Below are 71,931 nucleotides of genomic sequence, written 5' to 3'. Positions count from 1 at the left end.
CCCCCCCCCCCCCACCCCCCCCCCCCCCCACCCCCCCCCCCCCCCACCCCCCCCCCCCCCCACCCCCCCCCCCCCCCACCCCCCCCCCCCCCCACCCCCCCCCCCCCCCACCCCCCCCCCCCCCCACCCCCCCCCCCCCCCACCCCCCCCCCCCCCCACCCCCCCCCCCCCCCACCCCCCCCCCCCCCCACCCCCCCCCCCCCCCACCCCCCCCCCCCCCCACCCCCCCCCCCCCCCACCCCCCCCCCCCCCCACCCCCCCCCCCCCCCACCCCCCCCCCCCCCCACCCCCCCCCCCCCCCACCCCCCCCCCCCCCCACCCCCCCCCCCCCCCACCCCCCCCCCCCCCCACCCCCCCCCCCCCCCAACAGGTGATCCGGAGCAACAGCCGCAGCGGCCACCGGCGTTCATTATCCCACATGATGTGAGCTCCCCAAGGCACCTGGTGGGCCACTGCGAGTAGCAGAGAGCTGGACTAGATGGACTTTGGTCTGATCCAGCTGGCTTGTTCTTATGTTCTTAGAGAATACATTTTCCACCTTCCTCTTCTGTGCTGTCTCTACCTTCCTAATTTTTTTGAGTAAATCTTTACTTTAAATAGCAGAGGAATGTTTTTGAGCTAATCTGAGCCAAGATGTTCTAATGCCCTTTGTTGCTGGCATGTCCTATCATCATACTGAAGCAGGTAGCAAATGCTTCCTAGATTCATGCCTGCCACAAACTGACAACTTAATTGGTTGTGGTGGGTTTTCCGGGCTGTGTGGCCATGGTCTGGTGGATTTTGTTCCTGACGTTTCGCCTGCATCTGTGGCTGGCATCTTCAGAGGTGTATCACAGAGTGAAGTCTGTATCCCTCTGTGATGCACCTCTGAAGATGCCTGCCACAGATGCAGGCGAAACGTCAGGAACAAGATCCACCAGACCATGGCCACACAGCCCGGAAAACCCACCACAACCAGTTGAATCTGGCCGTGAAAGCCTTCGACAATACATTGACAACTTTACCTTCCACAACAAATAACAGGTGGAGGGGTGTTCTGGGAGAATAATTGGGACCAAGATATTCCAGTTCCCTTTCTTGCTGGCACTCTCATGATTCTCCTGAAGCTGGTGGGCAATATTGAAAAACCTACCTTTATTTTTTGATGAGTTATGCTGATTGTAAACAGAGCACCTTAGTTGCATTGCAAATACTGGGGATGAGTGATGGTCAAGCCAGCATATATTGCCTCCATCTTTTGCACTGCGAGTCCAAGGGACATCCTGAAGCTGGTGGCCAGTTTTGAAATATCTGACTTTATTTTCTGATTAGTTTTGCCAGCAAAAATAGGCAACCTTAGCTTCCATTGCAAATAGCAGTAGCTGTGGAGATTTCTGGAGATAATATGGGACCAGTTTTTCTGATTCCCTTCATTTCTGACATTATTTATTTATTTACTTACTTACTTACTTACTTACTTACTTACTTACTTACTTACTTACTTACTTACTTACTTACTTACTTACTTACTTACTTACTTACTTACTTATTGGTTATATTTCTATACCACCCTCCCCCGAAGGGCTCAGGGCAGTGAACAAAAACAGAAATAGAGCACATGGATCAAAAGCTAAAATCCATTAAATATTAGTTAATTTTTGGCTCTATATAAAATAACCCCATCCCATTAAAACACAGCATTATTAAAATCAACATTATTAAAATCAACAAAAATTATAACTTCTGCAATACTCCTGAAGCTGGTAGCTAATTTTGAAATGTCTAGTTTTATTTTTGGTGATTTTTTTTGGTGATTTTGCCTTCCACAGACAGACAGACAGATGGAGATATACCTCCTATTTTTATAGATATAATCACTGCCTCTCCTACAAGCTTCCTAGAATTGCTCCTGAAATGAATATTGACTGATAACTGTCAGCTCATGCAGACCAACTGTTTTTATTTCATCTTGGACATACAAGGTTCACCTCTTCCTTCTTGAAAACAAAGTCCTGAATGACAGGCATTTTCTTTCTTAAGAACTGAGAAGAACATTCAGTAGCTGGGGGAAGTTGGTCATCTGGAGTTCAGATCTTGCAAGAAAACTGATCCAGAGAGTAGTCCTGATGGTTTGCAGTAAAACAGTTCGATTCTAGTCATGTAGCACTTTAGAGACCCACAAGTTCTTTGGGGTCTGAACTTTCAAGAGTCAAAGTTCCCTTTGTCAGACTAAGCAAGCCGAGATTGTCGTTCACCTTGTGCCTCACTGTTCTATTAACAGTACCAAGTGAAAAGCCAATATTCCCTTCAACAACACCAGATCACAGCATGTTAAACATATGCTTGGACAACTTCTTACTCTTGTCACAAAAAATTAGATGAAAACCCAACACAGCTGCAAGATATAAATGCCTCCTGCCATGCGTCTGTATTTGATCCAGCTTTGCACTGTATGTAAGATCACTCTGTGCCATTTAATTATCTAGGAGTTATCTTGTTCCTTATCTTCAAAAGGATTTTTTTTAAAGTTATATCAGTCATAATGTGATCTAACAATTGTGGGTATTTGAATTATCAGAATAAGGGTGGTGGCTCATTTCCACCCTTTAGCTACATGATGGATCAAAAGAAAACATTATACGTATCCAGCAACGGAAAGAGAAAGTGAAAAGAAATAAGGCTCCAGGGCCCCTTCCGCACATGCAAAATAATGCGTTTTCAAACCACTTTCACAACTGTTTGCAAGTGGATTTTGCCATTCCACACGGCTTCAAAGAGCACTGAAAGCAGTTTGAAAGTGCATTATTCTGCATGTGCGGAATGAGCCCAGTTTTGGGGCATATGTTATGGCTAAACACAGAAATTACACTTGACCTTGAACTAACAAATTCCCCTCAGGTTTGGCGACAGGGTTGCCAACAGGTTTGTTCTGTCCCTCTAATAGAGGCTGAATGAAGAAGAGCTGGTTTTTATACCCCACTTTTCTCTACCTTCAAGGAGTCTCAAAGCAGCTTACAATTGCCTTGCCTTCCCTCTGATAGGTATCTTGTGAGGTAGGTGGAAATTCCGAGAGAACTGTGACTAGACCAGGGGTGGGGAACCTGAGGCTTGAGAGCCACATGCGGCTCTTCTGCCCTTGCACTGTGGCTCCATGAGCCGAGCCGCCGGCCCCATCCTTGCCCGCCCTGCAGGCAGCAGGGCAGGCGCACCAACTGCCCACGGTCAGCTGGGCCGCACCGCGGGCTTCCCCTCTTGCCCGCCCCGTTGGAGCGGGGCGGGCGCTTTCCCGGTGGCCGGCAAGGCCGAGCCGCTGGCTTCATCCTTGCCCGCCCTGCAGGCAGCAGGGCGGGCGCATCCATGCGCTTCTCAGAATGAGCGGAGTAAAAGGTAAAAAACCCTATATATATAGTGTTATCTTTATTTTAAATGTCAAAAATTATTTGTGGCTCCAAGTGTTTTCTTTTCCCATGGAAATCGGATCCAAATGGCTCTTTGAGTGTTAAAGGTTCCCTACCCCTGGACTAGACCAAGGTCACACAGCAGGCTTCATGTGGAGGAATGGGGAACAAATGCAGTTCACCAGGTAAACGTCTGCCACTCACGTGAAGGAGTGGGTAATCATGCCTGGTTCTCCAGATTAGGGTCCACTACTCTTAACCACCACACCATGCTAGCTCTCCACTGCACCATTCTAGGATGTTGTTTCACAAATGATATTATTTACCTCCATGCCATGAAAAGCTTCAACTGCCCATTCACACACATCTAGCCTCTATTTAAAAAAACAGAACATTTTTATACCAGGCACATCCATTGGTGGGGGGAAGCCTGATGCCCCAGCTCCAAGAAATTAAATTCCATCAATTTCAGAGGAATTTCCTACTTCATAACTGTGATGAGGATTCTAGCTGTGCTCCAGTTTAATCCTCTTAATTCAAAGGGCTGTTGACATTGCAGTCCCATAGGAAATTTACAGATTAATCCAACCCTAATATAGCGATTAAAATCTTCCCAAATGTTGATGAGCTATCCAGGGAACCTGCTGGCTGAAGGTGCGGTAAAGATGCTTAAGATAAACTGAAAGCCAAAGACCTTGGAAAGGGAATGGTTCGCTATATGGCAATTTCAGATCTAAGTTAGGGTTAGATCTGGGGGTTTTTTTATTAAATGCCACAAAACCACAGATAAATGTGTTGAAAACAAAGAGCGGTGAGCCAGGATGCTCTCTCAGTTCAAACGTACATTTACTGGTTGGTCTTCATCACAACTGTCTCTTGTTCCTGTAATATGGGAATAATAACGCTAGCCTGCCTTGATGAATTTTGAGAAAATGCATGCGAGAGATTTGGAAAAGAAATAAGCCAGCGTAATTATGCTTTATTTTGCTGCTTAGCATAGCAAAGATGTCCGTTGGCAACCCTGCTGCCAGTTTGATTCCCTCTTGATGAGCGGCTTGGCACTCCAGTCAGAAGCTGCAATGCCCAGGGAGTTATCTGAACAAATAATAAATCAGTCAATTGGCAAGCATTTAAAGGAAAGGGTTCAGGAGTACCCAGCATGGGGTTTTCAGGAACAAGTCATGCCAAATCAGAAGATGATGGAGCAGGTGCTAACAAGAGATGTGCCAGGGCTCATGTTTGCCTAGAAGTTGTATCTTTTCTCATTGCAACTTTTAAATCCTAGGCATGCAGGGGCTGGCTAAGTGCCGAGGGGCATGCACTCTGTATGTGCTCAGAGGCATTGCCTTTTTATGGTTACGTTATATCTTCTAGCAATCTCCAATGCTGTTCTAAATAGGCTATAGGATAGAGTTTTGGTTCAAATAAAACAATGGAAAGTGAATGAATCACCTTCTACAGTTCGGATTCATTTATTTATAAACAACAGATAAAGAAAAGTGGCTGGGACAATGTTCAGACAGTGCCCCAAGCCACCTGCCGTAGTCAGAAGGAAAGGCATGATTACAGCTGCAACATTCACAGCACTTCAAATTGGTTATCACAGCTGTTGCTGTTGCCAACAACCAGGAAAAAAACACATCCTAACCCTTTAGACTGACTTAATAGAATGCTATCTACCAACTGATGTTATTTATCTCCATGTCATGAAAAAAATTATCATCCTTATGGGCCTTTTCCCACCTACCAGTTGGTAACTAATGCCTTTCTAACATGTACCAGTTGGCAACTAATGTCCTTTTCCCATCTACCAGTTGGCAACTAATGTCCTTTTTCCACCTACCAGTTGGCAATTAATGTCCCTTTTCTACCTACCAGTTGGCAACTAATGTCATTTTTTCATCAACAGTTGGCAAATAATGCCTGGTGCAGCAGCAGTCACTACTGACACAGTCAATATGAACTAGGGAAAGAAAGAGTAGAAAGGAGTGATCCGATAGTGGGAGGGAAAAGAAATGAGTGTAATAGTGAAAACAAATAAATGATAAAGTGATTGCACATTAAATGAATGAGACTTGATAACCAAAATAATTTTTTGCATAATCCTGGCTTGTAGTGGCATAGACACTGCCCCACATCCTTTTGGAGAGCCACTGCACACAAACTGCCCACACGTGTTAATGTTTGCCACTTGCAACCATGTGTAATGGCGCTCATGATCAGCAGAACTAGGAGGCTGCATGTCTAGATGTGTCCCATAAAAAACTAGTATGCCAAAAGCAAAATTCTAGGCAAGTCTTACAAGTTTTTTTTTACTAGGAAGGACATTCAAACACCTTCAAATAACCCACCCTCTGTCTGAAATGCTGCAGACCAGCAAGAACTGTACTACATCTCTCTCTCTCTCTCTCTCTCTCTCTCTCTCTATCTCATGTCTTTCCACGCCGATTTGAAGTCCCTTTAGAGTCCTTTCCATGGGGAATCCAAGATGTCTAAACCAGTTTTTTCAAACCACTTCAATCGGTGATAATTGTGTGAGCAGTTGTAGGGCTAGATCTGATGTTTCATTCTTTTACATTCTGATGGATGGCATCTTGCTGAAGCAGAAAATGCATGTTCTGCTGGGAAAAGATTTCTTGAGTCAGAAGAGAGGTTTTGTTGCTAGCTGAACACTAAGGCATCATCCTAGATATCATAGATATCAAGCATAGATATCATCCTTTTAAGTCTGCTGAAATCATGGTCTTGTGTGTGTGCGTGTATATTAAGTCAAGCCACTTCTGATTTATGGTAACCCTATGAATGAATATTGTTCAGAATGTTCCATTGCTAACCACCTTGCTCTGATCTTGCAGAGTGAAGGCCACGGCTTCCTTTATAGAGGCACTCCATCTCAGATTGGGTCTTCCTCTTTTCATGCTGCCATCAACTTTTCCTAGCATTATTGTCGTTTCCAGTGAGTCTTGTCTTCTCAGAATGTGACCAAAGTGCAGTAGCCTCAGTTTAGTCATTTTTAGCTTCTAGGGCAGTTCAGGCTTGATTTGACCTAGAACCCACTCATTTGTCTTTTTAGTGGTCCACGGTATCTATAAAAGTCTCCTCAAACAGGATTGTACTGATAGGTATTTATTTATTTGTTTGTTTGTTTGTTTGTTTATTAGATTTTATAGGCCGCCTAATCCACAAAGGGCTCTAGGCGGTTCACAATGCAATAAAACCCAATGCATTAATTAAAACATCTAAAAACATTTGAAATTCAGTATGCAGCATCATATCGGCGGCACCTGGTTTTAAGGCCGGCCTTAAGGCTGGGAGGGGCTGGCAGTGCCCAAGAGTTAATGATTTACTCTGGTAATAAGGGTTCGACAAAACAAAATATATTCCCATGTGAAGCAAAAAGTTTGGAAAGCTGTGGAGGACAGGATTAGAATTCTAGATGTTGGTAAATTAGAGAAATGATCTGAAAATCATAAAATGGAATTCCAGGTTAAGACAACTATAATAAGCTGATGAACAAAAAAAACCTGGATAATAACTGAGAACTGGTAGTTTAAGAAAATGTATTGATATATATTGTTTTAATTCTCTGACCAAGGCAGTGCCAACTACACTTCACCACCACCACCACCACCACCCCGCCCCCCCGGGCCCACATATACAGTGATAAATAGCAATCTAATAAATAAATAAACGTGGAATCAAATGATGCATCTGCTACAGTCTATGACCCCCTCCCCAGTCCTCCTGGTATCTTAAATGGCAACTTTTGAGTCTACTATATATTAGAATTCTCCATTAGGTTGATTACTCATCCTTTAACGCTCTCCATCTCTTTGCTCCTGACTGTATCTCTTTTCCTTGTCTCCCCTTACATCCCTCTTGGTCATTCCATTCCGCCCAGGCTCATCTATTGTTTCTTTCCTGGGTCTCCTTCACCCACTCCTATCTTTCTACCTGCTGCTCCCTGCCGGGGGTGGGGGTGGGGGGAGGGCTTCTCCTCTCTTTTTACCTAGCCACGATGTTTTTTCCCTTGTAAGACTCTTCTCAAAGCCTTCAGCTAAGCCAATTTACAGTACAGTCCTCAGCAGAGTTATTAATATAAGGGGTTGTGGCTCAGAATCTGCTTGGTATGCAAATAATTTCAGGTTTAACCCCAGCACCTATAGGGCCCCTTCCGCACATGCAGAATAATGCACATTCAATCCACTTTCACAATTGCTTGAAAGTGGGTTTTGCTATTCCGCACAGTAAAATCCAGCTTCAAAGTGGATTGAAAGTGGATTGAAAGTGCATTATTCTGCATGTGCGGAAGAGGCCCCAGTTAAAGGATGAGGTAGCAAGTGATGTGAAAGACCTCTGCTAGAGGCCTTAGAGAGCCACCTGCCACTTTGAATGACCAATAGTCAGATTCAGTATGAGATAGCTCCATGGATTCAACATACATGATGTCTACTTTGTGTGGCGGAGACTGCCAGTGCCCTCACATGCCAAAAACACAGATGGAAACAGGAGACAACAGACCACTGGAGTTGTGATTTCACTGACACACGTGGAAAAGAATGGAAGGAGTCAGGAGTGAAAACCGTTTGCCTGTCTTTCTACCACACACACTATATTTACAACTACACAAAAGTGCTACTCATTTGCACTCCCCTAACCTCTGCTCTGCAAGCAAACTATTGCCCATTCACATTGATCTGGGAGTAAGCCCTGTTGAACACAGCGGGACAAATCTCTGCACAAACATGAACGGGATGGGACTTCGACATTTCTTTGTTCCAACACTGGTACAGCTGGCAAAAAGCATTCTGGGCCAGTGGGCCACAGCCATTACCCCGAGTGCTAGAGAAAAACACAGGTCCAGGAATACCCATTAGGGAGAATGTAAGCCTACTCAGAATAGGTTTTTTACATCAGAAAGATGATGCCACAAACTTTGCATACTTTATGAGAAATCTGTGGTTGTGGAATTCAGTTTAACCCACTTGGATCTCTAAGCACAAAGTCGAAGTTATTTCTTTACAAATAAACCTGATCTCAGAGCCCCAAAGAGCACTCGAGAAATTCCCAGTACCTCTGTTCAGTTCTACAGTGCGACTGTCCTGCACAAAGGAAGCCTGCCATCTAGTGAACATTTAGCTACTGTGCCACAGTCCCACTCTTAAACACAGCATTGGGAAGCAGACGAACAGCAACGACATCCTTTTGGAATATGAATCTCTAATACACAAACACCCCATGAATTAAACGAGGAGAGGAGGACAGACTGCATGGTTCAGCTATCTCTCACTGCTGGAAAATCCCTCAACAAGGAAGTCACGCACACCCAAAGTCCATGCAATTTTAACTGCTCTCATAGAAGCATAGAGCATGGCTGTACAAAGATAAAACTGACGCTGCCTGGGCACCCCCATCATCTTGGTTGGGGAATTTTCTGGTGGGAAAAATAGCAAGAGCTGTGGTTGATAAACTGACCTGTCCACCTGTAGACTATAATTGTGTGTGTGTGTGTGTGTGTGTGTGCGCGCGCACGCGCACTAAGCGTCATCAAGTCATTTCCGACCCTATGAATTCATGTCCTCCAAAACGTCCTAGCATTAACCGCCTTGCTCAGGGCTTGCAAACTGAGGGCTGTGGCATCATTTATATATCGAATCTACCTCATGCTGGGTCTTCCTCTTTTTCCTGCTGCCCAACTTTTTCTAGCATTATTTTCTTTTCCAGTGATTCTTCTCTTCTCATAAGCACAATAGCCTCAGTTTAGGCATTTTAGCTTTCAGGGAAAGTTCTGGCTTGATTTGGTCTAGAACCCACTGATTTGTCTTTCTGGCGATATGCCAGATTTCTTCTCCTGCTAAAAGGTAAATGATGTAAACAAATAAAATGATGTAAACCAATAAAGAACGTTTATTCATTTTTTAAAAAATCCTTTTTGTACATATAAAATAGGGAAGAAAATATCCAATAAAATACACGCAGTTAGGCTTTTACTATTTTTTAATCTTCAAAACTGTCTACATAGTCATAACTGATCTGGCTACTTCTAAAGCCATTGCTATACAGGAGTTAACGTCTATGGTCCTGAGACATAAACTTGAATCACAATCTTTCTCCCCCTAGTGGGCATCGAACAGAATATATTTTAAAAATCAATTTTGGGGGGTCCAGTTCTTCACTTCTTACTTAGGCAAAACTTGCATTGACCTCAGCAAGATTCTGGACTGATAGTTTGTCCTAGACAACACTTTTTATTTCAGATTTGGGAATAATTCACAGTACAGGCAGTAATTATCAAATCATAAGGCACATGAAAAGAAGCTGGACACTGCTCCTATGTGATGTTATCTTCTTTCTCCACAAACCCGTTTCTTCATTCCTACAGTAGCATCTCTGTTTTGTCAGAATTAAGCTTATTAATGAATTTATCATCAATAAATGTCATGTACTAAGCTATGTAATAATTTGATATGTTGATAGTCCATGTATTTAAGTATCCATGGTTATCTCTGAATCACTAGGACGGGGTAACAGCATGGAGGGCCAAAGGCTATGCCACATGAAATAGGTTGGTTTAATTACCTGTTCCTCCCCAAGTTCTAAGGAAAAATTGGGCATGGGCAATGGGAGGCAGAGAAGGCTTACCTCCCCAACACTAATTAGATTCCCCATTCCATGATCCTATAAACTGCTAAGGACTCTGTTCCATTTGCAGCTTAAGGAGATCTCTGTATGATTTATCAGGATCAAAGAGGACACCTTTCTTTTGATCCGAATTCTCTCCAACTGTCTTTTAATTCCAAAGTGATCACACTCCTTGAAAACGTCTAACATGTTTTTCTCAACAGCTTGAATTCCCTGAAACTTCTTGGGGAGCTCTCCTTTGTTTGGTGCTTGGGCCAATTTCTCCCCCCTCCATTTCCTCCCCACCCCCTCCTTCGACTGATACTCACCTGCCCTCTTGAATTCCCTAGTTCTTTGAGCACATTGAATGTTCACAGGACCATTTTTGTGGTCTGTGTGACTTTTTTAAACCTAATATTGCTCTGCACACCTGGAACATGCCTGCTCTGTAAGTGGTACAAATTGTTGCTCTGACGGGAACAGAACCATCAAAATTGCTGTTTGAAGGAACAAGCAGGGAGCTCATAAAAGATTGTGAGGGGCTAGGGGAATAAACCATTTGGAAATGTGTGCCTACATGCATGTCATCTTCCCTTTATAGATTCCGTAAATTGAATAGGTCAAGCCCCTTTCCTTTAACCCACTCTCATAAGTTATTATCGGAGCAGATTAGACTTTTCTTTTTATTAACTTACAATGTCACATGTTTCTGCATACTGGGGGAGTCCCCTTTTTCTGTGGGTGGCCTGGTCTCTTGCTTCTTTGGTGATTATAATGAATCTTCTTTGGTGATTATAATGAATCACTCAGTTTATTATTAGATGTAGCGGCAAGATTCCAGTTCTCAACATGCTGCCGCAGTTCACAAGGATGGAGAAACCAAACATAGATTGAGGCAAAGCAGAACTATGCAGATGGGAGAAGGGTTGGTTCTTAATTACTGGGGTAGGGTGTTTTCAAGTGCATCCTTTACCCCCTCCCCACTATAATTTGTTTTTATCAGCAAACAAGTAAATTGCTGCATTTGCAAGCAGTGCAAGAGTAAGGGCAACCCTGGGTGGGATAAAGATAGATTGCATTGTGCCTTTTTCCACTACCAACTCCTTGATGTATATAAGCCTGCCTGCCTGCCTTCTATATGTATAATGAACAGCATTTTGCTAATATAACAGTGGATGCATCCTCACATAACTGGATAGGGTGCTGTAGCAATAATTTACAACTGGATTTTCCTCTGTGGGCAAGGCAAAACCAGTTGTAAATGATTGCAGAAGACTAAGCAGGAGAAGGACGACGAGGAGGAGAAAAGTTGGTTTGTAGACTCCACTTTTGCCTACCTTTAAGGAGTCTCAAAGAAGCTTACAATCACTATACCTTCCCCACTCCCCCAACAGACACCTTGTGAGGTTGGTGGGGCCTAGAGAGTTCTGAGAGAACTATGCCTGGCTCAAGGTCACCCAGTTTACCAGATCAGAATCCACTGTTCATGTGGAGGAGTGGGGAATCAAACCCAGTTCTCCAAATTAAGAGTCCGCCACTCTTAACTACTATACCATGTTAGCTCTCAACAGTAGTACTTCTACAATAGCACAATGGCCAGATGTGCAGGCGTATCCTGTAAAAGCGACTCCAGTGCACATTTTTACAGAGTTGCTTTTGTCAATTGCAAAGAATACGGTACTATTCTTACACTTCTGCAGATCAGTTTTTGGGAGTTTGAGCAGAAGAGGTTCTTCATGGGTCCTGTGCCCTATGCTCAATGTAGCGTAGTATAGTGAAGTTCAGTGCAGTGTTGCGTAGTATTGTGTAGTGTAGCGAGGTGTAGTGGTTAGGACAAGTGGACTCTAATTTGGAAAACCAGGTTTGATTTTGCATTACTCCACATGAGTGGTGGACTCTAATTTGGACTCTTACCTGGTGAATTGGATGTTTCCCTGCTCTTACACACGAAGCCTATTGGATGACCTTGGGCTAGTCACCATTCTCTGAGAACTCTCTCAGTCTAGTCTACCTCACAAGGTGTCTGTTGGAGGGAGAAGGAACGAAGGAGTTTGTAAGCAGCTTTGAGATGACTTACATGAGAGAAATGCAAGGTATAAATCCAAACTGTTCTTCTTGCTGATACAGACAAAATATTACTTAAAATTTCAGCAGATGTTTTACCTGCTAAAAATATACTCTCAGAGGAACAGACCTGGAGATATTATTATAAAGTCCTCTGGCACGTACCTCTGACTAAAAGTGCATTATAATAAGATAAGCATTTCATCAATCACTTTGGGCTAGTTCAGGCTGGCAAATGCTTCAGCTATAGAAAGTTAAGAAAGAAAAGGGATGTTATTACCACTAGGTGTGGTTCCCTGAGTGGGATGGAAAGAAAGTGGCATTGATATTGCAAACCATACAGGCACTTGGACTAGCCTTATAGAAAGAAGTAATCACTTATTATTTTTACAAGACTGATTCCATTATTGAAATCTTTATTATTCTTGCCACGAACAGTAAAATAATTTTAAGGCAGCTAGAGGAAGTTTCTTACTCTAAAATACCCAGAAAGGAAGGAAGTGTACAGGTAAGCCCAGATACCTTATTGGCTGTAAAACCCAATCAAGGAACTGATTAGGAGGACTGCGTAGTTTGCATGGATCTCAGCACAGTCACTCTCACAGTTACACTCTTCTAAACCAGGGGTAGGGAATCTTTAACACTCAAAGAGCCATTTGGACCCGTTTTCCACGGGGAAAAAAAACACTTGGAGCCGCAAATAATTTTTGACATTTAAAATAAAGATAACACTATATATATTGGGGTTTTTTTTACCTTTTACTCCGCTCATTCTGAGAAGCGCATGGATGCACCCGCCCTGCTGCCTGCAGGGCGGGCAAGGATGAAGCCGGCGGCTCGGCCTTGCCGGCCGCCGGGAATGCGCCCACCCCTCTCCAACGGGGTGGGCAACAGGGGAAGCCCGCAGTGCGGCCCAGCCTGCAGGGCGGGCAAGGATGGGGCCGGCGGCTCGGCTCGTGGAGCCACAGTGCAAGGGCAGAAGAGCCGCATGCGGCTCTCGAGCCGCAGGTTCCCTACCCCTGTTCTAAACCAATGGACGTCAAGGAACTTAGAAGGATGTAACTGCCTAGAATTACTCTGTCAGTCTGGGAGATCAGGGTAGGACCAGCTATGTAATAAGCATACTACAGAAATCAAATATACTGATCCCTAAAATCAGATCTAAGGGCTTATCTGCCTTGATGTGGTTGGCCCAGATTAGTCAGGTCTTGTGGTTGGCTTAGGTTAGTCAGGCCTTGGATGCTAAGCAAGGTCAGTTCTGGGCAGTAGCTGGCTGAGAAACCACCACAGAAGTCCACAGTCACTTTGCAGAGTCAGGCAATCACAAACCACCTCTTTTGTCTCTTGCTTTGAAAATATTACAGGGTTGCCATAAATTGCTGCAGTTTGACAGCATGTTTCACCAGGGTTTATTCACACATGGCATTTTTTGATGCTTGTCGTAAAGTTGTTTAAGCATTCACACTTAAAAATCTAAAGTATAAAATCTCAGGGTCAAACTAGGTATAGAGATTGGCTAAACCTCCCTGGTAAGTGTGGTTCTCAACCTTCCTAATGCCGTGACCCTTTAATACAGTTCCTCATGTTGTGGTGACCCCCAACTCTAACATTTATCCCTTTTTTTCAGATGGAAAACACTGATGCAGAGAGTCTTAGGCGACCCCTGTGAAAGGGTCGTTCGACCCCCAAAGGGGTTGCGACCCACAGGTTGAGAACCGCTGGTGTAGACTCTTGGCAAACTGAGTTTGTTGCTTTCAACAGGAATAAAATTACTGTACTGGTGCCAACCCAAGCAAGGTTGCTACCCTTTAAGTCCATTGAAGTCAGTGGGCTTAGAAGGGAATAACTCTGTTTAGGGTAGCACTGTAAATGCATCCTAAGAAACTTCTAAAAAGACAGTTAATCCCATATGCAGCATATTAATCAAATTGTAAAATTTTGCCCACAAAGTTTCTAAACTTACTTCTAACTGTGTTTTTTTCTCCAAAAGTTGCTCTTTGCTATTGCCTTATAAGCAGGAAAGGAGCCGCATGGTGTAGCGGTTAAGTGCTTGCACTGCCACTCACACGGTCAGGAGTTCGAGCCCCCTGTGGGTCAGATATCCTGGCAGCTGGCTCATGGTCAACTCAGCCATCCATCTATTTCTTGGTCGGTAAATGAGTGCCTAGCTCATAGCTAGGGGGTAAAGAATAGCCAGGGAAAGCAATGGCAAACTACCCCACAAAAGAGGCTTGCCTATAAAATCACGACTGACGGGGAAACTTTACTTTACTTTATAAGTAGAAACTTTCAACAGAAAGCTAGGAGAAGAATTCTTGAAAGCAAAGGGAAGAGACCGATACTGGGACAATTCAACCCCAGGCCTCAGTCTGTACTCATCAAACAATCTCTTCCAAACAGTCTATGATTAAAGTATAGCGTGGTTGCCACAGCAACCTCATGCCATACACATGGAGCTTCTCACCACTTCGCCAACTACAGATGTGTGAGCTAGTTTAAACATCTTTTTATTTTCTTTAATTGGCAATCATGCACAAGCCCATCTGCTGTTGACAGCTTGTCTTGTTGCTCACAATTTATAACACTAGGAATACCTCCCACCAATTCTATAAGGTTTGGTAGCAGGCCCTGACGTGTGCTTTGAGACTCTATACAAAACCCTGCGCTGCAGCTTCCTGACTGGTTCCCAAGCCATTTTAAAACTAAACAAGACACTTCTTCTGACATTATGGAAAGGAGAGCTGGTATGGTATAGGTTTCACCATGTCAGATGAGGCCACTCTCTCAGCTTAACGACTTCTGTATTTCTTTTAAAAGCTTGAGAATTAAAGGAAAGGTAGAAAGCTCGTTGTTGCCGTTTCCATCCAGGGCCATTTCTACTCGAGGGGCTGAAATAGCATAATTTAAAAATAATCCAAACAAGATGGGACTTTGCAGCCAACATTAGAAGAAATTGGCTTGGTTCTGACTGAGGAAACAAAAATCTTAGGCGTGCTCCTCAATCCAGCTTCACTATTTGAGAAGCAAGTTAGTACAGTAGTGAAGAATGTTTTCCCCCCAACATAGCGGGCTCGTTGGTTATCTTCCCACTTGTGCTTTGCCAACTTGGTAACACTGTTCGACGCCACTGTAACCTTGAGGTTAGACCAAAGTAACAGACTTTATGTGAGGCTACCTTAAGATCTCTCAGAAACATCAGCTCATGGACGTAGGTAAGGTTTGGTAGCAGAAACATCTCTCAGAAACATCAGCTCATGGACGTAGGTTTGAAAAACCCCCCACATTCATGTCCGAAGCTCCACCCACCCGTTTGTGGGTTTTTAAAACATTTTAGTGCTTTTTTGGTTTTTGGCCTGCAGGGGGCGCACTGTTTGAGCTAGCAGCACCAAATCTTCAGGGATTGTTTGGGGGACTCTCCTGATGATACTACCCGGGTTTGGTGAGGTTTGGTTCAGGGGGTCCAAGGTTATGGACTCCCAAAGGGGGTGCCCCCATCCTCCATTGTTTCCAATTGTGAGCTAATAGATGGGGGCTACACCTTTGAGGGTCCATAACTTTGGACCCCCTGAACCAAACTTCACCAAACCTGGGATGTATTATCAGGGGTGTCTCTTATTGATACCACCCAGGTTTTGTGAAGTTTGGTCCAGGGGGTCCAAAGCTATGGACTCCCAAAGGGAGTGCCCCATCCTCCATTGTTTTCAATGGGAGCTAATAGAAGATGAAGGTTACATCTTTAAGGATTCATAACTTTGGACAACCTGAACCAAACTTCACCAAACCTGGGATGTACTATCAGGAGAGTCTCTTATTGATACCACCCAGGTTTTGTGAAGTTTGGTCCAGGGAGTACAAAGCTATGGACTCCCAAAGGGGGTGCCCCATCCCCCATTGTTTCCAATGAGAGCTAATAGGAGATGCAGCTACACCTTTGAGGGCCCATAACTTTGGACCCCCTGAACCAAACTTCACCAAACCTGGGTGGTATCATTAGGAGAGACTCCTAAAGATACCCTCAAAGTTTGGTGCTTCTAGCTTAACCATTGCACCCCTGACAGCAGGCACCCCCCAAATTTCCCCAGATTCTCCTTTTAAATGCACCCCCTTCGGCATGGATTTAAAGGGAGAATCTGAGGTCCTCAGTTTAGAAGAAGAAGAAGAGTTTGGATTTATATCCCCCCTTTCTGTAGGAGACTCAAAGGGGCTTACAATCTCCTTGCCCTTCCTCCCTCACAACAAACACCCTGTCAGGTGGGTGGGGCTGAGAGAGCTCCAAAAAGCTGTGACTAGCTCAAGGTCACCCAGCTGGCGTATGTGGGAGTGCACAGGCTAATCTGAATTCCCCAGAAGCCTCCACAGGTCAAGTGGCAGAGCAGGGAATCAAACCCGGTTCCTCCAGATTAGAATGCACCTGCTCTTAACCACTACGCCACATTGAAAGTGATGCTGTTTCAGGGTGGGGGATAATCACTTTCAATGTTGTTTAACAAGGGACCCCTTTAAGGTGGATTTAAAAGGAGAATTTGGGCTCTCTAGTTTAAACACCATTGAAAGTGATGCTGTTTGGGGGTGGATTCCAGCATCACAGCGGCTGCCCGGGGGAGGGGGCGCAAAACTCAGATTTTGCACCAGGCTCCATTTTTCCTCTATGCCTCTGCCCAGAGGGGAGGGGCAGGGGAGGGCAGGGGAGGGGAGTCTGCCATCCCTGACCTCAGAGAGCTGCTTTTATAAGTGCTAGGCCAGGGGCGGGGCTTGGGGAGGCGTGGCCATGCCCTAGGGGCGAGTGGGCGTGTGGCCCCACCCCGAACCCCCCCCCATAAAAAATCTATACCTACGTCCTTGAGCTAGTCGCCCAGGTCTACCACGGCACCTCCCCCACACACACACACGTGATTAGATGATGTGCGCCCAGAGACATGTGATACCCCATGTCCCTCTGGCAGATACAGCCCTGCCAGAACTTTTTAAAACTGGAAACGCCAGGGATTGAACCTGGAACCTTTCACATGCAAAGCAGATGCACTCTAGCAATGAGCAACAGTCTCTCTCTTCCCCGCTCCTCATATATCACATCAGGAAGGATTCTGATGTAGAGCTAGAGTTCCTGAATTTTTAAAATGTTTTGTTTCAATGAGTTTCCTATCGAGTTGAGAAACTGTTTAATTAGCTCTCTTTGACACAAGCTTAACAGCCACCCTGATAAATGATTAGTTATATATATTTTATCTAGAGTTGCCAACCTCCAGATGGCACCAGGAGATATCCTACTATTACAACTAAAGTTGCCAGCTCTGGGTTGGGAAATACCTGGAGATTTGGAGTGGGGTGGAGTCTGGAGATGGTAGGTTTTGGGGAGGGACTTCAGTAAAATGGGGTGCCATCTTCTCGAGGAAGCGTGGTAGGCGGGCCTATGGCACTCCAGATGTTCACGATACCAATTTCTCCTGGCCCTGCTGACCGGGGCTGATGGGAATTGTAGTCTGTGAATATCTGGAGTGCCATAGGCTCGCCACCACTGTCATAGAGTCTACCCTCAAAGCAACCATTTTCGCCAGATGAACTGATCTCAGTGACCTGGAGATCAGCTGTTATAGTGAGAAATCTCTAGCCACCATTTGCAGGTTAGCAACAATAAATCTCCAGACAATCAAGATCAATTACACTGGAGAAAATGGCTGCTCCAGAGGTTGGACTTTAGCATTATACCCCGCTGAAGTCCCTACTTTGGAATCATAATTCCCAAGGTATGCCCCAATTCAGACCTGGCAACCCTACTACCATTTGACTACAACCCTCATATTGCTAATCAAGTAGCTGGGTCATGAGGCTCTAGGAATTTATGTTCAGTAATTTTGCACAATCTATTTTTTTCCTTCTTCAACGCCCGTGATCTATGATTTACATTATTTCTTGATGCTGTATGATCTGGTTTTGCAATTTGTAACAATGCCTAATATAGCGTGTTTTTAAATTTGATTTGCACAGAGACTGACACTGATAAATGAGAAATGTTTTTTTCTACTAAAATTAAGAGGATGAAACCATAAAGGAATGCGTTCTGGCAGGACAAGATAAGACTTTAACAGATTTGACTGGGCTAAAACAAAACTTATATCAGATTGTGCATATTCAGCGGCTTAATAGGTGCATGCATTATTAACTGCTCCTTCTGCTCTGATGATGGGCTGTATTACTTAATGAACATGCAGGAAGAATAGGAGGAGGGGGCCACATATTCAGAAGGAACATGTAGCCATCAGCAAACCGACTTCTGTAACTCTATAGCCTTTAGCTAAACCTTCTGCTCTCGAAAGACACAATCTCGATGGAAATTCGAAAAAAAAAAGGAATAAACATGCTGTGATTTATGGTTTCAGCGAATTCTGCGCGTAATAGGGACTAACTCACCTATCTTTTATAAAATACAGCTACTTATAACTCTCTTCTCTTGGCTTGATAGTCGACAAAGAAATATTGGGCACCACAATACGTAGGCAGACGAGCACACGAACATACTCTTTCTGCTTCCTCCTATATAAACATGAATAACAGCCATCCTCTCTTCTTTCCTTCCATCTCTTCCCCTCGTTTGATTGTATTTATATTAGTATTACTATTGGAAGTCGCTCTGAGCTCGTAAGAAGGCCATACATGTAACAGATTAAAATCACTGGTTTTTCCCCACATCTCACGACACTTCACAGTAATTTCTAATGCGCGCTCAAACTCTATAGCGCGCGCATGCCCATTGAAGCGAAGCCTGAGCGCGCGAAACCCATAGATGTCCTCCAATCGGATCGCCACGTGAGCGCGATTGTGCGCTTGCCGTCTTCGCTATGCAACTTCACTATAGCTCCTCTCTTACGCATGGCAACAGGGCCCCTTTCTCTTTTCGCACCTTAAGGAAAAAGAAAGGGATGCTGGGAAACAGTGAAGTCATCATCCAGCGTCCCCTTTGCGGCACCCAGCCGCCTAGAGCGATTCCCCCCGCTCCTTTTCCTTCAGTATTCGGTTGTTGCGAGTTCGCCGTCGCGACAACCTCGGAGAGAGCCGGTGAGAGAGCTCGTGTCTCTCGTCGCAACAGCGGTCGTCGTCGCTTCTGGTGACGTCATTGCCGGCCTGCCCTCCCCCTTCGCGGTCCACGCCTCGTTTGGCCACAGCCATCACCGCTGGCCGGTGTCGGCGCTCTTGGGGGTCTCGAGCTTCGAAGGAGTGGGGGTGGGGTAAGAAGGGGAAGGGGAGCGGGGAAGAGAGAGGGGAGGCGGCGCTCGGGGGAGGTTCCGCTCTGCGCCGGTGTCCCATCCCCCGCTCTCCTTTGTCTGCATTTTCTCCTGCCATACGGAACAGCAGCCTCTGGATAGTGCCCAAGCAGAAGCAATCGGAGGGAGGGGATAAAGGAGCCTCACTAATCTATGGCAGCAGAGACAAAGATCCTTTAAAAACCCTTGAGCCGAATCATAGTGATAGAAACCGAACAACTCGAATTGGGGTCTGCAGGCGTCCCTAACGGTATTCTCAATAAATGCCAGGGGGGGTCTAGTCCCCCTGTTCTCAGCCGCATCTGGCTATTCTTCAGTTTCTGGGCTATATATTATGGGGTCCAGTGGTTTCTTTTTTCTCCTGACGTTTGCTCTCATCTATGGCTGGCATCTTCAGAGACATGTCATGGTAGGATGTGTTTCTCTCCATGGCACAGTTAGGAGCAAAAGGTACCAGACCATGGCCACACAGCCCAGAAAACCCACAACAGCCAGCTACTTCTGGTCTTCGACAATACGTATCAATAAGTCTCTGTGTTTTTGGAAGCTGTCTCCTGTTGTGTAGAAGAACTTGTGGAGAGTCGTGTGTAATGTCTGAGTGGTTGTCTTGGGGGCGGGGGGGGGGGGGTAACAAGAGGATAGGCCCAGTGGTTGCTTGGAGGGGGAAGAGTTGAAGGAAGCCTCTGGAAGGAAAAGGGGAGAATCATTGTGTGGTTATACTGCTCTTATTGCAGTATTTTTATTTGTGCGATCTGTCTTGAGCATCAGTGAGAAAGCTGATCTGCAGATGAAGCAAATTAATACAGCTCTGAGATGGCAAGTATGGTCTGGGAATATTTTGAGGGTAAACATCAAAGCTTGGTGAGGATTATGGCAGGCCCAATTATGGAGGAAAAATAAGGAAACACAGGGAAGGAAGGTATATTTTTATTGAGGAAGTCATAATCTCTTGGGGTTTCTCTTTTGTATGATTTCTGCTGTGATGCTACCTTTGATTTGGTTGTAAACATAATGCTGTGGCAACACTGGATTTGTTCAGACACTTATGTGCCTTTTTGGGGTTTATTTGTGCTTTGTGCTTTTTCTGATAAAAGTAAAGATATTAAATAAATATATTAAAAGTAAAGATATTAAAACTACAATTTTTTAAATGAAACCAATGCCAAAATGAAAAGGTCTCTGTTCCCCTCCCCCACCACCTTTCCTTTGGAAATTGTTAAGTTTTGGGGATCTGGTTAAGTTTTGGGGATCTAGTTGTATAGCAGTCACCAAGAATGCATTTTTACCTTCCCTAGTAATTAGCATAGAGACAAGTTGATAATATTAAATGTTTTGATATAACGTGTTGGTGAAAATGTTTGCTAAGGTGTTGGGAGTCAAAGATGTTTTAAGCTAGTAACTTCCAGTTATGCACTAACAGTGTTTGGCAGCAAAGATGCTTGTGTACTGGTGAATTATTCTATCAGTGATCAGCATCCCACTGCATTCTGCAGTCATTGAAGCTTTCCAAATATCTGTCTAAATTGCTTTTTATTGGATGCCATGCATCGTTTTGATTACATTAATATAAAAAGCTGTTTGGGGTCCAAACTAAAATTTGCAACTGTGGATGCCACTTCAGTACCTTAGGTTTCCAGGTTCAGCTGCTAAAATCACATCAAACTTGAGCTATATGACAAGTTTGCAAATGTATGATATTGTCCCTATTTGGATCTCCAGGTCTACCAACATGTGGTGGCTTTCCTGGGTTTCAATTTAGATACCCCTATAGCTAACACTATACCTTCCTTTATTCCCTCATAAAGAGACTGCACTACGGAATTTGGCTGGTGGAAAGCATAGACACTTATGTCACCAGCCTATTAATGGTACATAAACATTGCTGTATTGTCTTGCCCAGTTACTTCATATGCATTTTATATAGAAGGATGACCTGAGAAAAATGTGATGTTTCATAAAGAACAACTTAATGTGACAAGTAGCCATCAACGTTGTCTAAGCATTCAAGAGAACTACTTGGGCCATTATCTCATGGTTCTCAAGAGAGAACTGTTATCACCATTATGTCCTAGTTCTCTCTACTATCAAGCCAGGGAAAGCAGTAATTTTCAAGGGAAGCAGCAAATATTAAAATATACTAGGGTATTGACTAGGGCAGGGGTAGGGAACCTGCGGCTCTCCAGATGTTCAGGAACTACAATTCCCATCAGCCCCCCCCCACCCCCCCCCCCCCCCACCCCCCCCCCCCCCCACCCCCCCCCCCCCCCACCCCCCCCCCCCCCCACCCCCCCCCCCCCCCACCCCCCCCCCCCCCCACCCCCCCCCCCCCCCACCCCCCCCCCCCCCCACCCCCCCCCCCCCCCACCCCCCCCCCCCCCCACCCCCCCCCCCCCCCACCCCCCCCCCCCCCCACCCCCCCCCCCCCCCACCCCCCCCCCCCCCCACCCCCCCCCCCCCCCACCCCCCCCCCCCCCCACCCCCCCCCCCCCCCACCCCCCCCCCCCCCCACCCCCCCCCCCCCCCACCCCCCCCCCCCCCCACCCCCCCCCCCCCCCACCCCCCCCCCCCCCCACCCCCCCCCCCCCCCACCCCCCCCCCCCCCCACCCCCCCCCCCCCCCACCCCCCCCCCCCCCCACCCCCCCCCCCCCCCACCCCCCCCCCCCCCCACCCCCCCCCCCCCCCACCCCCCCCCCCCCCCACCCCCCCCCCCCCCCACCCCCCCCCCCCCCCACCCCCCCCCCCCCCCACCCCCCCCCCCCCCCACCCCCCCCCCCCCCCACCCCCCCCCCCCCCCACCCCCCCCCCCCCCCACCCCCCCCCCCCCCCACCCCCCCCCCCCCCCACCCCCCCCCCCCCCCACCCCCCCCCCCCCCCACCCCCCCCCCCCCCCACCCCCCCCCCCCCCCACCCCCCCCCCCCCCCACCCCCCCCCCCCCCCACCCCCCCCCCCCCCCACCCCCCCCCCCCCCCACCCCCCCCCCCCCCCACCCCCCCCCCCCCCCACCCCCCCCCCCCCCCACCCCCCCCCCCCCCCACCCCCCCCCCCCCCCACCCCCCCCCCCCCCCACCCCCCCCCCCCCCCACCCCCCCCCCCCCCCACCCCCCCCCCCCCCCACCCCCCCCCCCCCCCACCCCCCCCCCCCCCCACCCCCCCCCCCCCCCACCCCCCCCCCCCCCCACCCCCCCCCCCCCCCACCCCCCCCCCCCCCCACCCCCCCCCCCCCCCACCCCCCCCCCCCCCCACCCCCCCCCCCCCCCACCCCCCCCCCCCCCCACCCCCCCCCCCCCCCACCCCCCCCCCCCCCCACCCCCCCCCCCCCCCACCCCCCCCCCCCCCCACCCCCCCCCCCCCCCACCCCCCCCCCCCCCCACCCCCCCCCCCCCCCACCCCCCCCCCCCCCCACCCCCCCCCCCCCCCACCCCCCCCCCCCCCCACCCCCCCCCCCCCCCACCCCCCCCCCCCCCCACCCCCCCCCCCCCCCACCCCCCCCCCCCCCCACCCCCCCCCCCCCCCACCCCCCCCCCCCCCCACCCCCCCCCCCCCCCACCCCCCCCCCCCCCCACCCCCCCCCCCCCCCACCCCCCCCCCCCCCCACCCCCCCCCCCCCCCACCCCCCCCCCCCCCCACCCCCCCCCCCCCCCACCCCCCCCCCCCCCCACCCCCCCCCCCCCCCACCCCCCCCCCCCCCCACCCCCCCCCCCCCCCACCCCCCCCCCCCCCCACCCCCCCCCCCCCCCACCCCCCCCCCCCCCCACCCCCCCCCCCCCCCACCCCCCCCCCCCCCCACCCCCCCCCCCCCCCACCCCCCCCCCCCCCCACCCCCCCCCCCCCCCACCCCCCCCCCCCCCCACCCCCCCCCCCCCCCACCCCCCCCCCCCCCCACCCCCCCCCCCCCCCACCCCCCCCCCCCCCCACCCCCCCCCCCCCCCACCCCCCCCCCCCCCCACCCCCCCCCCCCCCCACCCCCCCCCCCCCCCACCCCCCCCCCCCCCCACCCCCCCCCCCCCCCACCCCCCCCCCCCCCCACCCCCCCCCCCCCCCACCCCCCCCCCCCCCCACCCCCCCCCCCCCCCACCCCCCCCCCCCCCCACCCCCCCCCCCCCCCACCCCCCCCCCCCCCCACCCCCCCCCCCCCCCACCCCCCCCCCCCCCCACCCCCCCCCCCCCCCACCCCCCCCCCCCCCCACCCCCCCCCCCCCCCACCCCCCCCCCCCCCCACCCCCCCCCCCCCCCACCCCCCCCCCCCCCCACCCCCCCCCCCCCCCACCCCCCCCCCCCCCCACCCCCCCCCCCCCCCACCCCCCCCCCCCCCCACCCCCCCCCCCCCCCACCCCCCCCCCCCCCCACCCCCCCCCCCCCCCACCCCCCCCCCCCCCCACCCCCCCCCCCCCCCACCCCCCCCCCCCCCCACCCCCCCCCCCCCCCACCCCCCCCCCCCCCCACCCCCCCCCCCCCCCACCCCCCCCCCCCCCCACCCCCCCCCCCCCCCACCCCCCCCCCCCCCCACCCCCCCCCCCCCCCACCCCCCCCCCCCCCCACCCCCCCCCCCCCCCACCCCCCCCCCCCCCCACCCCCCCCCCCCCCCACCCCCCCCCCCCCCCACCCCCCCCCCCCCCCACCCCCCCCCCCCCCCACCCCCCCCCCCCCCCACCCCCCCCCCCCCCCACCCCCCCCCCCCCCCACCCCCCCCCCCCCCCACCCCCCCCCCCCCCCACCCCCCCCCCCCCCCACCCCCCCCCCCCCCCACCCCCCCCCCCCCCCACCCCCCCCCCCCCCCACCCCCCCCCCCCCCCACCCCCCCCCCCCCCCACCCCCCCCCCCCCCCACCCCCCCCCCCCCCCACCCCCCCCCCCCCCCACCCCCCCCCCCCCCCACCCCCCCCCCCCCCCACCCCCCCCCCCCCCCACCCCCCCCCCCCCCCACCCCCCCCCCCCCCCACCCCCCCCCCCCCCCACCCCCCCCCCCCCCCACCCCCCCCCCCCCCCACCCCCCCCCCCCCCCACCCCCCCCCCCCCCCACCCCCCCCCCCCCCCACCCCCCCCCCCCCCCACCCCCCCCCCCCCCCACCCCCCCCCCCCCCCACCCCCCCCCCCCCCCACCCCCCCCCCCCCCCACCCCCCCCCCCCCCCACCCCCCCCCCCCCCCACCCCCCCCCCCCCCCACCCCCCCCCCCCCCCACCCCCCCCCCCCCCCACCCCCCCCCCCCCCCACCCCCCCCCCCCCCCACCCCCCCCCCCCCCCACCCCCCCCCCCCCCCACCCCCCCCCCCCCCCACCCCCCCCCCCCCCCACCCCCCCCCCCCCCCACCCCCCCCCCCCCCCACCCCCCCCCCCCCCCACCCCCCCCCCCCCCCACCCCCCCCCCCCCCCACCCCCCCCCCCCCCCACCCCCCCCCCCCCCCACCCCCCCCCCCCCCCACCCCCCCCCCCCCCCACCCCCCCCCCCCCCCACCCCCCCCCCCCCCCACCCCCCCCCCCCCCCACCCCCCCCCCCCCCCACCCCCCCCCCCCCCCACCCCCCCCCCCCCCCACCCCCCCCCCCCCCCACCCCCCCCCCCCCCCACCCCCCCCCCCCCCCACCCCCCCCCCCCCCCACCCCCCCCCCCCCCCACCCCCCCCCCCCCCCACCCCCCCCCCCCCCCACCCCCCCCCCCCCCCACCCCCCCCCCCCCCCACCCCCCCCCCCCCCCACCCCCCCCCCCCCCCACCCCCCCCCCCCCCCACCCCCCCCCCCCCCCACCCCCCCCCCCCCCCACCCCCCCCCCCCCCCACCCCCCCCCCCCCCCACCCCCCCCCCCCCCCACCCCCCCCCCCCCCCACCCCCCCCCCCCCCCACCCCCCCCCCCCCCCACCCCCCCCCCCCCCCACCCCCCCCCCCCCCCACCCCCCCCCCCCCCCACCCCCCCCCCCCCCCACCCCCCCCCCCCCCCACCCCCCCCCCCCCCCACCCCCCCCCCCCCCCACCCCCCCCCCCCCCCACCCCCCCCCCCCCCCACCCCCCCCCCCCCCCACCCCCCCCCCCCCCCACCCCCCCCCCCCCCCACCCCCCCCCCCCCCCACCCCCCCCCCCCCCCACCCCCCCCCCCCCCCACCCCCCCCCCCCCCCACCCCCCCCCCCCCCCACCCCCCCCCCCCCCCACCCCCCCCCCCCCCCACCCCCCCCCCCCCCCACCCCCCCCCCCCCCCACCCCCCCCCCCCCCCACCCCCCCCCCCCCCCACCCCCCCCCCCCCCCACCCCCCCCCCCCCCCACCCCCCCCCCCCCCCACCCCCCCCCCCCCCCACCCCCCCCCCCCCCCACCCCCCCCCCCCCCCACCCCCCCCCCCCCCCACCCCCCCCCCCCCCCACCCCCCCCCCCCCCCACCCCCCCCCCCCCCCACCCCCCCCCCCCCCCACCCCCCCCCCCCCCCACCCCCCCCCCCCCCCACCCCCCCCCCCCCCCACCCCCCCCCCCCCCCACCCCCCCCCCCCCCCACCCCCCCCCCCCCCCACCCCCCCCCCCCCCCACCCCCCCCCCCCCCCACCCCCCCCCCCCCCCACCCCCCCCCCCCCCCACCCCCCCCCCCCCCCACCCCCCCCCCCCCCCACCCCCCCCCCCCCCCACCCCCCCCCCCCCCCACCCCCCCCCCCCCCCACCCCCCCCCCCCCCCACCCCCCCCCCCCCCCACCCCCCCCCCCCCCCACCCCCCCCCCCCCCCACCCCCCCCCCCCCCCACCCCCCCCCCCCCCCACCCCCCCCCCCCCCCACCCCCCCCCCCCCCCACCCCCCCCCCCCCCCACCCCCCCCCCCCCCCACCCCCCCCCCCCCCCACCCCCCCCCCCCCCCACCCCCCCCCCCCCCCACCCCCCCCCCCCCCCACCCCCCCCCCCCCCCACCCCCCCCCCCCCCCACCCCCCCCCCCCCCCACCCCCCCCCCCCCCCACCCCCCCCCCCCCCCACCCCCCCCCCCCCCCAAAAACCCCCCCGGATCCCCCCCCACACCCCCCCCCTATGCCCCCCCCCCCCCCCCCCCCCCCCCCCCCCCCACCCCCCCCCCCCCCCACCCCCCCCCCCCCCAACCCCCCCCCACCCCCACCCCCACCCCCCCCCCACCACCCCCCCCCACCCCCCCCACCAACCACCACCACCACCACCCCCCACCCCCCACCCCCCCCCACCACCACCCACCACCACCCCCCACCCCCCCCCCCCCCCCCCCCCCCCCCCCACCCCCCCCCCCCCCCATCAGATCCTCTGAAGATGCCAGCCACAGATGCAGGCGAAACGTCAGGAGAGAATGCTGCTAGAACACGGCCATACAGCCCGGAAACCACACAGCACCCCAGTTATAGAATTGTGTTGCTGGACTTAAGTTTCCTAAGGACTAGCAGTTATTTCACGGGTGTACAAGTTTAAAAGTTGTATTTTTAAATTTTGAGTCTGTATCACCGTCTACTTGATGTTCTGAAATCACTCCCAAAGTGGGTCACACAGCCTCTGCAAGTGGATCACCTCTCTAACTGCCAACCCTGTCATTTCCACTGTTCTTATTTTGGAAACTCTGACTTTGGAAACAGTATCTTCCATGTGGTACATTAGTTGGTATTTATTCTTTACTTCATATACGTGTTGATCAAGGAAAATGTGTCCTGTTGGTCACCAGAGTGAGTGAGAACCTTACAAAGGACTGGAGGGAGTAAGGGAGACAAAGATGAATAATGAAAAAAATGGATGAAATGTGTGAAACAGACTTCCCTCTGTGATGCACCTCTGAAGATGCCAGCCACAGATGCAGGCGAAACGTTAGGAACAAGATCCACGCAGCCCAGAAAACCCACCAGAACCAGATGAAATAGAGCTGGCTGAAACGGAAACCAGCAAAGGTGAAGGTCTTGTGGTTGACAGGGGCAGGTGGGAGGTTGTCTCCTGCCATCCCTTGACAGGGGTGCATCATCAGTCAAGAGCCTTGGCATACACCTAGATACCTCCTTATCAGTGGAGATCCATGTGAATGACATTGCACGCATGATGTTCTATCTATCATCTTTCCCAAGTGAGACAGCTGACCTGCTACCTGTCCCAAGCCAACCTAGCCACAGTGATCCATGCAACGGTCACCTCTAGGCTAGATTATTGCAACTCGCTCAGTGCAGGGCTACCCTTGGGCCTGCTCTGAAAATTCCAGCTGGTTCAAAATGCAGCAGCGAGGCTCCTTACGGGCAGTAGCACATACATCCTGTGTTTTGCCAGCTTCAATGCCTTCAGGTGCAGTAACAGATCAGGTTTTAGTAGTGGCCTAAACCAACATACCTGCAGGATCATCTCTCCCATTACATCCCTCGATAAGCACTTCAGGCATCTAGTGAAAACTTGCTTTTGGTCAATGAGGGCCAGGCCTTTTCAACTTTGATCCTGGCCTGGTGGAGTGCTCTGTCTAATGAGACCAGGGCCCTGTGGGATTTAATGCAGTTCCACAGGGCCTTCAAGACAAAGCTCCTCTCCTGATCTCCCCCTGGTATGTGACAATGGGGTGGTTTTGTCTGCTCCTTTTTAAGACTTAATGAGGCTCAATGAAATGGAAGTTGCCTCATCTTGGTTTAGTAGACGTGTGTGAAGTGTTTCGAAATTTTAATGTGTAGTAGATATAGTTTGTTATATATTTTATGTTTATATCATGTTGGGAACCACCCTGAGTCCAAGAGGGGATGGGTAGTATAGAAATGTAATAAAATAAAATAAAGGATGGAATGTAACTGAAAAACTGCATGTTGGGATGCCACTTGCTTGGTGCTCGTTGTGGGGTGTATCTGCAGCCTTTGAGCGATGTTTATTGTTTTCTCAAAAACATCTGGTTAGCCAGTGTGGAAAATGGAATGCTGAACCAGATAGGCACCAAGGTCAATGTTAGTTTGCCTGTTGCATGTAAAAAAAACCCCTTTGGCCCCGGCTGTATGGGTCTCCATACCAAAAAGTTTAAGAACTGCTGGTTTAGAAAACACCTGAAGCTCCCAGTACTAGAAGCTAAAAACCCAGCAGGCTCTACACAGGAAGGTTAGACAAACGATCTGCCTTTTCTCTGCAGAGCTTGTTCACTTGGATTTGGCCAGTAGCCACAGAAGCCTCACATATCTCCTGCTGAGGAGAAACAAGAAGAAGTCTGAGATAAATGCAACTTTGGACAGATTTATGGAGGAGAAGTCGGATCTATGGCTACCAATCTTGACGCTCCTTGATCTGAGATTGCAAATGCCTTAGCAGAACAGGTGCTCGGGAGCAGCAGCAGCAGAAGGCCATTGCTTTCACATCCTGCACATGAGCTCCTAAAGGCACCTGGTGGGCCACTGTGAGTAGCAGAGTGCTGAACTAGTTGGACTCTGGTCTGATCCAGCAGGCTCTTTCTTATGTTCTTAACTTTGGCTTTCAACAGCAGGAGCCATATAAGACCATGACTTTTCTGAGGAAAAGTTCCAGCTCAGAGCTTATTAATATGGGCTCAAGGCAAAACTAACAGTTTATTTTTAGAACACAGAACAACTTGTATCTGATGGATTATGAACTCCACTTTTTTGCAGTGTTCCCAATGGCAAGGAGTGTTACAAAATTCCATATCTCCTGAACAGTTCTGATGCACTTTTTTGTGAGAATGTTGCAGATTTCATTCTTGAGATCAGTCATTTCTAATTGTGTTTTTTCTCACTTGTAATTTTTCTTTATTATACTTAGCTGTTCTGTAATTTTTTGTTTTTGTATGCCAATAAAGGCCATTGTTGTTGTTTTATCTGATGGATTATTTCAAGGTTATGGAGAAGTAGGAGTTCCCTCATCTCACATATGTAGCTGAGTGAAATGATAGAATGGTGTGCACCACTGTCAGATGCCATCCCATGAAACAGAAGCCTTTGCAAGTATGGAGAGGTTCTTATTACTGCATCTCCTGCAACACTGGAGTTCAGCTTGGAGGGAACTCTTAATAGGGAAGCATTTTTTAAAATAATCCAGCCTGCTGGAGTTCTGAAACACTTGAAATACACTGAAACAGAACACTGCTTTGTACTGTGACACCCTTCCCCTCTCTCCAGATCACAGAGACTGACTAAGATTCAGTAGACGCAGGGGGAGATGCTCTGATAATTGAAAAGGTTATAGTTATTATTAATATTAAAAATATATTATTGCAACTGTGGTGCAGTGACCTACAGGATATTCAGTAGTCATGTGGCTCTTTGGGTTGTTGGGAAATGTAAATGTAATTATCCATGAATGTACAGTTTCTAACTGTTGGTAAAATTATCCTTGCCATATGTGACATGGCAGCCAGACATCATCCCTGTACATGATTCGCTAAGGGCTTGGAATGTCCAACAATGAACCCCCCAGCCAATGGGTTCACAGGACTCCCATTGGTTGGAAATGTGTCCCTCTCATTCCAATCACCCTCCACCACCCTTCCCAAGACCTTCTGGCCTTGGGAGGCGAGGTGTGGGGAGAAGCACAAAGGATCCTCCCCCCATCTCCCTTCCCTGTTTCCCAAGCCATACAGGGGGGAACACCCTAATCCTCCACATGGGGCTCAGCTAGGATTGGAGCCCCTTCCCTGTTTCTCACACTGCTCAACCTTGGAATACAGGGCAGGGGGGAGCAGCTCTCTCCTGCCTGCCCTCTCCCCATCCCCTTCTAGAGCCCAATTTGTTTTATCTTAAAATGGGCTTAACTGCTTATAGTCTGATATTGCCTGATGGGAAGGTCATCTGTTTTTTCTCCTTCCCATGCTTTTTTTAAGCTCATCTTTCTCTCCCCCCTTCTTCTTATTAAAATGTGCCACTTGCACCTTCTGAATATCATTGAAGTTTGTATTGCAGAAACCTGAGGTTATTCTCTACTTCTTTCTGAAGTTGACTGTTGCGTTTCTTTGTCTTCCAGTTTGCACACACACCCCACCCCAGTTCTATTCAACTGTACAGCATTTTGTTTTCTTTGTACCCTTTCCCTCCATTTTTCACTTGCTTCCTTGGTTTTCATTTCCTTGTTGGGTTTCATTCATGTTATTGCTTTAAAAACTTTGTTCCCTTATCTATCCTTTTATGTGCCACCTTGTTGTTTTTGCTGTACTGATACGTTTCTTTTGATGAAACCTCCAGTCGCTTCTTCTATTTCCCGCTGTCGTCCTTTATCTTTTTGTACCATTTTTGTGCGTCTTCTTGCTGCTTATGTCATAAAATGTAATGTCTAGTATGGTTTGTAGTCTTTCATTTCTATAGGCCTTGCCTCGTTAGTTAATATAAGTTAGCCTGAATAGGAACAGTTCAATTAATCTGCTTTTGACTTCCTGTAACAATTTCAAACGGGCATTTTTTCATTCCCATTGTTCTAATGTACAGTTACTCTCCTGGAGTGTCATTCAGCTAGCACCAGCCAGTTCTGTAGTACCATCTTATGAATAGGTGGCAGTCTGCCAGCGTAAATCCCAGGAAATGGAACGCTGATGCTGGTAGCAGTCAGAATGCAGCCTTCAGAGTTTTCCTTAAAAAGTATCACTTGTATGCTCAAAGGAACAATGTGAAATGGATAGTTTAGCAGCAACACTTTTCCCTTTCACTTCTGCTCTGTAAAAACCTCAGTGCCTTATGACCTGTGAACTTGTCAGAGCTGGAATCATTGAGGTTTCTCCTTTTCTTCCAAATTCTAGAGTAGGATAGAAATGATGCTTTATTGTTTGCTCACTTACTGTTAATAGTTTGTATATTCACCAATATAACTTGTGTATCTTTGATTCTTTCATACTTCACTTGAGCTGTGGAGGATTATCTGGGGAACTAGATTAGCCTGGGCACTCCAACATATGCCAGCTGGGTGACCTAGGGCAAGTCACAGCTCTATGGAGCTCAGAATACATAAGCTGAGCACCAAGAGGTTTAGATCCCTGAAGGAATTATTTCAAACATCAATGTGGTGCAGTGGTTAGAACACCGAGCCATCAACGTGTGCAGTGAAGAGAATCCATTTATTTTTTACCCTATTAGTGGCTGGAATCCCGCTGAGCCCCTGGAAATAGATGGTGGTGCAAGGGCAGAGGAGAGAAGGAGGGAAACACAGTTGTTTTGCCTTCTATTCTTCCCCATAACTGGAAGGAGCGGAGACTCACAGCCTCTTGATCCAGTTTTAGGAGTTTGATCCCGACGTCCATCTGTGAGAGCAAAATACACAGCTTTTGGGTCATAACCCACAGTATGAAAACCACTAGTCTTTAGTGATATATTAACCGTATCAACTTCATTTTACTTTTAATAGAAGAGGAACCTGTTGTGTTAGCATTTTTTTAATCTGCTCCAATCGAGCTTGCAAGTCTCTTCTTGATTTCTATCTCTGTCCTCCAGTAAATCTCTCTAGTTGTGTGCCCCTTTTTACCATTTGGCAGTATACCTTGACTACAACTCAGGGGGGCATGTCACACCCAGTGTTGAAGTTCACACTGTATGGTAGTTTCCAGTGTCAGTAAGTTGCCTGAGGTTATAAAAACACAAGATTTATTGAACTTCCCATCAAGTGCCTCCTAAGCACTTTCAGATTATTTTAAATTTATTTCTCATAAACCTCTGTCAGGCATCAATCCCATTTTGCAGCTGCTGTTATCCTGCATATACTGCTGTCTTTTCCATTTAACTAGGCATGCCTCCAGGGTCAGAACATTTCTCTCTCTGGAAGGAACCCTAGCTTGCTTTGTATTTTGTTTGTACAGAATAGAAATGTGAACATTAGACCTCTAACCCTGCCAGCCATTTGAAGTAGGTAGTAATTGAGTGGGACACTGAAGCCCACTCCTTTTGATAGTGTGACTCCTAACAGAACCCAGCATTTTAAAATGGTAGCTTTGTTCTCAGGATGCCATAGTTAGCGCCGGGAATCCTGGAAACAGAACTTCTTTAAAATGCTGGATTTTGTCTAGGGTGGTGCAGGATTATGCACAGTACTATGTAAATGTGGTGTAGAGGTTAAGAGCAGGTGGATTCTAATCTGGGGAATTGGATTTGATTCCCCACTCCTCCACCTGAGTGGCAGAGGCTTATCTGGTGAACCAGATGTGTTTCTACACTCCTACATTCCTGCCGGGTGACCTTGGGCTAGTCATAGTTCTTCGGAACCCTCTCAGCCCCACATACCTCACAAGGTGTCTGTTGTGGGGAAAGGAGCTTGAAAGCCACCTTGAGTCACCTTACAGGAGAGAAAGGTGGGATATAAATCCAAACCTTCTCTTCCTCCTTCTCCTCCTTCTTAGCATGGTCATTTCCTGGTAAGGCTTCAGCTGCAATAAGAGGTCTGCATTCAGTGTGTGTGTGTGTATTGGTAATTAATGCATACCTTTTTCCTTCACAATGTCATCAAAGACGACTCCAGTGTTCCTGAAACTCCTGAAGCAAAGAGGACAACAAAACTCACTCACTTTAAGTATCGGAAAGATGTCATTGAATTGTCATCAGACAGTGAAGAGGAGGTATCACCCAAACCCTCCCATGCAAAGCAGTCCCCTGCTCCCAGGAAGGATGTGATTATAATGTAAGTATTTGACTCCTTCAGACAGGCCTGTAGTTTGGCCATCAAACTGGATTCCTGATGGTCATAAAGTTATACTAGGTTCATCTCTCTGAATCTTTTTTCTGGACACCAGTGGATTTTTAACGTTAAAAACCAATAACAGTTGTAGAGTAACAGCCCACAAGTAGAGTGTGAGAATTAGGGTCAGACCTACCTTTAGCCATATTGGTACTGACTGAATGTGAGCAAATCCTTAACTTCACATACATCTTGAGATCTAAATTAGCCATGACAGTCCTGGATCAGGATTTGTGGTTCTTGGTGGATAATTCGATGAAAATGTTAACTTCGTATGCAACAATGGCCAATTCAGTTTGAAAGATCATAGGGAAATGGACTGAAAATTTAGCATCCTGAATCATAGAGCCCTTCGGGGGTGAGGCGGCTTATAAATCTCATAAATGAATGAATGAATAAATAAATAAATCTGTCACATAACCATGTTTGAAATACTGTACAGTTCTGACTACACCTTTTCAAAAAAGGTTATTGTAGAGTTTGTAAAGGTGGAGAAGACATCAAACAAAATTATCAAAGGACTGGATAAAGGCTGTTGCATTCTGTGGGAAGTCATGACCTCTGTATTGGCTACAGGAGATAATATACTGATTATTTCCCATGGGCAGTAAACCTAGCCTCAGAGGCCAGGTCTAACTGATCAGCAGTTAGTCAGTGTCTTCAGCCTTTGTACATTTTAAGATGGGGGGGGGGGGTAAATAGGCGTAGACTGGCCTCCAGTTTGAGTTTCCATAGAAAAGTCTGCTTAAAATTTAAAGGGAAGGAGGTACCTGGAACCAATTTTCTGTTTCTCCATTTCTTCCTGCCACTTCTGCATTGGGGAATGTTGGGGTGATTGATAAGATGTTCCCAAAAAAAATGTTGGGACCTAAAAATAATAATCCCAAAACAGTAAGGAGAGACTTGAAAATTCAGAATAGTGGAAAGTCTGCCCTCCCCAAATGCAGCGCCAAAGTTAATCCAAAAGTTTTGATCTGCTGGCCCAAGTTCTAATAATGTTTTTGAGGTGCCCAGGACTAGAGATAGTCAAGTTCTTTGGCCCAAGTTGTTCATGATAAAGTTGTGAAGACCCAGAACTCCCCATAAAAATTTTTTTGCGGGGGGGGGGGATGGGAGGGGCGTTGCAGAGTCCTTTTTACAATATTTCCAACAGAAACATTGGAAGTTTGGGACAGTACTTTGGGGGGGGGGGGGGCCCCTATAAACTATTTTCTCTTGTTGAGTGGCTGAAATTCTTTTAAAGAAAAGGTGGGGATGCAGTAGATTCAGTAGTACAGTGCTCTTAAATCCAAGATATATATTTCTGCATCTGGAAGGAAATGTAATCTTCATAAAGGGAACACGCGGGGCTCTCGTTGCTTTCCAGTTGTTGCACTGTTGCATACCTTTAGCTGTCCTTTTGACCTGACTTGTGGTTGACCTTTTCAGCTCTCCCTCAAACCACTGTGACACATATACCCATAGATCAGGTAATACTTTATTGACCTACGGTGCAAGAGGAAGAAACAAGATCAGAAGGAGGTGAGGTAGAAACTGCGTCAAAGCCTTAGGGGAAAACTGAAAGTTTCATTGAAAAGTTAGATCTCTAACCAGGTAGCAGAAATTAAAGTATACATGCTAAGGTAGCATAGGGTGCCTCAGCTTTCAGTTTTCTTTCAAGTATTAGGTATATTTGCAATTTTGTTTGCACAAAACTAAGGCTTTTAAACTTTCCAGGTCCATAAATATGTCAGATATTACCTGTTTCCCCGAAAATAAGACAGGGTCTTATATTAATTTTTGCTCCAAAAGATGCATTAGGGCTTATTTTCAGGGGATGTTTTATTTTTTGCACACACACACCTTCCCCCCCACGTGACCAGATCAGCTACTCCGGGGAATCTGTAACTAGGGCTTATTTTTGGAGTAGGGCTTAAATTTCAAGCATCCTCCAAAAATCCCGAAAAATCATGCTAGGGCTTATTTTCTGGAAAATAGGGTACAATTTATAAATCTAAGTTAGATATAAATAATGCATTTTGTGTTAAAACAGTACAGTTTGTTTAGGGTTGGTATGACCATAAGTATTGTATTTTTTCCATTTTTCCAAAAAATTTCATTTAAGAAAACCTAGAAAAAAATTTTTATGGCTTCAGCATTTTCAAAGCTTTTATGCCTGTAGTTGGTGCTTAATAGGTTTGTTGATGTTTCCCTTCGTTAGCATAGTTTCCCCCATAATGTAGAGGTTTGGGGTTGTATCAAACCAGCTTTTCTAATGATGAAAAAGGGAGGAAGAGGTGGGGATCCATTTCACCAACGTAAAGGCTATCCTGAGGATCATGGGACCTGCCTAAATATACATTCAGCAGGAAATTCCCCAGACAGAACTATAACAGGCCTTAAGGCATTTAAGTACTGACTTGGATAGCCCCAGCATAGTCTATCTCATCAGATCTCAGAAGCGAATCAGGGTCAGCCCTGGTATTTGGATGGGCGACCTCCAAGGAACATCAGGGTTGTGACATGAAGGCAGGCAATGGCAAACCACCTCTGAATGTCTCTGGCCTTGAAAACCCGCCTACAGGGTTGCCAGAAGTCAGCTGTCACTTGATGGCCCACATGTGTCTTATGAGCAGAAATTGGAGCATTTGTTCTTTTTACTCACTTTTCCAGAATACCATAAACAGTATATTGTGGAAGGTGTATGCCTTCTTTCTGAAAAACCGAATTGTTGAAAGGACCAGTGATTTTCTAAATGCTGCAGTGTTGCTCTATCTTGAAAATAATGTTTTACCATTCTAGACTGAGGCAAGTTTTTCAATCTTCACCCTTTAACAGCTCTGAGCCTTCCGATACTGAACAATCTGAAGATGAGCAATCAAAGTGCATAAAATTAAATGGTCCATCTCGGTCTTCAAAGGCCCTGGAGGAGGAGGATGAAGAGGAAGACCTGAATGACTGTAAACTTCAGACACTAAAGGAACTTTTCCCACAAAAAAGTGACCAAGAGCTGTTACAAGTACAGTAATATATCTTTGGGTTGTTACTGGCTTTGAAGGGACAGTAGCAAAAGAGGGTCTTGTGGTGCTGAAGCACTGAGAGCAGAAATTAGAGGAAGGTGAAAGACCTTTTCCTAGCCTTGTGAGGAAATATTCTGTGCTGAAATTGCCCCAACTCCTCCTCCCTGCCCCCCCCCCCAATATCTTGCTGCAACACAAGCACTCCTCCTTTGCTTCTGCATCAGCTACCTCTACTACCTCCCAGGGGCTGGCTCATGACGCCCTGATTGTGGATGCCATATATGAACTTCCCTCTACAGCCTAGAAATAATGTTAATCAAATTCAAACTTAACAGAAACTTTGATGCTATGTCAATCTTTGCTTCATTTCCCAACAGAGGATAACAGATTTAATAAACCTGACTAAATCAACTGTAGCTCTTCATCCCTCTAATCCCAATCTATTCAGTAAAAAAGAGAAGAAAAAGAAGGGGAGAAGGAAGGAAGGACAAGGGAAGTGGGAAGGGGGGGGGAGCCAGGCAAGTTGGTAGGGCCATGGCTGCCTCAATCATAAGCCTGGTGGAACATCTCCACCTTACAGGACCTGCGGAACTGTGCCACATCCTGCAGGGCCAAAAAATGCCCTTGCCCTGGTTGAGGCTAGCTGGACTGCCCTTGGACCAAGGACCACCAGAAGGTTGCTTCCAGAATAGCGCAACACTCTCCTGGGTTGGTATTGGGAGATTCAGTCCCACAGATAAAAGGGTCCCAGGCCACTTAGGGCTTTAAATGTTAGCACTAAAACCTTGAACTTGATCCAGAATTCAACTGGTAACCAGTGCAGTTGGCACAGCACTGGAGAAACGAGTGCTCTTGCAGGGGTCAACGTAAGAACTCTTTTGCCAATGCATTCCAGACCAATTGCAGTTCCTGGGGCAACCTCAAGGGGAACCCAGCATAGAGTGAATTATAGTTTGGAAGTAACTGTTGCATGGATCATTGTGGCCAGGTCAGGGGGGACACACGGGGGGCCAGCTGCTTCGTTTGGCAGAGATAGTACATAGTCACTTTGGTTTTCTATGTAACCTGGGTCTCCACAGAAAAGGAGGCATCCAAGATCACACCTAGGCTCCAGACATCAGGTGAAGATTCCAGTGTCACCCCATCCAATTTCGGCAGTCTGCAGTCCCCTTCCCGTCCTCACCGACCCAGGCCTCCATCTTTGATGGGTTTCCTTTCAGGCTGCTCTGGTGTAACCATTTCACAGCCGCCTCCAAACACTTGGTTAGATTTCCTGGGGAGATTTCCAGCTGGTCTTTCATCAACAGATAAAGCTGGGTGTCACCAGCATACTCCCTAGCCTGAAACTCTGGATCAGCTGAGCAAGGGGTCGCCCGTAGATGTTAAATAACATTGGGGAAAGGACTATTGTTAATTTTCCTGTCCTAATTCCAGATCATGACTTTGTCAGTGATTTCAGTCCTTGATCTTTTTCACAAGTTATTAACTCCCACTTCTCTTGTTCTTCAAGTGTAGATAGCAGAACCCAAAAGCCCATTGATGTGAGTTACCGGGGCTAGAGAACTAATGTATTAATGCATGTACAGTAACAAAAATTCACCCAAATGGGCAGAGCAGAGGCTTTGGCTCCCCATATGAGGAGGGTAAGCAACTGTTGAGCGGACCAGAAGCTCACTTTCTATTAATTGGCATCAAACAGTCAGAAATTCTCCCACAATGTAAGCAACTACTAATTGTTGTTTTTACTTGGTTATCAGTTTATGATGATCTAAATATTGCTTGTTGGCTGTATCTGTTTTTCTTTTTTCTTTAGCTTATAGCATCAAATGATACCATGGATGGAGCAATTGCTGCTGGCCTCAAGTTGTCCGAAGAAGGTATGTAGTGATTTCCTATTGTTTCTAGATAGGCTTTTGCATTAATTAAATAAGTTGCCAGTGCACAAGACTTTTGAGAGCTTGTGTACTACACCAGTGGCATTCCTTTCTAGTTTAAGCAAGATTTTTATCTATTCTCTGATCACACCAAGATTAGATTACTCTAATTGGGAATGTATCTTGCTGGTACTAAAAACATAATTGTTTGCTATTTTGTGTTGACATACAATTCAGAGTGCTGGTCCTTAATTTTAAAGTCCTAAATGGTCTGGAACGAAGATCTTTCTGACAAGATAAAAGTGCTCTGGGTTAGTAGAAAGATAAACCAGAGATTTTGAAAAGTCACGTTCACAGTTTGGGAGTTTTGCTTGACACATTTAGAAAATCAGTCGTTGCTGTGGTTCAGAGTGTTTTTGCTTAGGTTAGGCACATATGCCATTCGTGGCTGTGCTCATTTATGGCTCAGTCTGTTCTAGCCGCAGTGATCTGTGCCTTAGTTTCATCTAGACTAGGCTATTGCAGTGTTGACTTATGGTGATCCTGTAGAATGTTCAAGGCAAGAGGACTTTTGCAGGTGGTTTGCCATTGGCTGCATCCATGTGGGCTGAAAGAGTTCTGAGAGAACTGTGACAGGCACAAAGTCACCCAGCAGGCTTCAGGTGGAGGAGTAGGGAACCAAACTCAGTTCTCCAGATTAGAGTCTGCTGCTCTTAACCACCGCACCACCCTGGTTGTCAGAAATGCATCAAAATACATTAGGGTTTATAAAAATCCTAGTTCTTAAAAACAATGTCTTCTTTAAGGATAGCTTGCCACTGAGATCTTGCGAGACTACATTGCTAATTATTGTTTGCCCTCAAGCCTATGTCCCTGTTGAGGTCCCACAAACCACACCTTCCCCAAGCTCCACCCCCAAAATCTCCAGGATTTTCCCAACCTGTAGTTGGCAGCCCTACCTCACAGCAAGCACTGGATGCTTTATTACCAAGGCATTTGCATGACTCATTGGCTGCTTGTAAGTGTTTAGTGGTAGCCATCCCACAGAAGGCAGTGTGGCTTAGTGGCTAGAATTTCATACTAGTAAATGGGAGACCCAGGTTTGAACCCCTGCCCTGCCATGATGATCACTGGATGACCTTGGTCCACTCTCATTCTCTCAGCCTAACTTACCTCACAAGGTTGTTAGTAAGGATGAAGTGGAGGAGACGAGAATGACGTTTACTGCCCTGGTTCCCCTTTTTGGAGAAAGGTGGGGTATAAATTAAATAAATAAGTTGAAGGTGGTAAGCAGATAAATGGTGGGAAGGAAGGAGGGAAAGGAAAGATATGCAGTAAGATGCTAGGAGGAAGGCAAGAGGAAATAGTGTAGGGAGAGGACACAGGAGTAAGTGAGATGCCCCTCCCCACACATGTCATTGCAGGTAACCTGCTGCACAGTTGGGTCCTGGGATGATAATATGAGCCACACTGCAACTGGGCCAGAGTTTTCCTTGGAGTAACTGACAGGGGGAAAGAAGGAGGAAAGCTGAAAGTGGCGTAGGAGAGATCAATATAGGTTGGGTGGTGGTTGGGAAAGTTGAGAAGTTACGGGGGAAGGGAAAAGGAAAATAGGGAGAGGAGAATTAGATACCGCTCATTTTTGCATGTTCCCGGTCGTGTTGTATTTGTTGAGATTTTGGGCCAGTGTAGTTACAATGTACATAAGCGTTTTTTCTGTGTTGAAAAAAGTAGTAAAGGGCGGCAGGGCCCTTGGCCTGTCTTAATTGTTATTTAACACTATAGAGTTGATAGGCAAAAATGACCTAAAAGTTTAATTGTGCAGGTTTAATATTTTCTGTCTCTGTATTTTAAAAGGCGAATCTAGAAAGAGGAAATTAGAAGAAAGTGCCAGGGATGATGCGGCAGAAATTGAGGACCAAAGTACAAAAAAGAAAAAACTGGACCCTGTAAGTAACTAGCCATGACCTCCTTACGTGTAGAATCCTAAAACACTCCAAAAATTCCAGGAAATAACTGCTCCTGTCATATATTTGGGGGGGGGGGGGGGCGTGTTGCACGTATCCCCAAGTTGACCCCAAATAGCTAATTTCAATTAATGTTGACTTGGATCCAGATGCACATCTTTGCATGCCACGAACAGGACAGGCGAGCTGGATGGGCGAATGAGACCAAATCAGTGGTGGGATTCAAGTAATTTAACAACTGGTTGTTTACAAGCACCATTTTAACAACCGGTTCTGCCCAAGTGGTGCGAACCTGCTGAATCCCACCACTGGGCCGAATATGCCCCCTATGTGACCCATGTGAGTGGGTCCTGGGTCATGAACCCCCTCATGTCTCCTTCCCCCAACACAGGTATGCCATGGCTTGTATTTCTTTAAGTTCTTTTAATCTGTGCCATTTGTCTACAGAAATAAAAATTTCTTTCTAATTGGAATGATCTTCTGTTTCACTCAGCTGACGCATCAGAACTAAAAAATTGAGCCATATTTTGTTATACGATTAGCTGCACGTTACTTTTCTCTGGCAAAGAGTATATATGCATGCTGGTGTTCATTGGACCACCTTTTTTTGCTTCTGACAAGAAGTTAAATGAAACCTGAAATCTGTCTTTTGAACCCTAGTTGGAAAATCCTGAGAACGAGTGGGGAAAGCGTGAGACCTTGGTTAGCAAGCTGCATGAAGAATTTCCCAGCTTGGATAGAGAGGTATGTAAAGAGGGGAAGTGCTGCAACTTAGTGGAAGAGCCTCTGCCTTGCATGCGGAAGGGCCCTGGGTCAGTTCCCTTCATCTCCTGTTATAAAGTACCAGGCAGTGGGTGGTGTGAACGATCTCTGCCAATCTGAGGAGGCAATATTGACCTTGATTGGACTGATGATCTGATTTAGTATAAGGCAGCTTCATGCAGAGGCACAGCAAGGGGAGAAAGCGCCCAGTGCACTCGTACGTCCTCTGCCACGCCATGCCCCAGAACACCCCCGCCATGTCCCCCCCGGAACGCCCTCGCTGCGCGCCCAGTGCTTTGCGCACGCCCTGCCTCCTTGAAGCTACGCCTCTAGCTTCATCTATGTTACGCTTGGCATAAAGTGTGTGCTTTGTATAATTTTCATGCAAGGTATGCATTCTAGCTATTGCCATAATTAGTATAGTTCATTATAGTTCTTTCCTTTGAAATGAATTTTGGATGGTGTAGAGGAAGCCAAAGTGGGTCGGTTCTGACATTTTGTGCCCTGCCCCCAGTGTGCTATATAAGGTGTTTCTATCATAGCGTGTATTCCTCTTCTCAGTGGATCGTGGACCAGCGCCTTGGAGGTACTGTTTAGATTACAACCCAGTGACGCATGGTTTTGCCCAGGGAAACTGGAATTTCATTCTCCCTTAGTCTTTTCCTGTTGACTCTTTTAATTTAAAAATGCCATTCATAGGGTATTGCTTTGGGAGGAAGAAGAATTCGCATATTCAGCTATTAACAACACAATCAAGTAAAAGATTCAGTGAACTCGTAGTTTTCATTGTGAACTAGACAAAGTTATTGTCACAGTGGAATTTGGTCACATAAATGAATACCATTCTCCATTCTGAAATTTGGAGCCAATATGTTCTTGCATTGCTGGAAACAGATTAAACATTAATTATTAGACAGCATTTGGGAAGGAGGAGGTTTCTACTGAATAGTTGTAATTACATGGTATTCATTAAGTATCTCTCCCTGATTTTGAATATGCATATCTGTAATTGTAAAATATTCAAAAATATTTAAAATGAGTAAATGTGACTGCAGGGGATTAATTATGCAAGAGTTACGCATGACTTGTGATTTTTTTTCTTGACTAGGAGCTGAGAGATGTTCTTCGAGAACACAACTGGATATTTCAGGAAGCTCTGGAATCTTTAAAAGTATTTATGGAAGATCAAGAGGGTAAAATGGGCTTGAGCATTTTGATGTTTTGTTTTTTCTTAAGAAGTACAGACCTGTTTTTTTGGGGGGGGGGGGTGTTACTATTCTAATATCTGTTCCAGTCCAGTGAGATTCTCACACAGTTTTAAGTAATTCATGAAATGACTTATCAATTGATGGAAAGATTATGTTAGATGCTAGTATAGAGTTGTAAATGTGTCCTTTTCCATTGAGGATTTTATGGTGAAAGAGTAAAAGTTAAGGAACAAACTGGGGAGGTGATTACAAAAACCTGCTAGTGAGGATTTTATTATCAAGTCTTGGTCCTTCCTCCGTCTCTTAGGCTCATTCCGCACATGCAGAATAATACACTTTCAAACTGCTTTCAGTGCTCTTTGAGGCTGTGCGGAATAGCAAAATCCACTTGCAAACAGTTGTGAAAGTGGTTTGAAAGCGCATTATTTTGCGTGTGCAGAAGGGGCCCTAGATTAGAACTTAAATGGAAGATCTGATCAGTCATCTGTGGGAAGTTTGGACACATTGTTGGGGAGAGAGAAGTTACTAGGGTGGTGCACTGAGCCCGGCAATTTGAGGAACTTGGGAGAAAGCACACCTATGTGCAGCGACATGGAAACAAAGGAAAGGAAATCCCTTCACAATCAGCCCTTTTCATGCCGTGTCACCTATTTTTAATGGATTTTTACACACAAAAGACTAGTTTTGAAGTCTTTCCTGTTTACTCCTGATTGTCTTGCATCTACACTGCAGGGCACGGATGCACTTTCTTAAGCTATTTGATTCTCAGGATTGAAGAAGTGCATGCGCACCCATTGTATTGTATGTGAAAAATCCTTTGTATCTATAGTCTCTGCAGATGTTGGAGGAATAGGTTGGGAAAACTGGTAGAAGTGTTGACTTTCTCCTGGAAAGTCAACCCTCATATCTCTTTCCAAAGTGAGAGAAAGAGAGTGGGTAGCCCAAAAATTATTGCAGCGTAAAACAGAATCACGTTTACAGTTGTTGTTTGGATTTCACTCTATCTTGTTTTGTTTTTTTCCTCGTCTGCTAAGGCATTTGCAATCTCAGATCAAGCAGGATCAAGATTGGTAGCCATAGATTGACCTCTTCCGTAAATCTGACTAAGCCCCTTTTAAAGCTATCCAGGGCCATCACCACCTCCTATGGCAGCATATTCCATATTTCTGTGGCAGCATATTACATTCATAGCATTAAATCTCAACCATTGGCTGTATAAGACTGACAGGTAGATAGTGATGCAGTGTTGCTGAAGTTCAGAGCTGAGTGAGCAAGAAGGCATACAAATTCTTGTATCCTTCTTGGCAGACTGAGGCTAAACTAATAGCTTATGAATGGTTCAGGTGATACTATTGATGTTTAAAATGCACTGTTTTGCTTTCAGTTCATTTTTTAGGGTCATTTCTACTTCAGTTTCCATAATCTTTCATACATTGTCTCTGAGACGGCAGATACCACCAACAGCTTCTTCACAACTCTTTCATTTAATGTAATATGTATTGCTTTGATTTTTCTAAAAATTGAATGAAGCATAAGAGCAATTGTTAGGAAACATGGGGAAACTGAACTCAGCTTTTCCAAAAATATTGTGCTTACCAGACAGCCATCAATTTAATGTTACTTGTATTCAAAGCTAGTAGGTTATAAGTAAAGTTCTGCTTTTAAGTAAAGTTCTGCTTTTAAGGATTAGTGAAATATATTAGGATATCTTCGTAGTAAATGTATCAGCACAAAACATGGTGCTTCCAATTTCTTTATAATTATTGCTTTAGTGAAGGGGTGTCAGACATGCAGTCTGGGGACCAGATCCGGGGGGGGGGCTTATCAGTCTTGTGAGCCAGCTGAGGCAAACCCACCCACTCCTCTTGCTCCCAATCTGGCCTGGTGAATTTGCAGGCTCAGTAGGCCAGATTTGGAGCAAGGGCAGGGGTCTTCAAACTGTGGCCCTCCAGATGTTCATGGACAACAATTCCCATCAGCCCTTGCCAGCATGGCCAAGTAGCAGTGCTGATGGGAATTGTAGTTCATGTACATCTGGGGGGCCATAGTTTGAAGACCCCTGAGCAAGGGGGTTGTCTCAGCTGGCTCACGGGGCAAATAAGCCCTCTTAAAGTACTCCCCCTTCCCTCCTGCAGGGTCACCAGTCTAGGCACCACACAATGCTGTTCTGGGGTCAGCCGAGGTAGCCACCAGCCCCTCCAGGGCCCAGCCCAACCAAGTCACATTAGTGTCATATCTGGCCTTCTAACAAATGAGTTTGATGTCCTGCATTAGTGTATTGAAAAGCATCACTAGCCATAATACAGGTATTCCCACACTTGCTGTACATTAGTGCCTCCCCTTATTCTGTGTCAGAGGGTGCTCCTGAAATCCCCCCGGCTTTGGGGACCTCTGGATTTGCAGAACTCAACATTAGGTGCTTTGATTCTTCAGTGCCTGTTTTGTCTAGCAATACAGCAGGACCTGAAATGCTTTGCAGTTACTGGGTGATTTTTCTCATTGGAGCCATTGAATTATTTGCATAACATATTTTTATACGTTTCTCCAGTGTAAATTGATGCCAGAATGTGCATATGGTTTTATAGCAGCATGATCAAAATAGTAAATCAGAACACTGAAAAGCATCGGAGGAAGGGGAATAGGGTTGAATGCACTAAATATACATAGCAAGAAATTAGCTATAGATAATAGTTGAACTCGACAGTTCTTTTAACAGATTGCTTTAAGAGATACAGTCAATTCAAAAATGAATTTGAGGTCAAAGTGGTATTCAGGCTCACAAAAAATACCCTTCTACGACCCAGTCACATTTTTGATTACTTTTCTTTGATAGTCGACTCTTTCTGTCTCCCTTCCAATCCCTGTCTATTCTGAAAGTTGGTTGTAAAAGCAGATGAATTGTTGTTTGAAAAATCTAAGTCAGAAGTTTTCTCAGGCTCTTGTTCTTATTAGATCCTAGTTCTGGTGGTTTGTCCTGAAATCTATTATGGTAATTGTTTCCCTTAAAAACACAGGAACTCACTTAAATGCCATTTTATGCACTGTGTGATTGACCCTCTGATGTACATGCACGTTGCTAGTAGTGAAAATAACTTGCTTGACAAAGCGATTTGCAGTTACAAGCCTACTGATTGTCAGCCTGCATTTCAGTTACGTCTGTAGAAATGTGTCTTTAATATAATTCATCCAACAATCGGTGAAGCTGCCAGCCTGACTTTCATTCTCTTGGCTGAAATGCGAGACCCATTTGCTGTGGCTCAACTCCAAACAAGCATTCACCGCAGAGGCATAGCAAGGGGGGCGGGAAGCGCCCCGGTGCACTGGTGCGTCCTCCACCCCCGTCCGAGAATGCCCCCCGCAGCGCCCCTGGAACGCCCTCACCATGCCCCCACAGGGGCATGCGCCCAGTGTGTCGCCTCGCCCCCTTGGAGCTACGCCTCTGATTCACCACTTTTCATTGAACTCTTGTTATAAGGTTGAATTCTACAATTGTGCCCTATGAAAAATACTACTACTGAGAAACACTGAAATATAAAAGTATTTTAAGGAAATGCTAAAAATTGTGTGCACATATAAAGAGGTCCTTGCTAGTAAAAATGTTACCGTACTCTATGTCAATAAAATGTATGGAGATTGAGTTTCTAATTCAGGAGTTTGTTCTACCCTTGCTGATTTGAATACTGTTGTGTGACCACTGAGTTAAAATACATTCAGGTCCTGAGTAACTTCTTATACTTAAATCTGCCAACAAATGATCTTGGAGACAAAACAGAAGATTTGCATGAAAAAATATTTTTCCTAAGTAATGGCTAGTTAATAATGCTGTGATGTAGCCAGATAAGAGATGCAGTGAGAATTTGGGACCAAATGTCTATTCTGCTCAGGATTAATTGGATTGTGAAATGTTCTTTTGCGATTTTCTTCCCATTAAGCCATTCAATATGATTTTGGGAAAACTGCCAAGTAGCGAAATGTTTCAGTGTGAGTAAATCGGAATGTATTCCGGAAGATAGACATGGGTACTTTGTAGTTTTCCCCTCTTCTTTGTTTTCAACATGTCATTTCTCTGTATCTTTTTTTAAAATGTTGTATGCACAGATACGCAGTATCCTTCCAAAAGTGACATTTCAAACGGAAAAGGAGTTCCAGAAATTAACACCAACTATCACCAAAACGACGCCGATGTAAAGCTCAAACAGCAGTCTTCCACAAAACCTCAGAATGGTCTCAGAAAAAAAGATAAAAAGAAAAGAATTTGGAGTACTAAAAAGGATCCTCAAGATTCAGAATATGAATCTGCTTCAGAAGCTGGAAGCTCCCTGGATGAGGACTATGGCGGTGGCGAGGAAGTGATGGAAGATGGTTACAAAACTAAAATTCTTAGCTTCTTGCAAGAGGCTTCCCTGGGTGAACTCACTTTGATCCCACAGTGTTCCCAAAAAAAGGCTCAAAGGATAATAGAGCTCCGTCCCTTTAATAGTTGGGAAGCCCTGGTAAGTCTCTGTTGCTTTTTCCCCCCTTAAATATCCACAGCACGTAATGCAGTCAAGGATCTCATAAATCCAAGAAGGCATAGATGGGTGGCCTTTTCCTCATTAGGCTAAAACACTACATTCATTTTAAGCCAATAGCATTTCAAATAGTGTCAGATGACCTAATTTTGAATGAATTAAGGGGTGATTTTCCTCCAAAACCCAAGCTGATTGGCTGGCAATACTGTCACTCACTGTTTAGCACTGAAACTTGGTTCATTTCACTGTAGAAGAAGAATTCAGAGCTTTCATTTGGGAAGCTGCTGTCTGTTAGCCTGTTCTGATCTGCTGTAACTGAGAACCCTTTCAGGAGGCAAGAACGTGGCAGAATTGGTTGCTGCATCTGCTTCAAAGAATCGGCAACCAACTTTCAGGGTTGCTCCATGACTGAAGATGCCAGCATGGATATTTTACACTTTATTGGAGAGATTCTTCTTCGTCTTTTTTGTTGTTCTTCTTCTTCCTTTAAATCATTATCCTCAGTATTTATTATGAAGCCTGGTTTTTCCTAACTAAGCAACATGGCCATTATAAGGTATGCTGTATTTTTTTAAAAGTAAAGCATTGGGAAGTTTTAAAATGTTAATGAAAAGAGAAAATGTAGCTACTGGTGAGGATTTGGTGCACCATCCCAAATTTCTGTATTGTGTTTTCCCAAACATTTTAACAGCTGTGTGCTTTAAGTTATGCATGCTCCAATAGAAGGAGCAGCCTCTAGCTTGAACAAATGTGACTTCGTGATAAGGAATGGATTATTGTGCAAAGAAAATATTGTAAGATTCTAGTTCTACTGTTTATGCTGTTATTTTTGCTTTGACGTGGGGTTTTAGAGAAGTAGAAGAAAATAGGCCCTTTATCCAGGGATCTGTTACTTTTCTTTAAAAAAAACATTTTCTAGATGGTGGGTAAGGGAGGAAGGGAGATCCAAAAGCAGCAGTTTTTAATTCATAAAAACATATAGATGTAGATATATTTATGTCTTCTCATCATTCTATGCTACTTGGTGGCCATTTCATCATGTGAGATATAAGGCGGCATGGTCAAGTTTTGAAAGAAAAATAGAAGTTCGTGTATATTTTAAAATGCGTACGTGGAAAACGCAGAAGTATAGCTTTATAGGGACACTGCTATAGATAGGGTTTTGCCTGAAGCCTTTGACTTCAAACTGTACATCTGCCGCTTTTCTAAACATGTCGAGCTTTGCCTGAACGGATTCTTTGCCAAAGTATTTGCTTCGGGGCTGCCAGCCTCTGGAACAGTTTTTTTTTTTTTTATAAAAATTAAGTTGTGTGGGCCTGTTTGGATTCAAAAATCCCTTTAATAAAAGGTGCCTCTGTCAGCATTCAGAGATGCGTACAGTTGCTGTAACTACATGCCCGCGGTTCTAATATAATGCAGCAAATTAGAGTTCTTAGCAGGCATTTTGTAAAAAGCGGTAGCGCTTTGCTTGTGTTTAAACTTGTGTTTAAGAAAAAACAAGTATTGGGGTTTTTTGCTACGAATCTGCAAAATGCTCTAGTTGTTTTGTAAAAATCTCCCAAGAGAAGAAGGGTTTTAATACGTTGTCAGTAGCGATCTGTTATAGAAACATTTTTATTTTGCTTTACTGTGACATTCTCTTATTTACTAAGAAATTGGCTGCTTGTGTCCAGCATTTTAAAAAAAATTACAGTCCCTCATAGTGTAGAAATGTAAACAGTGAAAACAATCTGAAACAATCGAAATGAAAACTAGTTAACAGTTGCAACCCTACAGGGTTGTCCTTCTATGACAGTGATGGCGAACCTTTTCGAGACCGAGTGCCCAAATTGCAACCCAAAACCCACTTATCTATCGCAAAGTGCCAACACGGCAATTTAACCTGAATACTGATGTTTTAGTTTAGAAAAAACAGTTGGCTCCAAGGTGTGTGTTTCTCAGGAGTAAGCTTGGTGGTAGTCGGTGGCTTTGCTTTGAAGCAACCGTGCAACTCTTCCAATGGATGAATCACAACCCTAGGAGGGTTTACTCAGAAGCAAGTCCCCTTGCCAGCAACTGAGCTTACTCCCAGGTAAAGGATTGCGCTGTAGTTCTTCGCATGAAAATCAGTGGGGTTAAACAGTGCTTAACAGGGTTACCTACACTGCTTCCCCAAGACTAGGTCTTAGGTTTAATGCTAACAATTGAGCCCAGCGACCCGGGGTAGGGGCACTCTGTTTGCGCGTGCCCACAGAGAGGGCTCTGAGTGCCACCTCTGGCACCCGTGCCATAGGTTCGCCACCACTGTTCTATGATGAACAATTCCACTATTACAACTGACCACTTTTACAGTAAATACTGATTACACATTGTTCCGGGGGGGGGGGGGGGGGGTCTCAAGTTGCATAAAGATTTTTATCCAAGCTATTCATATAGCTGAGGACTGGGATCCTAAGAAAACCAAACACCGTTGCCTTCAGAGAACAAGGCTCCTCACCTGCCAACCTTTCCATATGTAGCTGCCCCAGCTGCTCCTGAGTTTTAGGGGACTCTCAAAAACAGAATGTGATGTAAAAAAAAATTGTGCATGCTCCCCTGACTCCACACAAGCAGAAGTACCTTCAGTTTCCACAAGCTGGACTTTGCATCAGTCCAAGTGTCTATATCTGTAATTTACATAAAGCAGTGATTTAGCAGAAAATATGGGGAAATGTGAGAGCCAGTGTGGTGCCGGGGTTAACATCAGTGGACTCTAATCTGGAGAACTGGGTTTGATTCTCCACTCCTCCATATGAGTGGCAGACTAATCTGGTTAACCAGGCTCAATTCCCCACTCCTCCACTTGAAGCCTGTTGGGCGACCTTGGGCTTGTCACAGTTCTCTCAGAACTCTGTCCATTCAGAGGCTGGCAATGGCAAACCACCTCTGAATGTCTTTCAACCTAAAAACCCTACAGTGTTGCTAGAAATTATCTGTGACTTGATGGCGCATGCCCACATCATCAAAAATGCTCCTTCTTAGTGAATGAAAAAGTCATTCGTGTTGAAAAATATGTTCAGTTTGTTTCTGGGAAAAGAGAAAGTTGCGATTTAAAGTTTTTTCGAAGAGCAGTAGTTGCCAAGGGCAGTGGGACTTCATAAAATGAAAAAAAGATTAATACTGGACTTGGGTTTTGTTGTTGTTGATTTAGAAGAAGCATGGTCTGAAACAAATTTACTTTGGATGTTACAGTTGCTTAAATTACACTTCCACCATATGATTGGCAGTGCTTTTCAAAGAGATTTGATGAAATATGCAGTACCTTTATCTTAGGGAAAGCTACGTGCCGGAATCAGTTTTTGGGAATCTGTGTAACACTGGGTAAAATAAAAAGCTATTACACTTACAGTAGCATAACTTTGCTTGGAATAAATGGAATTAACTAGGTTGAGTATTTGATCCCTAGTCCTCTGACACCCACACAACCTTCTGAAAATAAAGAGTTTAATCCGGCCATCATTATGTGCTTTTTAGACTGTGATTTTATTGGAATAAAGTTTGGCCACAACTCAGCCATCGCTGTATGTTTTTTAAGTCCCATTGATTTAACTTTGGCTGGATTATCGTATACTTAACAGATGGAACTGTATCAATTGAACTGTTGGTATATGAACAAGCTATAACCTATTATTTATATGGCTTGTGTTGGAAAACAGCTGAATGTGATGTTCTTGTTACAACTTGGAAACAGATGTTAACAATCTGACATAAAAATGGGTGGTTTTTATAACAGATGGCCTCATTGGGGTGCATTGTTTAAAGATTACTAGAATGTATCTTCATGCCAACCTGAGCTTTAGGCATTTAGAATAATTATCGAAATTTTCTAATCTCCCTTATTAAAAACCACTGTGGTTAATTTTTTAAAAATAAAAACTAACTCCATCTTGTGGTTTATAGTTGTTTACATTCTCAAATGTTTTGTAAATGTTGAAACTTAACTTTCTAATATATTCACCAGAATTATCAGATATATCCAGATAATGAGATAAATGTGTGAAATGATTATTTTCAAGTATGTGTGTTGCTTAAGGATAGGTTTCACAGCTACTGGTAAATTTTGTTAATGTTTGGAAAGAAGACATTGTATAATTCTACTTATGGTGTGTAGTGTGCTAACTGTCATGGTGGAGTGATTAAAAGAACTCTCTCTTAGACTAGGAAAATGTCTTGTATTGATAAACTTTATACAGAAAATGGCTGAGGGGCTCATTTGGTTTAGAAACGGAAATACTCCCTAATTTGTAAACAAATTATTCTCTAGTATTAACCATTGTTAAGTTAATGGCATTACATGGTAGTTCTGGGTACCATGGTTAATGCTTATCCAGCTTTGTTTTTAAAACCTGTTTCCATGGCTGGTTATGTGTGAATCATGGCTTAATGTTGGTTCAAGATATGCTGACATCGCAGTGGAGGATGGGGAAAGGTGCCATGAGACAAGGTTTGCCATTGCATGGCTCACTCCAGTTTCATAAGCAGTCCTATCAGTTTTCTGTCTGTAGATTGCACATTCAGAACTCCACTGATCTCAAAGCAGTGGCATAGTGGTTAAGAGCAGGTGCATTCTAATCTGGAGGAACGGGGTTTGATTCCCCGCTCTGCCGCCTGAGCTGTGGCGGCTTATCTGGGGAATTCAGATTAGCCTGTGCACTCCAACACATGCCAGCTGGGTGACCTTGGGTTGGTCACAGCTTCTCGGAGCTCTCTCAGTCCCACCCACCCCACAGGGTGTTTGTTGTGAGGGGGGAAGGGAAAGGAGATTGTAAGCCCCTTTGAGTCTCCTACAGGAGAGAAATGGGAGATATGAATCCAAACTCCTCTTCTACTACTTCTTCTTCTTCTACTTCTTCTTCAGGCATATAAAAGAAGTATATGATTGGGAGGAGGGGCCACTAAAAATTATGGATATGTGTGAGCATAGCCTAAATACTATTGAAATAATTCCTCTGCTCCCTGCTTATTTTGCTTTTTCTCTTTGCTTGAAGAAATGCAGTCTTCCTTCTCTTTAAATTCATCTTCAGCTCTCACAACTTCTGCAGACATGTTCCCAGACCAGCAATGGTTCACTTTTTATGCATTTTCTTTCGACTGTAAGCTTCTCGCTCGCCTGTCTTCACTGTTACGTGAAGCATGCCGATTTAGTGTTCTGCAGCTGGCTAGCACAATTTTGGGACAAAATAAACGTGTGCCTTTTAATTTGCAAAGATTTTGGCAGTGTGTTTACTGGATTAAGCCGAGCCAGTGCCAAGTGAATCTACATCCGGGCAAAGTAAAGTAAAACAAAGAAACCTGTTAATGGCATCTATTATGCGTGAAATTATGTTGTACAAAGGTAGGGCATAAAAAAGTAACAGACTTTCTCAGTAGTTGGGACGACAAAAGACTCTAAAAACCTGGGACCAGAAAAATAATTAGCCTGTTTTGAATTCTCATTCCTGTTTCTTTGTATGACTTCCCTGTTTAAACAAGTGAAAAGGGTGGTTCCCTGATTCTGGAGGCAGCAGGTTGTTGACAACCATTGTCCATGTTGATTACGGTGACTATGAAAGGGCATTTCCTTCCTTTTCAATGTGGAAGGCAAAGGGACGTGACAATCATAACTGCTGTCTTACCTGTCTTGTGAAAATCGTTGGAGGTCTCCGGAAGTGATGGGTTAGGTCAGGAGTCTGTAACCTGTGGCTCTCCAGATGTTCATGGACTACAACTCCCATCAATCCCTACCAGCATGGCCAATTGGTTGCAGACCCCTGGGTTAGGTAGTTGAGAGAGTGGCAGCGGTCCAGGTCCAGCCATTCCTGGAGGCTCTGGACCCGTTTCAGGCTGGCTATTTGCCCCACCCTACCTGGCCTTCCAATCGCAAGACCTGAGATAGCAAATGGGTCTCCGCCAAGACAATCTCCGTGGACAGCTGGCTCAAAGTGAATCACTGCTGCTGTTACTACTTGATCTGACATTAGAGTTTGACAGTGATCTTTTGGACAACAGCTGACATTGGTATAAGGCTGGTCTCATTCCCCCAAGGTCGGGGACAGAGGGTAGCGTGGGGGCGAGGATGTCATTATGGTACCCTTTGATGCGCGGAGTCTCCCAGCTTTTAATATTGGAAATTGTGACAGTTTTGAATTTCCCAGGGGGGCGTGTCCCCTGGCCTCTGCGACAAGCCGGAAGCCAGGAGACAAGGTAGGCATTTGGGAAAGGGGGGGAAATGGCGCCTTCCAGCCGCTACTGTTCTCACGACATCGAATTCGCGCTGCTTGTTATGAGTTGCGAGGTTGGCTATTATACGTTGTAGCCACGGCCATGTGAACCCCTCCCGGTGGAGCATCGGTTCTGAACCCTGGGAAGCTGTATTCCGCCCATGTGGAAACAGTCTAATACTGATAGTAATAATAATAGATTACCTCCTGCCATGTTGCCCACTATTGCAAGGTGGGAACGGCTATACCGACCAACGTATTCTGCAGTGGCGAGAAGTTTGACGTTCGAACTCCGTCGAGCATGCCAGAGGCGAACAAGAATTCAGGTTGGCAATTTCAAGTACACTCGGCCAGATCAGTACCGGTTCGAAGCCGATTCTTTTCGCTTCAACCGCTAGTCAAATTGTGTCCTACGTAGTTTGAAGTGAAAGTTCAAGCGCAAGGCTCCCTTATAGTTCTTGCCAGTCTGATTATAGCTAACCTGTGCAGTGATATCCAAGGAGCACATAAACTAAATGTTACCTGTTGTGCTTTGAGGCACTTATGATATAAAACAAAGATTATCTGTAGGTAAAAAAAATCAAAATTAACTCATCTTGTAAGGATACAGTCCAAATAGTGCATTTTCTGTTTGTCACATTAAAGTTAGTTTTGTTGATTAATATTGAATTAGCTCTAATAGTGCATACCTGAAAAAAAAAATACTGCAAAATTGCCTACAAGCAATTGGATACGCTTTCGTCTTTGTACTGATAGTGAGTGCCCTCTGCTGACAAAACACAAGTTTTCATTCTTCAGGAAATGATCCAGGCTGAATTCATCAGTTCCACACAGCATATTTATAACAAGTTGCAGTCGTCGTAAATGAATTTGTTTTCCGTTTATAAAAAGGGAAAACAAGTTCATTTATAACGATTGCAACATGTTACAAATATGCTGTGCGTAATCCACGACAGAGAGGTTTAACGATCTTGGAGGAGTATGAGCTAGTTCCCTCTCAGAAGACTTGGGCTCGATTGATTGTAACCCCAATCCAGGGTGAGCCCTGTTGGGATAGGGCGGTATATCAAATTTAATAAATAAATAAATAAATAAATTAATAATAATAATAATAATAATAATAATAATAATAATAATAATAATAATAATAATAATAATATAAAGTGGCTGAGAGAATGGGTCATCTGCTGTTATAATTTCATTTAATTGAAAATGAAGCCAAGTTAGCTAGTGTAACCCCACCACCATGCTTTTGCTCTTCACTTTTCTGATAAAGGTGTTTTGTTGCTTTTCATTCCTATGGGGATAAAATAAACCCCTACTTGGCTTTGTCTCTTATGCTGACTAGGCCAACATCTGCTAATGAGAATCTTATGGGGTGCAGTCCCTTTTAGTGTACAGGGTTATCTCCTCCGCAGCAAGTTAGAAAGAGACTTCCATATTAAACTGTGTTCAAATTTCTTCTGGCTCAGCTTTATTTTGTATTTAGGAAACTTTTTTTCTTTCTTTTAATAGTTCACAAAAATGTGCAAGACCAATGGTTTGTCAGAGGACATTGTATGGAACTGCAAAACGCTACTCAGGGAGAGGGTAGTGGTGAAGAAACTTATGAACAAATGTGAAGAGATCTCCAACAAACTGACCAAGCAAGTAACGAGGATCACTGGAGACAGCGGAGGTGGATGGAACATAGATCAGCCTTCCATTTTGAATAAAAGGTTTGTCGAATTACTTTTTAAGAGACCTTCTCTTACAGAAAAGAACATTTCTAGAAGTAAAACGAGGCTTGTGGAATTCTAAACAATTTTACCTGACATACAGCATCAGCCTCATGCTTGTTGGAAGGTAGCCTATATACATCAAGTTTTAAATAGAATTCTCCATACACAAACATCTTTGTAAAGGTGTTTGCATTGAAGTATCTAGCATTACTTTTTCACTTACCTTTGAATAGGCTCTATTCAGTTGTCATGACAAAGTGTAGAATGTCCTTAATAGAGCTGCACTGTACTAAATGATTCAGAAAGCTACTTGGATAAATTATTAGGAACTGTGGTCTATACTACTGTGTGTAGCTTACTGAAACTGTAATTGTGGCTCCATCTAATGTTTCATGTTAATACTTACACTTGTTTCATTTTTGTTTTTAGATTTTTGATTGGCTGTGCCGCCCTAAAGTCGCTGTTTATTGAATGTCTTGTTTGATGGTGGCTGAACTTGGCCCGTGTGAATTCCGGTTCGCAAGTGAGAAAGGCGCGGACAGATGTAATGTAAATTTCCGAGCAATCCCAGGGAAAATCAAGTCTTTGTAAAGTAAAACATGCCATAAAGAACGCCGCGGCTCGGATAATAAAATAATTCACAAACTGTGGCTTAAAACCGGGTCAGAAAAAAAATAAATTGCCATAGCTTTTGTCACTGGATGATCTCTTGACAGAGGTGGTAACTCTTTGGTACTCCAGATGTTAGGGATCATTACAATTTTACCAGCCCCTCCTACGCCGGGCCTCAATTGGGCTGATGGAAATTGTAGGGAAGGGGCACATGGGGAATTAGCAGGTACTTCATGTAATATCCGAGGGCGCCAGCTGGTCTCGCTTCACTTATCGGGTTCCCTATTGTCTCCTGGCTTTACCCAGAACCCGGAATCCGTATTCCAACCACATTAATAAAACACCCCGCTTTCTTGTTTCTTTCTTTTGCCAACTCTCGAGCCGTGGAGCGCATCGCCGGGTCCCTGCTAAAGTTTCAACCAATGTGTGGTTTACCAGCAGCTCCTGTTCCCTGGCTATTCTAGTTAACGCAGCTTTTACTGTTGTAAAACAGTAAAATAATTATTGGAGATAACTGTATTGTAGTCTCTGCTGTTGCATAGAAGTGCTTTCTAGTTTTAAATTGGTATGTTTTTAGGGTTACAGCAGTCAGTTTAGTGTTGTCTTTGGTTTTTCAGCATGGAGCTGAAGCCGTATCAGAAGATTGGCTTGAATTGGCTAGCGCTGTTGCATAAACATTCGCTGAATGGTATTCTAGCTGATGAAATGGTAAGCTGAAATACTGTTGTTTAAAATATTACTTTTATTACTCATCACCTTTTCGATAGAGTAACTGATAAATGCCTGGCCATTGCTGGCCATTAGTTACCAAATACAACAATGTACTACAGTCCACAGGTGCAAGGGGGCATACAAGCAACATTGTGACTTAGGCTGTTTCTGCACAGCCCAAAAAAACAGCGCCCTAGGGACTGTAAAAACTCCGTCCCTGGGGCGCTGTTCGCTTTTGAAACTCGCTCCCTGGGCACAGTTTTTCAAAAGTGGCGTTTTCGCACCAGTGCGAAGCGCATCGGCGTGAGGGCACTGCTTTTGGCCCCTCTGGTTTCCTGTTCACCTACCTCTCCTACCTGCGCAGCTCTGGACGGCTGGAGGGACATGCCCACAGGGAGGAGAGGTAGGTGAACGAGACGACCCGCGGGTGGCTCCGTGCGGAGCAGCCTCTGTCTCCAAAAGACTGTTCCATAAAGCTGGGTCAGCAATGGAAGAAGCCCGGAAACAGGCAGAGGCAGAACATGCCATAGAGTTTGTGTTTGTTGGAGGGGAGGAAAGGACTGAGAGAAGACAGACTGAGAAGCTCAACTAAACAGCGAGGAGCTAATCCACAGCCTTGCTACTCTAAAAGTAGTTGTGTGATTTTCCCCCCTTAAAATATTCCTATTTTTACCTAGGGTTTAGGAAAAACTATTCAAGCAATTGCATTCCTTGCATATCTTTACCAAGTAGACGACGTAGGTCCGCATTTGATTGTAGTGCCAGCATCAACAATTGGTGAGTAAATAATTTCATATTGATCACTTTTGAAAGAATTCATTGTTTCTTGGATGAACATCTTGTCCTCCCTTCAAAAAACTCAGAACTCTCTGTATGACAGGGAATGTCTGGCCCAAAGTTTGCTCAGTTTGCTTCATGGCTGAGAAGGGTTTTGAATCCACGTCTCCTTCAAATGAGTCCTCTATATTTTCTGTATTATCTTGATTATAACTGGAATGATATTATAAAGCTGCAGTTTGTTTTTATGTTAATAGATTTACATCCCACTTTTTCCTGACTATTGTCAAGCTCAGGGCAGTAAAAATCATGCTAGCCTAATACCAATCTGTGTTTACATGTATAGAATATTTGTGTAATAGCTGTAAATGTCTTTTTAATAGATAACTGGATAAGAGAAGTTAATCTGTGGTGTCCTGATCTCCAAATCTTATTTTATTATGGTAAGTCTTTTTTTATCAGCATAAAATACTTCTGGAAATACAAACATTATGTTTGATTGCAGGTGCAACAAACCAAAACTTCAGTAACGCTCATGAGAAGTTTAAACAATGTGCACAATACAGACCTTTCTTTAGACTTGTATAGGCGTTCCAGATTTGTGTTTACTGGAAAAATAGTTTGAAACTTAAATTAATACTGATAACCACTTTCCACAAATTGGCTACGGTATGTTTTACATTGACTGTTAACCAAGCCATTAGTTTCATAATCAGTAACTCCCTCTTGTAATTTTTCTCAGGTTAGACTGTCTTCTAGCATTCTGTTTTATGCTGCTGGTCAAAATCTTCTAGGAAAATATTGCCTTTCTCAATTTCTTTATTTTCAGTAATAAAATTGTTATGGCCATGTTGGTCTGTCACCACTTCAGCACCTCTTTCTATGCTCCCTTCCCCTTCCTGTGCCTTTTTAAATACTTTTTGATTTTCTCTTAGGTTCTCAAGAAGATAGAAAGCATCTCCGAATGGATATTCATAATAAAGTTGTCGATTTTAATGTGATTATAACAACGTAAGTGCATGTGCTGTACGAAGTGTGGTCGCTTTCTATCTAACCCAGCGGATCCCAACCTGTGGGTCGCGACCCCTTTGGGGGTCGAACCACCCTTCCACCGGGGTCACCTAAGACTCTCTGCATCAGTGTTCTCCATCTGTAAAATGGATAAATGTTAGGGTTGGGGGTCACCACAACATGAGGAACTGTATTAAAGGGTTGCGGCATTAGGAAGGTTGCGAACCACTGGTCTAACCAGATAGGAAAGCTGGAAAGGAATATCTGTCTGTATAAAAGTCCATTCCAAGCACTCTGTCTCATTTTAGTGTGACCAGGAAACAAACCAGTTAGGAGTAAGTTTGGTTCTCATTGGCAGAGGACATGTTTAAGCCAGAGGCAGAGGGCATGTTCCAGCCTCCCCACTGTAGTGATTTCTCAAGGGAGCACCACTTCCGTTATTTTCTATAAAAGGGAGTGGTTATCATTCACTGTTACAGGGAAAGGGCATTATCCCGGCAAAATTATTGTAGTAAACGAAAAACCTGCCCTCTACACCTGAAATAAAATAAAGAAATAAAAACCTTCGTCATATGTCCCACCTTTTGAAATCATTCCAGAAGGTAAGGTTTTACCGACCTCACCTTATTGATGGGTGTGTTTTCCAATAACATTTACCTTTAACCCATTACACTGTACATATAAACTTAACACTTCTACAGTTCAGAATGTAAGCATTTGAACAATACTTTCAGGTAAGTTCATCATATTACGGTTTCCATTTTTACCTTTAACCATAGTTGGTCCTTGAACGTGCATCTGCGATTGCATTGTCTTAAGCAGACTGCAGAGGAAAAGTTAATTTTAAAAGGGCAGTTCTATTAGAACCATTACTGTTTACCTTTCAGAGTAGGGAAGAAGCCACCCAATTGGCTTTGGTCTCCTGCACTCTGATTGGGCTAATGGCTTGATGATGCATAGAGGGGTATCTCCCTGTGGAGAGCTATCTGAGGGGCATTTGGATTTTGGAGTTCCTGACATAAAGAGCTCACTTACTTTACAGTTCTAAATCATAACACCTCTGAGGAGAGTAGTTGCAGTCAGTCTGTATGAATCTGGCTTGCTCAATATATTGACAGCTAGCATGCTGCAGCTGCAGAGCTACAAGGGGGCAGGGAATGCGCTGTGCACCAGGCCCCTCCCCCCCGCGCGGCGCCCCCCACCCCCCTTCCCACACTTACCTTAGTTCCTTTCCTTTTTCTAGAACTTTTTCAGGCTGCAAAAGGCCTGTTCACAGTAAAAACGGCCTGAGGAATTACAGTTCCCAGGAGACCTTGGGGCTCAGAAGGTCTCCTGGGAAGTGTAGTTCCCATCAGGCCATTTTTACTGTGAACAGGCCTTTTGCAGCCTGAAAAAGTTCGAGAAAAAGGAAAGGAACTAAGGTAAGTGTGGGAAGGGGGGGGGGGTGCGGGGGAGGATATAGAATGTGCACCAGGTGCAGTTTGGCCCAGCTACGCCTCTGGTATGCTGTATGTTGAGCAAATAATCTGCACAGACTGAGACTGGTGGTGGGTTATTGAGGGGCCCAGGCACAGGATGTATTGGGAGTTTTCCTGCCTGTTCCTTACCTTCCATCCAAGTTATCTCCCATTCCCATCTCCTCTCTGTTTAATAAATCTATTATTCTATTTACGTTAAATCTACCTCAGTATTTATTTTATGTGTGTCTTATAAAGGGCTTTGCCAGAAAGGTTTAAAGGTAACAGGATATCCTTCACTTTCTGGGAGTACTACAGCACTGAGGGAAAAGTGGTTTCATATTATAAATGCTACCTTTCTGAAATACTTCAGTCCCTGAGGGAAAAAGGTGGGAAATATCAGACCAATCAAAAAGGTGAATGGTTCCCCTGTCTGAAGAAGTTAAGGAGGCGAGAGGTCCATCACACCAACCCTTTTGTGTTTACAGGAATGCAGTGTTCTGTTTGGGGGTTTGTTCAAAGGTAGTCTTCCATGTATTAGAAGGTATCTGCTGCTCACAGGAGAACTGTTCTATTCCATGGGCTAGAGGGCCGCCTGAAGAAAATGAAATGTTAAGATTCCTCTGCTTGCACAACCTCTTGCAATGGAAGCTTAAGAACTGCTGTAGTTCCATTCTGGTCAGGCATTGGGTGAACCTTTATTTTCATTCTACTCGTTATTCTATAGTGCTGACACAGTTAGCTGTTGCCATGAGAAAATAAATAGGTGAAAGGCATCTGAGTGGAAAGTGTACCTCTGTGTTGTATATATCCACTATTTTTGCTATCCTTGCGAATGTCAAAATATACTGTGTCTATAAAAAAGATACATGCTTACAGTTCACTTTTTTTGTAGGTATAACAGTGCAATTAGCAGTCCAGAGGACCGTAGTCTGTTTCGCCGAATGAAACTTCATTACGCTATCTTCGATGAAGGTCATATGTTAAAAAACATGGGTTCAGTACGCTATCAGCATCTGATGACTATTAATGTAAGAATTTGAACTTCTTGTTCTCAGCACTTTCCCCTATAATGTTATGATATATTTTAGAATTTGTAAACACTTTCTTTTTAAACATTTTTTCAAGTTCTAAGCATGAGCAATGACATATTACAACTTTGCTTGTCACTTGGAATGTTGCTTAGTTGTTGTAAGTAGTATGTTGATAACTGAGGAAGAAGCATTAATCTTGTGGTCTGGACATTGTGCAAGTCTGCAGTCTAAAGAAGTCATTGAGTAGTTCGCTGTGGTTGGTTTGAAACTTTTACATTTACAGTGGCTTTGTGATGACACGAGGGTTTTAGCAAATACACCTTTCTTATGCTGCTATCTTTTCACCATTTTATTTGAAACAGAACTTTTGCACATGCATGTTCTGTTTCAGAAGCACTGTGTCCTGCTATTCCTGTCATCTTATTTGAAGCGACTTCTTGATTCACTGGATTCTAGTCCACTAGCACCTTAGAGACCAACAAGATCTTTGGGGTATAAAAGGTTCAAGAGTCAGATTCCTTGCATTGGATCTGATGAAGGGAGATTGATTCTCAAACAGTTTTACCTTAAAATCTTGTTTGTCTCTAAGGTGCTACTGGACTGAAATCAAGGTCTTCTACTGCAGACTAACAAGGTTACCCACTGAAACCATCTCCTTGATTCACGTGAGGCTAGGACAGAATGTCCCTAACAAACAGCTGAGTGGTTTTCTTGCTGCATTATATGACAAGAGGATTAAGTTCCTGAACATTAAGATGCTGCATGTGGTTTGGATCCAGACTAAAGAGGCACTTTCCACCAATTTCCACTTCCCTGCTGCAGCATTCCCCACCCCCCACCCCCATCCCAGTGTAATTTCTTGGGAACCCCAGTCCGCCACGGAGCAGCATTTCATTGAGGTCAGTCAGCTGCAATTGGGAAGAGATCCATGAGAATTCTGTTCAATTGGTGGGAAACTGAGGCTGGATCCAACTCTGTGCCACAGTGCCATTTTTAGGAGTCATTTGGGGGTTTTTTAATGGGTGATTTCATTATTATAAACATCAACATTTGTTTGTTTTTCAATGATAAAAACAGGCAAAGCATCGTTTGCTGATGACAGGAACTCCTGTTCAGAACAATCTTTTAGAACTTATGTCGCTCTTGAATTTTGTCATGCCACATATGTTCAGTAGTAGCACCAGTGAAGTTAGAAGGATGTTTTCTTCTAAACCAGTAAGTATACACTGAGTTAATTTTTATTGTTGAGGAATCTAAATTCCTGTCTGCTGTTTTAGTGGAAACTGTTCTATGTCATATTCTCAGGCAAACAAATATGTGTTTCAGACACGTCATCAAGCTTTGTTCTTAAACTTAAGACCCAGTAATCCCGTTTTTGGTTAGCAGGTCCAAACATTTTAATACTTACAGCTCTTCACGGTGATATTGAGTAGGTCTTAGCATTCAGAATGAAGCTAATGAGGAAACTGTCACAGATGTTAACTTATTTTACTTAACACCTTCTACAGGCAGTTCACTTTATACTTTTAAAATGTTTTTGTCTAGAAAGCAGCTGAGGAACATAGTGTATATGAAAAAGAGAGAATTGCACATGCCAAGCAGATAATGAAACCATTCATCCTGCGAAGAGTTAAAGAAGAGGTATGACTCTGTATTTTAACCTGTGCTAGTTTGCAGTGCTGACCACATTCAGATGTTTGCTCTTTTGAATACATTTCTATTCCACCTTTGTACCCGGCCCTCAACCTGCTTCAGGAAAGCTTGTGTTTAGGCTCCAGGTGTAAGCTTAAGGCTTGTTGAAAAATGTTGCTTTGCCCCATCAGGTCCTTAAACAGCTACCGCCAAAAAAAGACATCATCGAGTGGTGTGAAATGACTGAGAAACAGGAGAAGCTATACCACGACCTCTTTAACAGCTTAAAAAAGTCTATTGACAGCCAAGGTATGCAATTTTTTTCCCTTCCCATTTATTTCATGTTGTCACAAAACTGTAAAGCTAAGCTCCGGTGTGTATATATCACTTTTTAAAAATCTTAAATTCTTGTAGACAGCTGTTTCATTCAGTGGTTAAATTTGGTTTTGTATCATTCGTTTTGCTTTTTTGCCACAGAAAAGAGCTCAGAAATGGGCAACGTCATGATGCAGCTACGAAAAATGGCCAACCATCCGCTTTTGCACCGCCAGTATTATACACCTGAGAAACTTAAAGTGATGTCAAAACTCATGCTCAAGGTAAGATGTTGGGGTTTAAATAATGCAGTAATTCTTAATGTATTAATTCTGCTATTAGGGCCGTGTGTATGTGCACTGTCAAGTCACAGCTGACTAATGGCAACCCTGTAGGGCAGGGGTATCCAACTCTGGTGCATCAAATGTTCATGGACTACATTTCCCATCAGCCCTGCTGGCATGGCTAACCCAGCAGGGGCTGATGGGAATTGTAGTCCATGAACATCTGACGCACCAGAATTGTAGTGTTTTCAAGGCAAGAGATGATCAGAGGTGGTTTACCATTGTGTGCCTCTGGGTGGGCTGAGATAGGTCTGAGAAAACTCTGACTGACCAAAGGTTACCCAACAGGCTTCCTGTGGAGGAGTGGGGAAACAAGCCCAGTTCTCCAAATTAGAAACTGCTGCTCTTATAACACATTGACTCTCATTATTAGGAATTGGCTTGTGATTATAAAAATATACCAGCTGTTCAGATGTCAGTCCAGTATTGCACTAAAACCTTTAGTTGTGAGCCTTAAACATCTGTCTTTAAGAAATTATTCTTAAGAGTAAAGGGATTGCAGATTTGGTACCCAAAAGCAATCTTCTGGTTTTGAAAACAAATTGATGGGTTTGTTTGTAGGAGCTACTGAGTATTTGGGGATTGTTCATGATTTACCGAAACCATAGGTAACTGTTGTTAGTAAGCTCTTTCAGACTAGCTTTTCTCCTAAATGCATTCGCAAGTCAAGAAAGACAAAATAAGGGATTGTATGTTACAAATAACATTCATTTCCAATTCTTCCCTAGCTTTGTTCCATCTGTAAATTAGTTCTAGCATTATTCAAATGTAGTAATTCACAAGTCCCTTTCTAGTTAGGTAAAAAAGCGGGGTAGACAGTGTTAAGAACTGGGCAGAAAAGTAGGCAAAATTGCTCACGCAGCCATTGTATTCCTAGGAGGTTTGTGGGAGACAGGGGCTTTTTGACAATAAGTGTTTTCTATTTTTTTTTTATCCAGACTTTAAAAAATAGAGCCTTCTAGGAATGAGGTCAGAAGAAAGGTGTTCTTTGTCGTTATGAGAAGCTGGGTGCTTTTCCTGGCTGATAGTGTTGTACTGAGCAATAGTAATTTAGTATTGGATTGTAAAGGAAAGGTCATTTAGTGCATGATCTGCATATTTGTAGAGTGCAAGCTCAGTGTATGCAAGCTCAGTCCAAGACAATTCAGTTTCTGTTTTGCAGAGAGCAGCCTGAGTAGCCTTTCACAGCGTGGGAGCTAAGCAGGGTTGATCATGGTTAATCTTTTGATGGGAAACTGCCAAGGAAGACCATGGTTTCTATGCAAAGAAAGGCAATGGCAGACCACCTCCACTCATCTTTTGCCTTGAAAGCCCCCCTTAGGTTGCCATGAGTCCGTTTCATCCTGACAGCACACAGTTGTTATTTGCACATGATACTTTCACTCTCCTCGTGCCCGTGCTCATCAGCCACCGCTGCCTGTTCGGATCATGAATGATTGATGGAGAACTTCATTTGCCTGTTCACATCACTTTTTGAATCATGAATGATTGACGAAGCATTTAATTCCCAAGACACAGGTGTGATATGGATGGCTGTTGGAATTTAGCCTTACTGTTTCATCCTAGAGCAGAGGTCCCCAAACTTTTTAAACAGGGGGCCAGTTCACTGTCCCTCAGACTGTTGGAGGGCCGGACTAAAAAAAACTATGAACAAATTCCTATGCACAAATGATTGTAAAATGTTTGATTTCACCTTTCAGCCTTTCTGTCATGGTCTATTTTTAGAACAGTGACCAAAGTATGTCAAGTACAGGGTGGGCTCCAAATATTGTTGGGGAGGCTGTGGAATACCTTCCCCTGTAAAAAAAAAAAGCAGAACTTTCCCAATGAAGCATTCCATCTAACCCAGGATTAGGTATCTGCCTGGGTTCTTCCTCCCAGCAGCCAGCGAAGCTGATTCACCAAGCCTGGCTGATGCCAATGGGAGTGAGGTATGGAATGCAAGAAAGCCTGAGAGCAACGCGTGGAGTAGCCGAGGAGGGAAGAGGCGGAGCAGGAGTTGCCGATGTAAAGTTTCCAAACTCTGGGCTTCAAGAAAATTCAAAGGAGATTTGGGGGTGCCATCATGTAATTGTGTAATCGAACAGCCGCTAAGTTGGGGCCGGTTCCTCCTCTCCCTCGAGCCCCCACTGCACATGAATGGAGCCATCGCCGCCATGCCTGGCGGGCCGGATAAATGCCTTCAGGGGGCCACATTTGGCCCCTGGGCCGTAGTTTGGGGACCCCTGTCCTAGATCAAATCTTTATAGGAGTTAGCACTACAAGCTAATGTAAAAGTATTGTTTTAGATGGGTAACCATTTTAGTCTGCAGTGATGGAACAAAATTTGAGTCCAGTAGCATTTAAAAGACCCAACACAATTTTTTCAGAATATATGTGTTCTGTTCCCCAAGTAAAGCAATCTAAAGGTGCCCTGTTCTTGGGTGGAACAGAGTGGGAGACCCACAAGCAAGGTGTATCAGTTCAAAAACAAGGTTTATTGCTTAGAAGGAGACCCTAACTCCTCCCAGTGTCTGACTAAGATAAGGTCCTTGCTTCACTGGTGAACAAACTTGAAGCTGTAGACTTTTATTCTTTCTTGACTCCCTTCAAAAAATTCCACTTTCTGTGCTTTCTCCTGGTCCTTTCAAGTATTTTGTCTGGATTCTATTTTCTGTTGACACCTTAACTTCGCATTCTCTAGACTATATACACTTTAGTCCAGCGGTTCTCAACCTGCGGGTCTCGACCCCTTTGGGGGGTTGAACGACCCTTTCACAGGGGTCGCCTAAGACTCTCTGCATCAGTGTTCTCCATCTGTAAAATGGATAAATGTTAGGGTTGGGGGTCACCACAATATGAGGAACTGTATTAAAAGGTCGCGGCATTAGGAAGTTTGAGAACCACTGTTTTAGTCTATTCACCATAGACGTAACAGGTACTGCAGTCTTCCAACTCCCTAGGCACCTTAGACTGACTGAGCTAAACAGGGGCATTGCTGGGTAATTAAGGAAGACTGCCTCTAGGGAAATTTCTTAAAGGGACAGGGTCTAACTAAAATTCCCTCCCTTAGAATACTATACAAAGAACTAAACCCATGCTAGCTATAGGGAAACTGATGCTTAATAAGAAAATAACAAAAGCTTCTCTGGGGGCATAACAATATGGTTTTGTAAGTCAAAGCCTACTTTGTTGAAATGAGCTTTGACTCATAAAAGCTTCTTCTCTGGAAAATTGTGTTGGTCTTTACCAGTGCCTTTAAGTCCAATAGCATCATGATCTAATACAAACTAGATTCAGCTCAGTAGCCCTGTGAACACTATAATGCTTTTGGTGATTCATTAATATTTTTGTGTCTGTTTTTGTTCTTTGTTGTTGTTTTTTAAAGGAACCCACACATTGTGAGGCAAATCCAGACCTTATATTTGAAGATATGTCTGTGATGACAGATTATGAATTACATTTGCTTTGTAAACAGTATGCAAATATCAGTGACTTCAGACTAGACATGGATCTGATTTTGGATTCTGGAAAATTTAGAATACTGGCAAACATGCTTTCAGACTTTAAAGAAAAGGTTTGTTGTGCAAGTTCATTTTTATTCCACAAATGACATATCCTACATGTAAAAAAAGCTGATCTGTATTGTTCTAGAACATGTTCCATTGTTATAAAGACTGTAGAAAACCAACTTAGTACGCTGAACTAGGATGTGAGAAATGATGTTCGGCTGTGAAGGTCATGTGTAATAGCCCAGTGTAGACGTAATGCTACCCAAGATTAAGGGAACAGGACTGTAGGATTTTGCATTCTTTCTTTCACATGTGAAACTTCCTTGACTCCCCTCTGCTTACTGTAATTAACCTAGATAAAAATTCTCATTGTTTGTTCCTGCCCAGAGAATCACGTACTTTATACCCATACCAGGTTTCTTGGAGACAGTAAAAGATATTAACAAAGAATAGAATAGAATAGAATAGAATAGAATAGAATAGAATAGAATAGAATAGAATCTTTATTGGCCAAGTGTGATTGGACACACAAGGAATTTGTCTCCGGTGCATATGCTCTCAGTGTACATAAAAGAAAAATACATTTGTCAAGAATCATAAGGTACAGCACTTAATGATTGTCAAAGAGGAAAAATAGTAGTATATATTATTCAACTATGTTTGAATACCTTACTGTCACAGACTGTTAGCTGAAATGCAGCAGGTTGTTTAAAAAGATGTAAGATCTTTTCTAAAAAACCCTTTTCATTTCAAGTTTAAGTATGTGACTACAGAACTGTTAAATATATTTAAGCAGATGAGTGTTAGTTCTTAATTTACAGCCCCAAAGATTTGCCAAACATATTTGCTGACATCTGTTTTCACCTCATGTTCTGGTATTTTGAATGTCATTGTAGAGTTTAACCCTGCAGAATTTGTCTTCTCTGTACTATATGGTTCTTAAGCAAATAGAAAGCCCTACTTACATAATGCTCAGTATGTGTGTTGGAGTTCCTCCACTGCAGAGGGTTGGACTTGATGGCCCTTGAGATCTCTTCCAACTCTGTGATTCTATGATACTCTCATTCAGTTTCTCATCCACTCACCACCAAGTCTGAGTTGACTTTCTTGTCCAAGAATCTGAATCTTGCACTCGGGTGGCATATATGTAGAAACCCAACTGTACTATGGTCACTTTTTAAAATTACATTTTTGTACTCTTCGTTCCATTAGGGTGATAGAGTGGTGCTATTTAGCCAGTTCACTATGATGCTGGACGTTCTAGAAGTTTTTATAAAACAGCAGCAGTTTCGATATCTTAGGCTTGATGGAAAGACACAGATTTCTGACAGGTGGGTAAAACCTGGGTAATGTGCAAGAACAAATTCAGTAAGCCCCAGTTATGGTGCACTGAGTCAGGCTGTTGATGTTGAATATTAAGTAAACGGAATTTGCGAAAGTTCATGTTTTTTTCCGTTTCACAAATTGAAACACTCAAATTAATCATTACATTATTCCATGTTGAACTAAATGATTTAAACTCTGTCACCTTTAGCTATCATGTATGGGCTAAATGCATAGAATATCCGTATAGTTGAGGAAGATTTTAAATAAACTGGTGGTGGTGGGTTTTCCGGACTGTGTGGCCGTGGTCTGGTAGATCTTGTTCCTAACGTTTTGCCTGCATCTGTGGCTGGCATCTTCAGAGGGGTATCAGAGAGAAGTCTGTTACACACTGTCTCCAGTGAGACTGTGTAACAGACTGGAGACAGTGCGTAACAGACTTCTCTCTGACCCCCATCCCCAGGGATCCCTCCTTGGGTGCAGGCATAAACGCTTGTGCTGGAGGAACAATGGCTGTTCTGGTGCCCATGTGTCACACTACTGTGTGACTCCCCAGCAACAGTCTAAATGCCTCTTAGCTGTGTGTAAATGTGCCTTACACTGGCTCAGATGGCAGTTATGCCAGTGCCAGAATCACACCTCCTTCTGAGGGGCTTTTCTGCTCCACTCTGGATTGCATAAATAGTCTGCTAAATTGCCATTAGGCCTGGTGATTACCAGGAGCCTCCATGTCCAGAAAAAACCTCAACATACCCAGTGCTTTTGAGGCCACATCAGAGGAAGCCTTGACCTCTGTGTCCTGTGTGTTGGCCCTCCAAGGCAATTTGTGGGTCACTGTATGTGGAAAGGACTGGACTAGATCGATCTAGTCTGATCTGTGCTGGAATAGATCCACTGGCATTATCATCAGGGCACCTCTTGCATGAAAAGTGTGTCTTCTGTTAGATCTTTGACGGGTCTTTTGTATGTACCGTCACTGCTACGGTTAGCTGAAATGTGCTCATGTATGAATCAACTCTTAAGGTCTGGCCAAACAGTGAAGGGAACAAAAGAGACATTTGTGCTGATTAGTTTTCCTCTTTTCTTCTTCTTTTTTTGTGATAGGATTCATCTGATTGATGAGTTCAATTCAGATATGGGTATCTTTCTCTTCTTGCTTTCGACTAAAGCTGGAGGTCTAGGGATTAATCTGACTTCGGCCAACGTGGTCATTCTTCATGACATAGACTGCAACCCTTATAATGACAAACAGGCGGAAGACAGATGTCACAGAGTAGGACAAACTAGGTGGGTGTTTGTTGTTGCTGACAAATATCAGCTGTTGCATATGATGTGCATGTTGGGTGCCTTGAAATGATTGTAGTGACCATAGAGTTTTAAACTGAGAGAGAATACTTGGACATTTTTCAGCATGCATATTAGCTGAGGCACTATCCTCGCAGTAAACATTAATTATGTTACTTACTATACAGCAACATGAATATAATTGGAAATAATAATCCTGTGATTAAATCAAGCATTTGACTTTCAGAGTTACATAAATAGATTTTTTTTGTTCTTTTTAAGAGAAGTGCAAGTTATAAGACTCATCAGTAAAGGGACAATAGAGGAATCCATGCTCAGAATCAGTCAGCAGAAGTTAAAACTAGAACAAGATATGACAGCAGCAGATGCAGGTAAGTTCTTATAAGGTCCTTTTTAAATTCACTGTATTATAAAAAGTAGGCATGGGTTCAGAACTGTATCAGACAAGAAAAACTTAATGGATGTTGTGCCAGAAACTAATGGGGGCAGTTTCAGATCAAACAGTTGCTGATATTTTGATAGGGAGACAAGTCAGGAAACAGATCTTCAATTCAAACTAATCTCCATGCAGCTAGTGTTAGTCAATGCATTGTAGAACAAATAGTTGATCAAAAACTTTGTGTACTCAATTCATTGTATTCAGGGAGATCAAAACTCAGTTATGAAAGAAGATAGGGATTTGGCAGAGAAAGAAATATAAACAGTTGTTCCTTGCAGGTAATATCTAGAAGTATGTACAGTTGCTCAAACCAGCACACCATCTGCTCCATTGTATTGACCTTAAATATGTCATATCAGTTACGTTAGGAGCTCTTTGTTTCAGCTTATGTGCTGTCCTTTCTACAGGAGAGCATCAGTATATATAAGCAGCTAAAATGTAATGTCTTACTGTTTGAGGTCTTTACCACGTACATACCATCTTGCCTTAGGCCGTTTCCGCATGGCCAAATAACAGCGCCCTAGGGACTGGAAAAAACGCTGTGCCCTAGGGTGCTGCGCCGTTCTGGCCGCCCCCGAGCAGCGCGAAGGCGCCGCTTTCAAACCTTGCTCAATGAGCGAGGTTTTTGCAAAGCGGCGTCTTCCCGCAGGCGCGGTGCGAGCAGCACCGGAGGAAGACGCCGCTTTTCCCGTCCCCTCCACTCACCTTCCCGTCCGGCGCTGCTCTGGGGGGCTGACAGGACACACCCATGCTGCCCTCTGACCCCTGGAGATCAGAGAACAGTGTGGGCGTATCCTTCCAGCCCTCCAGAGCAGCACTGGACAGGAAGGTGAGTGGAGGGGCCTGAACCAGGAGCTGCCTCTCCAGCTGGGGAGAAAGTTGGGGCCGCTTGCACGATAGCGTGTCAACAGTCCCCAGCCGCCATCGGCATAATTTATGCCGGTGGATCTGCGTTTCCGCCACGGTGCAGAAAGGGCCCTAGTAACAGTTGCCCCACAGTTTCCAGCCAGGTGCCCCACAGTTTCCAGCTTTCACATTTCACTCTTTAAATAAACTCCAGTTTTACTGTACAGCAGTCTTCTTTAGTAACAACAATGATAAAAGAAACTCTGGAACTCTGACTTGCAATGTATGGGGCTTGGATCAAACAGGCTTTTATACTTACTCTTAGCCTTGTCTCATATGGCTTTTGTCCCTGCTGGTTCAATGGTGCCTAGCAGAACCCTTTTGGGCAACACTGCATCGCTTTTCATCATCAGAAAAGCATACTGGATTTTTTTTGCTGCAAAAGAACCCAACTACTAGTTTGGCACTTATAAAGCAGCGCTCACACTGGTGTTTCTCAAACAGCAGCATCTTATTCTGCTCAGTAAACAGTTCTTGAAATTCAGTGGACTTTCTGAAAGCAGCTTGTTTGATATAGCATGGAAGGTATGTCTTCAAGTGCCATTTCGTCTGTGTAAGAAACTCCTGCCTCTGCGGTGAAGGGAAGGGAACGAGGGTCGTCATAACTTCTAATGGTGTTTTTGGTTTTCAGAATTGCTTAAGACCATAAATGTTTCGCAAAAATGTTTCTTACTAGTACAGCTCTGACGGATGCTTTTTTTCCCCTTTTGCAGGAGAAGAAGGGGCCATCCCAGCAGATATAGCAACCTTATTAAAAGCATCCTTAGGTCTCTAATAATGTAAAGCTGGACGTTTGTAGATATTTTTTTTTATTTGAGAAAAAAAATAAAATGTGGTGCTTCAAGAAGTTTTTATGTTATGACAATACATTTGTATGGACATTTATAACTTTTTGTAATTTCCTTGTTGTATTGCTCATGACATAGAACTCCCCCCGCCCCACCCCCCAAACACACACTACTGGTACTCGGAGTAAAATATGGAGATGCCACAAAAAATGTAGTGCATAAAATGCCACTTAAGCTCTATTTACCAAGGCAGTTTTAAAATAGGGACCCTAGTTTTAATTAAACTGCTAACGCTTAAAATTGTTCCATATTTTTGTAATTATTTCTACCTCCAAATATATATATAGAAGCTGTCTATTTCACTGGATGTGTGTTTTTTTACATGTGCCTTATTTGAAATGCCCGTTATTGTTGTCTTCTTGCTTGTTTTTATTTGAAGTACTGTAATGTTTTGTATGAAACTGTTCGCACAATAAAAACGAAATCTTAACAGTTCGCAAGTTTGCTAGCTGGTGGTTTGACATTCTTGGAATAATGTGGAGGTTGAAGACTAACTTGGAAAACACAGCAACAGAAACCAGAGAACCAGAGCAATGCTGATATCTTTCAGGTCAAATTATATGTGACAGGCAATTTATGGATGCTTCCAATCTCTGCATCTCCTTCCTCCCATTTTTTGATTTAACTGTGCTGGAGTGATTATTATTGTTTTATGTATTGTCGAAGGCTTTCACAGCTGGATTCAACTGGTTGTGGTGGGTTTTCCAGGCTGTGTGGCTGTTTTGTTCCTAACGTTTCGCCTGCATCTGTGGCTGGCATCTTCAGAGGTGTATCACAGCTCCCCACTGTGGATAGAGTGTGTAACAGACTTCCCTCTGTGATACACCTCTGAAGATGCCAGCCACAGATACAGGCGAAATGTTAGTAACAAGATCCACCAGACCACGGCCACACAGCCCGGAAAACCCACCACAACCAGCATTATTGTTTTTCTCCTTCCTATTCATGAGTTGTAACTCACTCTGTGGTTGTCAAGGTTTTGTACTTGATTCCTGGTTTTGTACTGGATAAGAACTAAATCTGATGCAAGTCACACTAGAGTGTCTGGGCTAGAAGAGGGTTGCTTGAAACCAGTCTAAGAGCTTTCACAATCTCAGCAGTGAGACAATGTGCGAAGAACCAAAGGGCACCTCCCTTAGGTCCCATAAAGCGTGAGTTCTTTTCTGAGCCAAAAAAGAACACAGTTCACTCAAATAAAATGTATTTTTCATTTATTATAAAAGAATGCAGGTTAATGACATCTGTAACAGCACTCACAGGTAGTGCATAAAAGAATCTGAAAAGCTGCTATTAGTAATAATAATATAGAAAAAAACAGGATTGTCAAGTCCATATAATTCATAGTAGCGTCGCCTTCCATTACATAGAAGCAAGCAGGAAAAATTTTACTTAGCCAGGAACAAGGCAGTCAATCTTTTAAAAAGGCATAAGGTATTAAGCAGCAAGACAAGCCAATAATCAAAGTAAAAATGGATTCCTAAGTTAATTACAGGGAAGGCAAGGTACCACGTGGCCCAGAACTTTCAATCAAAAAGGTTCTACTAATTAGCGCAGCT

At 46.2% G+C, this 71,931-nt stretch overlaps 1 protein-coding gene across 1 annotated transcript; it reads left to right on the top strand.

The window, feature by feature from the left end:
- The first annotated feature begins 32,650 nt into the window (after positions 1 to 32,650).
- On the top strand, positions 32,651 to 70,810 carry SMARCAD1 (SWI/SNF-related, matrix-associated actin-dependent regulator of chromatin, subfamily a, containing DEAD/H box 1). Its single transcript, XM_048508750.1, has 23 exons — positions 32,651 to 32,853; positions 34,339 to 34,431; positions 35,728 to 35,908; positions 37,723 to 37,786; positions 39,641 to 39,732; positions 40,411 to 40,494; positions 41,621 to 41,705; positions 45,819 to 46,213; positions 53,965 to 54,167; positions 55,400 to 55,490; positions 56,171 to 56,270; positions 56,654 to 56,713; positions 57,206 to 57,281; positions 59,634 to 59,769; positions 60,850 to 60,987; positions 61,318 to 61,413; positions 61,596 to 61,713; positions 61,882 to 62,003; positions 65,431 to 65,619; positions 66,767 to 66,885; positions 67,982 to 68,164; positions 68,444 to 68,553; positions 70,241 to 70,810. The coding sequence occupies exons 1-23, from the start codon at positions 32,651 to 32,653 to the stop codon at positions 70,300 to 70,302; spliced, it is 3,000 nt and encodes a 999-aa protein (XP_048364707.1). The 3' UTR covers positions 70,303 to 70,810.
- Positions 70,811 to 71,931: the final 1,121 nt, after the last annotated feature.

The sequence above is a fragment of the Sphaerodactylus townsendi genome, linkage group LG10 (genome assembly GCF_021028975.2).
Source record: "Sphaerodactylus townsendi isolate TG3544 linkage group LG10, MPM_Stown_v2.3, whole genome shotgun sequence".
NCBI lineage: Eukaryota > Metazoa > Chordata > Lepidosauria > Squamata > Sphaerodactylidae > Sphaerodactylus > Sphaerodactylus townsendi.
The sequence above is the reverse complement of the archived record's forward strand: the minus strand, read 5'-3'. Positions and strand labels throughout refer to the sequence as shown.

Excerpts from the sequence above, each read along its gene's own strand:
- SMARCAD1 (XM_048508750.1), top strand. The coding sequence starts at position 32,651 with ATGCATACCTTTTTCCTTCACAATGTCATCAAAGACGACTCCAGTGTT. Across the intron at positions 37,787-39,640 it reads CCTCAAGTTGTCCGAAGAAG|GCGAATCTAGAAAGAGGAAA; the intron begins GTATGTAGTGAT and ends GTATTTTAAAAG. Across the intron at positions 61,414-61,595 it reads TGCGAAGAGTTAAAGAAGAG|GTCCTTAAACAGCTACCGCC; the intron begins GTATGACTCTGT and ends TTGCCCCATCAG.